We start from the raw sequence: 72,089 nt of genomic DNA, 5'->3' as shown, positions 1-72,089 counted from the left end.
TATATAAAAAAAAGGCAACTTCACACTTTCATCCACGAAAAGGAATTTTAGTAAATGCTGTAAACGGCTTTCTCAGCCCCAAATCCTGCACCTTCATAACTCAAAATCACCCCCAAATACTGTACCTTTACACTCTGATTCATCGCCACACCTCAGCCCCAATTCCTGCACCTTCACACCTCAGATGAGCCCAAATTCCTGCACCATCACACTTCAGAGAACCCAAATTCCGCCACGCCTCACATCACCCCATTTCCAGTAATTTCACATCTCATATCATCCCAATTCCTGTATTTTTGCACCTCAGATCAGCCTCAATTCCTGAACCTTTGTACATCATATCACCCTAATTCCTGCACCATCACACCTCGGATTACCCCAAATACTGTAACTTTACACTTTGGATCACACCCAGTTCCTGCACCTTCACACCTCAGATCAGTCCGAATTCCTGTACTTCTACATTAGTAGTTCACAATAGCTGGTTAATCACCAGTGCAACATGAGAGCAGGCAGCTTGGGGCATCCAACTCAAAGCCAGGATCAGATCTAGCCTGTCTGATGAGGGGGTGCAGTAAAAATATAAGTGGGCAGAGGAGGGGAGGTCAGCAGCACAGAGGATAGGGTCAGCAGTTTGTAGAGCAGTGTATAGAGAGGCTATTAGTTTGAAGGGCAGTGTACAGGGTTCAGTAGGGCAGAGAATGGGAGGTCAGCAGAGGAGTGTACAGGACTCAGTAGGGCAAAGGACAGAGGTCAGCAGGGCAGAGGACAGGATTTAGCAGGGTAGAGGGTGGGGGTCAGTGAAGCAGAGAACAGGGTTCGGTGGGACAGACAACAGAGGTTAGCCGGACAGAAGATGGGGTCACCAGGGCAGTGTACAAGGGTCAGTTAGGTAGTGCAGGTCAATCAGATCTCGTCTTCCCATACAGCACATAATTGAGATCCCCTCCATCTGCACAGTATGTAGCTGGCTACTGTGGCTGTGCTGCTGTTCCAATCTAGGGATTTCACACATCAGAACAGCAACATAGCAGGTAACTACTGTACAGACTGTGCAGATGGAGGCTCTGTTTGTAAAAAAAATATACCAACTCAGTAATGTGCTGTGGGAATATGAGATCTGCTGAGTGCCCCGTGCCCAGGCTGTGTCTGTGCAGGGAAGGGAACTCAGCAGCAGCCCAGAACCTGCCTATGCGCAACTTAAGGCACATCGGCACAGACATCCAACTGGACACAGCACCTGCTAGATGCAGCCATGCTTAAAGCAGAGGTCCGCCTAAAAGAAAAAAAAAAAAATTTTTTTTCAAATACAAATACTGCAGCTGCTGACTTTCTAAAATAAGGACACTTACCTGTCCAGGGCGCCCCCCGATGTCCTCATCGGAAGCCGACCCGTCCCTCGGGTCCGGTTGGAGGTGCTGGCATCTTAAGTAAGGGGATCAGGAAGTGTAGCTGTGCAGCTTCACAGTCTGCTTCCCTACTGCGCATGCGCGAGTCGCGCTGCGCATTCTAAGTGGTCCCTGCAGGGGGGGGGCTGAGGAGGGGCTGGACATGGCATAGTTCCCTGCGGATACTGCAGCGATCTTTCGCCTGGAAGTGGGAGCAAATACCTGTATTAGACAGGTATCTGCTCCCCCCCACCCTCCCCTAAAAGGTGCCAAATACAGTGGGGATGGAAAGTATTCAGATATTCAGACCCCTTAAATTTTTCACTCTTTGTTATATTGCAGCCATTTGCTAAAATCATTTAAGTTCATTTTTTTTCCTCATTAATGTTCACACAGCACCCCACATTGACAGAAAAACACAGAATTGTTGACATTTTTGCAGATTTATTAAAAAAGAAAAACTGAAATATAACATGGTCCTAAGTATTTAGACCCTTTGCTCAGTATTTAATAGAAGCACCCTTTTGATCTAATACAGCCATGAGTCTTTTTGGGAAAGATGTAACAAGTTTTTCACACCTGGATTTGGGGATCCTCTACCATCCAACCTGATAGAACTGTAGAGGATCTACAAGGAGGAATGGCAAACGTTGGTGGACAGCCATTTTTAGGTCTCTCCAGAGATGCTCAATTGGGTTTAAGTCAGGGCTCTGGCTGGGCCATTCAAGAACAGTCACGGAGTTGTTGTGAAGCAACTCCTTTGTTATTTTAGCTGTGTGCTTAGGGTCATTGTCTTGTTGGAAGGTAAACTTTCGGCCCAGTCTGAGGTCCTGAGCACTCTGGAGAAGGTTTACGCCCAGGATATATCTGTACTTGGCCGCATTCATCTTTCCCTCGATTGCAACCAGTCATCCTGTCCCTGCAGCTGAAAAACACCCCCACAGCATTATGCTGCCACCACCATGCTTCACTGTTGGGACTGTATTGGACAGGTGATGAGCAGTGCCTGGTTTTCTCCACACATACTGCTTAGACTTAAGGCCAAAAAGTTCTATCTTGGTCTCATCAGACCAGAGAATCTTGGAGTCCTTCATGTGTTTTTTTAGCAAACTCCATGCAGGCTTTCATGTGTCTTGCACTGAGGAGAGGCTTCCATCGGGCCACTCTGCCATAAAGCCCCGAATGGTGGAGGGCTGCAGTGATGGTTGATCTTCTACAACTTTCTCCCATCTCCCGACTGCATCTCTGGAGCTCAGCCACAGTGATCTTTGGGTTCTTCTTTACATCTCGCACCAAGGCTCTTCTCCCCCGATAGCTCAGTTTGGCCGGAAGGCCAGCTCTAGGAAGGGTTCTGGTTGTCCCAAACGTCTTCCATTTAAGGATTATGGAGGCCACTGTGCTCTTAGGAACCTTAAGTGCAGCAGAAATTTTTTTGTAACCTTGGCCAGATCTGTGCCTTGCCACAATTCTGTCTCTGAGCTCTTCAGGCAGTTCCTTTGACCTCATGATTCTCATTTGCTCTGACATGCACTCTGAGCTGTAAGGTCTTATATAGACAGGGGTGTGGCTTTCCTAATCAAGTCCAATCAGTATAATCAAACACAGCTGGACTCAAAGGAAGGTGTAGAACCATCTCAAGGATGATCAGAAGAAATGGACAGCACCTGAGTTAAATATATGAGTGTCATAGCAAAGGGTCTGAATACTTAGGACCATGTGATATTTCAGTTTTTCTTTTTTTATAAATCTGCAAAAATGTCAACAATTCTGTGTTTTTCTGTCAATATGGGGTGCTGTGTATACATTAATGAGGAAAAAAAATGAACTTAAATATTTTAGTAAATGGCTGCAATACAACAAAGAGTGAAAAATTTAAGGGGGTCTGAATACTTTCTGTCCCCACTGTACACCGGAGAGGGGGAGGAATCTGGACAGCGGAAGTTCCATTTCTGAGTGAAACTCCGCTTTAACATCAGCTTTTGTCAGCTAAATTAGCAGAATGAAGTGGGAAAGAACCAGCCTTCTCCCTTCTGTATAGCCAGCCGCATCCATTGGCTGGCTTTGTTGCTGTGTAAGAGGGTGTCCCAGAGTCCCTTCATGTGTGGTCATATATTCGACTGCATACCATTACTTTCACGTGTGACTGGGGCTGCCACCCCTGGTCTATTTTGACTTGGATAAGGATCAGATCACTTTTTCATGGCATTTTTTTTTTAACCTGAAAGGCAATGTCATAATGTGCAGGTATTCACTGCATACTAGCACATTATGTGAAACATAACTGAAAACGAAGCCTTCAAGTGCAGCACTGTCACTTCTGAAGGCGCTTCCATCTTTACCCAGTTTTCCTTCCCGGTTTGCAGACTTCGGCTGTGTGAGTGACGGATACCGCTATAATGTCACTGCTGAGCATGTGCTCAGGAGCCACTGTTTATGGCACAGGACTCGCAAGGAACGGCGCCATTCCTTTAGAGCAGATGCGCCAGTGACGTCACCGGCTGCATGTACAGTATATTTCTCCTAAATGGTGCACTTGTAGAAGATATTTACAGTACCTATAGGTAAAATTCATGCATGGGAGTTCTCCAACTTTAATTCCAGGGGGTTCACATACTTTTTCTTGCCACTGTAGGTTTGCATTTTCTCTTAAGCTAAACACAGCTCGTGTACTTATTGTAACCAGGGACATAGATGGGTTTCAGCTTTTCTGACATTGATTCACTTTTGTCTTACTGCAACAGTGGCTGCTGTGTGTATGCACAGAATTTTTTTGTCCCTTGGATGCCAAGGATGAACCTGGATGGTAAATACAGTATGTATCAACATTATTTTTGGTTATCAAAAGGGCAGGAAGCAGCCACCAGGTCAAGGTGTTGTGTGTAGCAGGACAAACTTGTGAGAAAGAGCTGAGGGCTATTTGATCCACTGAGACAGTGCTGGGCTATTGTGATCAAGCTGGACCAAGGTCACATAGTATGTCCAAGGAGTGAAGTGTTAAAGCTAAACTCTAGCTTTCTTTTCAGTAGAACTGAATGGAATGATCAATCCGAGCATAGATCATACTTACCATGTTGCTCTGTTGTCTGCAGTTCCCTTTATAGTCTGGGTTTATTTGTGGCTTTGTACACTTTGACACTCTGTATAGCCTGCTATAGATGCTGTCCCTTCCACAGCCACTTTCTGCAGTGACCAGTCTAAAACACAGCCCTTTGTAGTCTTTTGGATTCTGTAAATGATGTAACTTCCTTCACAGCTCTGATTGTGGGTGGGATTGAATACATCTTAATTAGCATTCAGTCCCGCCCAGTCACACCTCCAGGAAAAGTCCAAACCTCCCAAGTCCTGCCTCACAGATCACATCATTATTTAGGGCCCTTTCACACTGGAGCGGTTTGCAGGCGCTATTGCGCTAATAATAGCGCCTGCAAACCGACCCGAAAGTGCCTCTGCAGAGGCGCTTTGCAGTGGTTTCTAACCCTTTCTCGGCCGCTAGCAGGGGTAAATACTGACGGTAAAGCGCCGCTTACAATAGTGGCGCTTTACCGCCGCCGCAGCTCCCGCTCCAGTGTGAAAGGGCCCTTAAAAAGGAAAGCCTTTCATATACACACACGTACACAGCCGCTGGGAAAGCTAGTTGCACTCACACTCGCACCCCATGAAAGTCACATGACTTCCAGCTGACTATCATTCCTGTGCAACTTTGATGGATCAGTAGTTTTTTTTTTTTTTAACCCTCACCTCTCCTCCATGGTCAAAACTTCCTTCCGAGCACATTCCATTCACATCTCAGCGTAGTGGAAATGCATGTTCCTGCTCACAGCGAGCGATGCCACGTGTTTTTGAAATGCACAGCAAAGCACATGTGTTCTGTGCAGATTGCCGCTCATTTAGAAATGGGCAGATGCGAGTGCAGGCTAAATGGTAAGGCAAGCGTGACCCACATTGCTACGCACTTTTAAAACACCGCACCGCATTTGCTGGCGGAGCATTTGGAAATGCGCAGATGCAAGCGAATGGTAATGAAAGCACACTGTGCATTGCCATGTGTTTTCTAAACACACATAAAAGCATACATGTTCTTGTGGGTTGCTGTGCATTTGGAAAAGCGCAGATGCAAACATATTGTAACTAGGGATGAGCTGAACACCCCTCTGGTTCGGTTCGCAGCAGAACATGTGAACAGGCAAAAAATTAGTGCGAACACCATTAAAGTCTATGGGACTCGAATGTGAAAAATCAAAAGTGCTAATTTTAAAGGCTAATATGCAAGTTATTGTCATAAAAAGTGTTTGGGGACCCGGGTCCTGCCCCAGGGGACATGTATCAATGTAAACAAAAGTTTTAAAATCTGATGTTTTTTCAGGAGCAGTTATTTTATTATTAATTAAAGTGAAACAATAAAAGTGAAATATTCCTTTAAATATCATGCCTGGGGGGTGACTATAGTATGCTTGTAAAGTGGCGCATGTTTCCCGTGTTTAGAACAGTCTCTGCACAAAATGACATTTCTAAAGGAATAAAAGTCATTTAAAACTGGTTGCGGCTGTAATGTAATGTCGGGTCCCAGCAATATGGATGAAAATTATTGAGAAAAACGACCTGGGTAACCCCCCCAGCCCATTACCAGGCCCTTTGGGTCTTGTATGGATATTAAGGGGAACACCACACTCAAATTAAAAAAAGGAAAGGCGTGGGAACCCTGGGCCCTATATACTCTGCACAGCAGTATACAGGCGGTCGCCGGGTTACAAACAAGATAGGGACTGTAGGTTTGTTCTTAAGTTGAATCTGTTTGTAATTTGGAACAGGTACATTTTTAGCTTTTTGGATAACATAGGGAAGGGTTATCATCACATCTGTAACATTTGTTTTGCTGTCTGTGCCCCTGTTCAGAAGATTTCACCTCACTTTCTGTCCCAATGAAAATTGGATTTTGAAAATTTTGGGTTATTAGGGAAACAAGGATTGGTGATAAAGCATCAGTGGAGACACCTTTTTCCCATATTAACTCTTACAGGAGAGAATTTCCCTTCCTAGGGGTAGATTTCCTCTCACTTCCTGTTGTCTTCCTCCGTTTGTAAGTAGGAGTCGTTTGTAAGTCAGATGTTTGAAAATAGGGGACCACCTGTATATACTATACGGCCTGCCCTATACACTCTGCGGAAAATTGGGCCTTAGGTGTTGGTGGTACCAGAAAACTGTAAGCCCTCACAGTTACTCTTGGTGGGCTTGGAACGGGCCCTGCTGTGAAATATTATATCAAGAATTGTAATTACATGCATGCCCTGTTGAACAGGGGCAGAAAAATTAGGCCTTAGGTGGTGGTGGTGGTGGCACAACACTGTAAAGCCTCACAGATACTCTTGGTGAGCGCAGGAACGGGCCCTGCTGTGAAATATTAGAGCAAAAATTTTAATTACAATACAGTGCACCCATAGTGCAGTTGCTACTACTTTTCTGGTGGTGTACACAGTACACAATACAGTGTAGTGCGGTGTTGCAAAACAAAATATACATCATGTCCAGAAGGCCACCAAGGAGAGGCAGACGCTCACAGGCCACTAAAAGAGGGCATGCAGGCTCTGTGTCTACAGTCAACAGTGCTGGTCGTGGACATGGTGCATCCTCTGCAGGTGGCTGTGGGGCACACTTGTCCTTTTTTCTGTTGCTGGTCGTGTTATTGAGCCAGAACATGCAGAAGAGTTGGTGGAGTGGATAACAAAGTCGTCCTCATCCTCCTCATGCTCTGTCACCCAGGCTTAGAGTAGTTTTTATTCCTATGCAGCTGCCAAAGTGGCCTATTCCACCAGCTCCTTGTCAACAGTCACCCCTTCCCTAGCCCCACCATCATGCACGGAGGAGTCCTCTAAACTATTCGACCACAGTGTCGGGTACATGCTACTGGAGGATGCGCAGCAATTTGAAGGCTCCGATGTTGGTTCCCAGGTTGAGGAAGGGAGTAATGTGAGCCTAGAGAGAGGGGGTGCCCAAGAAGGACATGTCAGAAACCATGAACCAGACCCAGACAGAAGTACAGTAAAATTACACTTGTTTATTAATAAAAATAAAAAGGTAAATAGAGTAAGCGTAGTCAAAGCATAGCCAGAGTTCAGTAACCAGATCAGGTAATCAGCCAGGCCAGAAGTCAGGGATCCAAGTAGAGGAACAGCAAGCAGGATAAGGAGCCAGAAGGGATGTCAGCAAAGCCAGTCTTTAAACAGGAAAGCAGGAGATGGTTTCTTGTGATGTGACCAAGGCGAAGGCAGGAATGAAGTGAGCTGGAGATCTTTAAGTAGGCGGGACTGATGAGCAGATCCACAACAGCTGGTTAACTGTGGAGAGAGATGAGAGCTGGCAATTAGCTGACAGCTGAGCGGCCAGCTCAGAGAAGGAAGGGCTGAGCCAGCCCCGACAGGACAAGAAACTGGCAGTCATGTTCCACCACCTGCAGCATAGTGCCAAGTTTTCTCCAGTGACAAGGAGGGAGGGGATGATGAGGTCACTGACTATACTTGGGTGCCTGATAGAATAGAGGAGGAGGCACAACTCCAACGAGCCAGAATGTCCTCTAGGGGGCAGCTTAAGGGCAGCCACCCTACTGCATCACACCGCAGAGCTCTGCAGGTGCAGGGCGCTGCTGACTCCCCGCTGAATTTGAAAAGTTCCTTGGTGTGGGCCTTTTTGGACATGTGTGCAGCAGATTGTGCCTTTGCTGTTTGCAACCTATGTCTGAAGCTGATCAAATGTGGCCAGAACAGCAGCCGCTTGTGCACCACATGCTTGACCAGACATATGAAGAGCTCCCATACAGTCTGTTTCCCGTATACTATATTTGAGATTTAATATCTCTCAGATATGATTTGGGTTAAATGAGAGTTCTTTGACCATACGTGAAAGGTTTAACACAATAACAACGTTTATTGGTGAGTAGTTGAAAGTCTATCTTATACACAACCATCTACACCAAGGAAGAAAATATTAGGTTAAAATAAGATAATTACATGAAGGAATACAGAGTATATTCCTTAAAACAATCTACAAAAATATTTAGTTACAAGTAAAATGCAGACCTTTCCCATAATTACCCTTTGCACCAAGGTTCCATTCTGATGGTTGCTCTCCCATAAAAGTGTGTGTTTGCCTCCCATCTAGTCTGTGTAAATCATTACATGCTGATGCTTCATTGGTTGGCATAGCGTGGCTCTGATTGGTGAGCTTCCCTAGTCCTGGTTAAGGACTGGCTACATCTCCAATCCCTATACTTTGCATAACTCAGCCCCCTTTAATGCAAATCCTTGTGACTATTCTGAGCAGGAGATTAACTTGAATTTTCCCGGGAAGCTAAGTATTGATTATGGGTTGGCCTCCATTGCAAATCCCAGCATGGGATCCTTTGAAGTGAGTATGTGTAAATCAATGAGGTTTAGATCCTATTGTTTGTATACACAAGACTAGGCACTGAATTGTCTGGTCTACCAGAGATTTCTGTGAAGATATGTTCTGCCCTACATAGATACAAGCTAAATTAAATATATTCATAATTACAAAGCCAACAAGTCCATTGGCAACAGCACTTGAAAGACCCAGATCAAAGAAAAAGGCGGAATTCTCCTTGCTCCTCATCTGGGATCTCCAACCCTACTATACTTCCAGTTCTCTCGAAAACCTGCACTGAGACAAATGAAGGTATAGCAATAGGTGTCCCAAGTACTTGCAGCCAATCTGCTAGCAGTACACAAACATCCGATTTTAGCAGGCAAATTTCCCTACCCCGTTGCTAAACTGTAAAAAGAAATTCGGCCCCAGCCATCCACATGCTCAGCGTCTGAATGCTAGCTTGGTGTCATGAAGATCCTGCCAGTAATCGGCGCTCCAGACGCACGGGAACACGGCCAGGGGCTCTACCGTGCATGCGCGCGCGTTCACGGGTGCTGTCACGCAGGGGCACGCGCCCGCGCACTCCCGCTGGTGTCAGGCAGGATATTTAAACCGGCTTGTCACACTCAATCCCCGCTGTCTGCTCTACAGCGTTCTGTGTGCCTAAACCTGATCTGATCTGTATACTCTGTTATCTGACCCGGCTTTGAGTTAGACCATCCTGCTATCCGCCTGCACCGCCTTGGCTTGCCTGGCCATTCTTCTGTGTTATCCCTGGTACCTCTGCTGTCCGCCCAATACCAACCACTGGCTTGTTTGACCATTCTCTGCCTGATACCAGTATCCAGTCTGTTACCTGCTGCTTGTTCCTGGTTCCAGTCCAGTGCTCCAATATCCAGTCTGTTACCTGCTGCTTGTTCCTGGTTCCAGTCCAGCGTTCCAGTCTGCTACCTACTGCTTGTTCCTGGTTCCAGTCCAGCGTTCCAGTCTGCTACCTACTGCTTGTTCCTGGTTCCAGTCCAGCGTTCCAGTCTGCTACCTACTGCTTGTTCCTGGTTCCAGTCCAGCGTTCCAGTCTGCTACCTACTGCTTGTTCCTGGTTCCAGTCCGGCGTTCCAGTCTGCTACCTACTGCTTGTTCCTGGTTCCAGTCCAGCGTTCCAGTCTGCTACCTACTGCTTGTTCCTGGTTCCAGTCCAGCGTTCCAGTCTGCTACCTACTGCTTGTTCCTGGCTCCAGTCCAGCGTTCCAGTCTGCTACCTACTGCTTGTTCCTGGTTCCTGTCCAGCACTTCAGTTCCTGCCTACTTACCTGCTGTGGTTCCTGGTCCATTCTGCATTCCAGTCTCCAGTCTCCTCTTCGGCTTCTGGTTCCAGAGGGTGCCACCACTCCTGAACTTCTGGTGACTGTTGATCCTGCCAAGCACCCATACCACTCCTCACTCCTGGACCCTCTGTCTCCATTCCAGAGGAACAGGAGTGGGAGCTGTAAGGGAGGTCTCTCTCTGCACTTCAGGCTCAAAACCTACCAGGTACGTGACAGTAGCAGACAGCCATGTCTGAGCCTGAGCAGAGAACCTCTCCCATAGAGGAACTATGTGCACACCTAGCAGGATTGACTGAAGCAGTCAAGAATCTGCAGCAAGGATACACCCGGCTGGAGGAACGAGTGTTAACTTTGTCTAATCCCATTGGGATCCAGGGAGTTCCTCCTGCTTCCGCTTCTCCAGTTGGGCCTTCCTCAACGGTGGTGATGCTCCTTCCAGAACCCAAAGTCCCGACACCTGACCGATTCTCTGGGGATCGTCATAAATTCAGGGCCTTCCGCAACTCCTGTGAATTGTTCTTTGCTCTTCAGCCACGTACTTTTTCCCTGGAGGCCACCAAGGTGGGCTACGTAATTTCTCTGCTTACTGGCGACCCCCAAACCTGGGCACATCGCCTCTTGGAGCAAAAGGATGTATCCCTGACCAACCTCTCCACCTTCCTTGATGCGCTGGGTCAGTTATACCATGACCCCCAGCTCTCTGTGACTGCAGAGGCGGCTCTGCACACCCTTCATCAGGGTCGCAGGGCAGCAGAGGACAATTTTGTTGAATCCAGAAGGTGGAGTGCGGACACAAATTGGAATGATGCGGCTCTCCGCTATCAGTTTCGAATGGGACTTTCTGATTCCTTGAAGGATAAATTGCCCAGGGTGGGTACGCAACAGACTTTGAATGCCTTGATCGATCTAGCCATTGAGATCGAACGACGCTTAAGGGAGCGTAGGACTGAGAGAGCTATGGGATCTTCTCGCCCAACCTGGGTGACTCCAAAGGTTCTTCATCATACGTCACCAACACCACCTACCTCCACGTTTAACCTACCTGAGCCTATGCAATTAGGGGTCCTGCGGCCTTCTCTTACCCAGGAGGAACGTCAACGTCGTCGAGTGAATAATTTGTGCCTGTACTGCGGGGAACCTGGGCACTACGTCAGGTCCTCTTAAGCTCCGCAAGTGCCTATCCCTGTCCACTGACTATGTTGCACCTCTGGCCAAGAATACTACTCACCTTGCTCTCTCTATCCTGTTACAGCTTCCAGGAGAGACTCTGCAAATAACCGCCATTATTGACTCTGGAGCTTGCAGCTGTTTCATGGACTCTCTTTTTGCTACCAAACACCAGATACCCCTGTTGCCTAAGGCCCATGGACTTTCCATTCATCTAGCTGATGGAACCGCCATCAAATCCGGACCTGTTACCCAAGAGACTGTTCGATACCCGTTTCTGTTTCCAATTCTCATCAAGAACTATTACGCCTGGATATCATTGCTTCACCCCTGTTTTCCATAATCCTCGGCATACCCTGGTTACAAGCTCACAATCCTGACATTAACTGGGCCACAGGTGAGGTTACCTTTTCCTCTTCATATTGTCAACAGTCTTGCAGAATTCAGAAGGTTCAGGAGAACCCTACCTTGCTCTGCCTTGACACAGATCCCAGTCTACATCTCTCCATCCCCGCAGCTTATCATGATTTCTTTGATGTATTCAGCAAGCAGGGGGCAGAAGTCTTACCTCCTCACCGGGCCTATGACTGTCCTATCGAGTTACTCCCCGGTGCTGAAATTCCTTTTGGAAGAATTTTCCCTTTGACTGAGGTAGAACAAGGGGCACTAAAGGAATACATCGATGAGAACCTAAAGAAGGGCTTCATTCGTCCGTCCACATCTCCAGCAGGTGCAGGCATCTTCTTTGTACAGAAGAAGGATAATACCCTCAGACCATGTGTGGATTACCGCGAACTAAATAAGATCACTATAAAAAAACGCTATCCTCTTCCTCTGGTACCAGAATTGTTCCAAAGACTTGGAACGGCCACCATATTTACTAAACTTGACCTCCGCGGAGCCTACAATCTAGTTCGTATCAGGGGTGGAGACGAATGGAAGACCGCCTTTCGTACCCGTTATGGACATTTTGAGTACCTGGTGATGCCTTTCGGTCTGTGCAATGCCCCTGCTACATTTCAATATTTCATCAATGATGTTTTACGAGACTTTCTAGATCTGTTCGTTATCGTCTATTTAGACGACATATTAATTTTTTCTTGTTCTCTTGAATCTCACCGCAGGCACGTCAGAAGTGTGTTGGGCCGGCTTCGACAACATGGCTTATATGCAAAGGCTGAGAAGTGTGAATTCGAACAGGAAAGTATTCAATTTTTGGGGTTAATCATTTCCAGTAAAGGCATTAAGATGGACCCTCAAAAGGTCGCTGCAGTCCTAGATTGGCCAGTTCCTACAGACAAAAAGGGAATCCAATGATTCGTTGGATTCGCCAATTTTTACCGTAAATTTATTAAGGGGTTCTCAGCCATCATTACACCCATCACACAGTTAACTAAACAGGGAACACGCTTCCACTGGTCTGCTGAAGCCCAAAAGGCTTTTGAGACCCTTAAGGGCCTTTTTACTTCCGCCTCTGTACTAAAGCATCCAGATTCCTCTCTGCCGTTCGTACTTGAGGTGGATGCATCTGAAATTGCGGTGGGGGCAGTGTTGTCCCAAAGACAGGGAACTAAGGCCCTGTTATATCCTGTGGCCTTCTTCTCTCGTAAACTGTCCACGGCAGAGAGGAATTATGATGTAGGTGACAGAGAATTGTTGGCAATCAAATCAGCGTTAGAGTGGCGCTATCTGCTGGAAGGAGCCGCTCACCTAGTCTTAATTTTTTCAGATCATAAGAACCTGGAGTATTTGAGATCTGCAAAGAGGTTGACGCCACGTCAGGTCAGGTGGGCTCTCTTTTTCACCAGGTTCTCTTTTCATGTCACTTACCGCCCTGGCTCCAAAAATACCAAACCCGATGCCCTATCCAGGATGTTTCACAAGTCCCAAGAAGTTTCCCCTCCGGACACCATTTTGTCCCTGGGGAATTTTCTTTTGCTTCAGGGAGACCTGCTTTCCTAGATTAAGCAGGCTTCCACGGAATTGGGATCTTCCGTTGGGCCAGAACTCCAAGTTAAGGATGGGTTACGAGAGTAGGATTTTTATACCTGAAACGCTACGAGTTCCAGTACTGGAACTCTGTCATGACCATGCACTGGCCGGGCATTTTGGCGTAGCTAAGACCACTGATCTGGTACAGCGTCCCTTCTGGTGGCCTCAGTTACGCGAGGATTGTAAGAAATTTGTAGAATCCTGCACCACCTGTATTAGGAACAAGGGGTGCAGAACCAAGGCATGGGGATTGCTGAAACCATTGCCTGTCCCAGATAGGCCATGAAAGATGCTTTCTATAGACTTTATTGTTGAATTACCTCCGGCCGGGGGCTTCACCTCGATTTTTGTCATAGTGGACCGGCTGTCAAAGATGGCCCACTTTGTCCCAATGAAGGGCACTCCCTCAGCTACAGAAACGGCACAGGCATTCATTAAAGAAGTCATCAGGCTCCATGGGGTACTGGTCAATATTGTTTCAGATCGGGGGGTACAGTTTACCTCCCGATTCTGGAGATCTCTATGCAAGACACTGAACATTGAGCTTTCATTTTCATCTGCTTATCATCCCCAGACTAATGGGCAAACAGAGAGAACAAACCAAAGTCTTGAACAATATTTACGCTGTTTTTCTTCTTTTGCCCAAGATGACTGGATTTCTGTGCTCCCATTGGCTGAATTCGCCTTCAACAATTCTATTAATTCTGCTATAAAACAGACTCCATTTTTTGCAAATTACGGTTTCCATCCTTCATTTTTGCCTAACTCTCTTCCAGAGTGTACAGTACCCGCAGTTCAGGGGAAATTGAATTTCTTTACTTCCAATAACCAAGTTTTGCAGGAGACCATGACCAGGAGTATAATAAATCAACCTTTGATAAGAAGAGGCGAGGTGAGCTATTGCTTACACCCGGGGACCAGGTATGGTTATCTACAATAAACCTCAGGCTGGCCTGCCCCTCAAGGAAGTTGGGTCCCAAGTTTCTTGGACCATTCCCTGTCAAGCGGAGAATTAATGAGGTGGCATATGAACTTGAACTCCCTGATTCATTAAAGGTTCACCCAGTATTTCACGTGTCTCTGCTCAGATCCTCTATTACTAATCCATTTCCAGGCCGAAGTACGGATCCTCCTGATCCAATTTTGGTAGATGGGGAGGAGGAATTCGAGGTGGGAGCTATCATGGACCATAGGAAGAGAAGTAACCAAAATCAATTTCTGATAAAGTGGAGGTGGTTTGGTCCCAAAGAAAATTCTTGGGAACCTGAGGACAATATTCATGCTGAAGATCTGTTGCAATCTTTTAAAAGGTCCCATCCAGAGAAATTTCTCCAAAGGGGCAGCCGGGGGGGGGGCAATGTCATGAAGATTCTGCCAGTAATCGGCGCTCCAGACGCACGGGAACACGGCCACGGGCTCTATCGCGCATACGTGTGCGTTCACTGGTGCTGTCACGCACGGGCACGCGCCCCGCGCACTCCTGTTGGTGTCAGGCAGGCCTTTTTAAACCGGCTTGTCACACTCAATCCCCGCTGTCTGCTCTACAGCGTTCTGTGTGCCTAAACCTGATCTGATCTGTATACTCTGTTATCTGACCCAGCTTCCTGTTAGACCATCCTGCTATCCACCTGCACCGGACCCCCTTGGCTTGCCTGACCATTCTTCTGTGTTATCCCTGGTACCTCTGCTGTCCGCCCAATACCGACCACCGGCTTGTTTGACCATTCTCTGTCTGATACCAGTATCCAGTCTGTTACCTGCTGCTTGTTCCTGGTTCCAGTCCAGTGCTCCGGTATCCAGTCTGCTACCTACTGCTTGTTCCTGGTTCCAGTCCAGCGTTCCAGTCTGCTACCTACTGCTTGTTCCTGGTTCCAGTCCAGCGTTCCAGTCTGCTACCTACTGCTTGTTCCTGGCTCCAGTCCAACGTTCCAGTCTGCTACCTACTGCTTGTTCCTGGTTCCTGTCCAGCACTTCAGTTCCTGCCTACTTACCTGCTGTGGTTCCTGGTCCATTCTGCATTCCAGTCTCCAGTCTCCTCTTCAGCTTCTGGTTCCAGAGGGTGCCACCACTCCTGAACTTCTGGTGACTGTTGATCCTGCCAGGCACCCATACCACTCCTCACTCCTGGACCCTCTGTCTCCATTCCAGAGGAACGGGAGTGGGAGCTGTAAGGGAGGTCTCTGTACTTCAGGCTCAAAACCTACCAGGTACGTGACACTTGGCCAAAGTGCTAGCACTGCAACTACTGCCTTTTCAGCTGGTAGACTCTGTCCCCTTTTGTGAATTTGTGGAATGTGCTGTACCTCAGTTGCAGGTTCCAAAACGCCATTTCTTTTCACAGAAGGCCATTCCAGCTCTCTACCGGCATGTGGAAGGCAATGTTTTTGTCTTGTTGGACAGGGCGGTCAGCAGTAAGGTGTATATTACCGCTCACTCATGGTCTAGCAGGCATGGGCAGGGATGTTACCTTTCCTTCATGGCACACTGGGTAACTCTGCTGGCAGCTGGGAAGGATGCAGGACAGGGTTCAGTATTGTTGGAGCTTGTTCCGCCACCACGCCTCCAAAATGCTAGCGGTGATTCTGCCACAGCTCTCTCCTCTGCCCCCTCCTCTTCTTCTTCCTCTATGGCCTCTTCTGCAGATTTGTTCTCTGAACTAGCGGTGCTCCATAAGCGTTCAAGGGGCTACGCAAGCACTCAGGCAAAAATATGCCATGCAGTGCATGAGTTGGTCTGCTTAGGGGACAGGAGCTGGGGTTGAGATTCTGTCAGCTCTGCAGGGGCAGGCTCAGAGGTGGTTGACGCCACACCAACTTCAGCCAGGAATGGTTGTATGCGACAACGGCACCAACCTTCTTTCCACTCTCCGACAGGGACATTTGACCCATGTTCGGCACACATCCTGAATTTGGTGGTGCAGCGGTTCTTGAGCAGGTATCCAGGCTTACAAGATCTCCTGAGGCAGGCCAGAAAAGTCTGTGGTCATTTCCACCGGTCATACAATGCCAGTGCTCGGCTGGCTGACATTCAAAGGGAATGCAACCTGCTCACCAACTGCCTCATTTGTAACATGTCCAGCAGGTGGAACTCAACGTTGGCAATGCTGCAGCGGCTGCACACGCAGCAGAGGGCCATCAATGAGTACCTGTGTGAATATGGCACCAGGACAGGGTCAGAGGAGCTTGGCTTCTTTTCGCCATGCCAGTGGCTACTGATCAAGGATGCATGCACTGTCCTGTCACCATTTGAGGAGGCCACGAGGATGTGAGTAGCGACAATGCATGCATCAGTGATACTGTCCCTCTTGTCTTCCTGTTGGAGCACACGCTTCATGGAATGGACAGGGCACTTGAGGCAGAACAGCAGGAGGAAGAGGAGGACTTCCTCACCTCTCAAGGCCCCCTTTATCAAAACACACAGGAAGAGGAGGAGGAGGATTGTGTCAGCATGGACATGGAGGATAACACTCAGCAGCAGTGTTCAAGGGATGGTTTTCAGTCCCCAGAAACCCAAGGAGTTGTACGTGGATGGGAGGAGGTTGTTACGGTTCATGTGATCTTTAGTGACCCAGAGGACTCAGAATCGAATGCCTCTGCAAACTTTCGCAGGCTTTGCAGAATCAGGGAGGCCATGCAGCGTAAGGACCCTAGGATTCGTGGTATCAAATCATTACTGGCTGGCAACCCTTCTTGATCCACGTTACAAGGATAAGGTTGCAGAACTCATCCTGCCATCGCAGAGGGAGCAGAGGATGAAACATATTCAGGAGGCCTTGAAGAAAAGTTTGTGGAATGCATTTCCAGACCCTGTGAGGTTACAATTTCCTGGTGCTGGATAGGGATGAGCTTCGTGTTCGAATCGAACGCATGTTCGACTCGAACATTGCCTGTTTGGTCGTTCGCCGAATTATGAAGGATATGGGCCGTTTGCTCCAAATTCGAGTGGCGTGTTACGGCCCATAATTCACTGCGGCTTCGCAGTGCATTGCTGGTTGATGATTGGCCAAGAATGCACTATGACCTGCATGCTTGGCCAATCACAACGCCATCTGTACAGAGAGCCGTAATTGGCCAAAGCCAGGGTGGCCAATTACGGCTCAGGGGGTTTAGTACACGCCACACACTATATAAGGCCGCCTGCACAGCGGCCCTGTGTAGTGTGTTTCGGCCTTGAGAGAGACATAGATAGACAGAGAGACAGTATAATTTGATTTAAGTTAGATAGAGTAGGCAGGTGAGTCAGTTAGCTGCACTTACAATGTCTTGTGTATATATATACATACTAGGTGTTGTGTATATCTATATCTATATATATATATATATAGATATAGATATACACTGTATTCAGTTTAGCTAGATCCGTTCCTGTTATTCTCTTCCTACTACTGACAGGCAGGCAGGTGTTTTTACAGTATTTACAGCTACCTGAAGAAATTTGCTGGTGTTCTTCTGATCCTATTAGTCCTATTAGCTACAGTATTTACAGTTAGTGTAGTGCATCCTCTGCACAGTGTGCACCTAAAGCTAGCTAAACAAAATTAGTGGTGTTCTTCTGATCCTATTAGTACAGTACCGCAGGCAGCTGCAGTATTTACAAGTTAGTGTAGTGCGTTCTCTGCACAGTGTGCACCTAAAGCTACCTGAAGAAAATTAGTGGTGTTCTTCTGATCCTATTAGTACAGTACCGCAGGCAGCTGCAGTATTTACAAGTTAGTGTAATGCGTCCTCTGCACAGTGTGCACTGTTGGTAAAATTCCATTCTCTCACTGATCAGTCAACTCCGGTCATGTTGATTAGAAGACAGATTTATTACAAATGTATATACATAGGGATGAACTGTCACAGCAAGGAGTCCCGTGCAGAGTCATACAGGAACCCTTTACACATGTCATTTTATAACAGTATTTGGCAAGCTACCATTGGCTAAGGCACACTGGTGACTCATGGTGCATCGTCAGCTTTATTGTCAAAAACAGTGCCCTTTCACAATATGGCCTAATATGGTAAACTTTTGCTAGTTCTTTAAATATTGTTGTAGGTGTTGGTCGGAACTAAGCAGATTGCATAAACAATAAGTCAGCGCCATTTTAGCTAGAAAAAAGCATATAAGGAACAAGGCAAATGTTGATATCACTTGTAATTCTTTAAATATTTCTTATCATTCCCTCCTCTGATATCTATATTTGCTTCCTCGATTTATTACTTCACTGCAGGTCAGTTCCACAACTGGGTTTTCAGACCTTAGCAAATCCTTGACCTTGGCAAGTCCAGTCCATTACCCAAACCAACCTTCAAGCCAATTTGTGAATGGATCATCAGTACCTGAGTTTTTCGCTAATTCATTCGATAAAGCTTTCAATCCTTCGAGGGCTCTAGTTACGGTTCCTCCAGGAGCTGTATTGTTAGGAATAAAGGTGCAACACATACCGCCAAACATTTTACAGACCCCTCCTCTTTCTGCTAGGACCATATCTAATGCCATCCTATTCTGCCATGCCGTCAGAGAGGTTGGGGCTAATTGCTCTGTCAATCTCTTAACTGCATCCCTGGTGTAGTTTACAAACCTTTGTTGGTTATAATATATATATAGTTAATCCAGTCAACATTTTTGTTTACTGTCACCCACCAGAGAAGAGACTCAAATCCAGCTGCCACTTGATTCCTAGCTTTGAACTTGCTCGGCACTCCACGCGGAACCCCAATCTCATCTATATAGATCTGGGGGTCAAAAGACCCCGCAGGAGAGGTGTACCTTCTGCTCCTCCGGTGACCCGTCTTCCAAGGGGACTCTGACAGTAAGCGCAGAGGCATTGCCAGCTGTACCAGGGCACAATCCCCTCGGGAATTGGCTGGGATGCTCGCTCTGAGCCTCTTGTCTTCGCATAACCACCAGACGTCCGTCCTCTGGGTGTCGTGCTCAACCCAGTTGTCACCCTCTCCCTTTACTATTTTGTTAATCCTCTCCATGCAGTAGTCATCTGGTAAAGACCCCAAATCTTTGCCACTCTCATTCCCCGGAAGTGCAAAGCAAGCAAAGTTGCCAGGGTATGCCGTGACAGCAGGGGGTATCCGAGGTCTCTGAACCTGGGGAAACAATAAACTTAATGTGTGACAGGGAGTGTTGGTGTCAGGTTTGTATGTTTTTTTTTTTTTTTAGCTTTAGCATACACTCTAAACCATCTGGATCTGTATTGTTATTTAAGGGAAAAGGCACTGTAGCCAGCTGGGGTCTGACCCCTGCACAGACCAAGCAGTTCTCTTTTTTAAGGGTGTTAGCAGTATATATTAACCATTCAAGCCATTCATTCTTATCCTGGTATCCTGTTTCTAATGTTATAGCTTCTTCCGCTGTGAGATTGGTGAATCTCACTGTAGATCCTAATACCTCTACTTTAAGTCGGTCCTCATTATCTAATTATTTCTTCTTGTTTGTCTCATTCTTTGGTTTGACTTCAAGGAAGAATTTTCCCAAAGGGTCAGTTCCTGATATCCAAGCTCCTATACGATATAACCTCTGATCCTCTAGTTTTAGGTCCTTCAGGGAAATCAATAATATATTGCAATTCTTTGATTCTGTACAGGGAGAGTGGACCGCTTTAGTTATGGTTAATCTATTCTTTAAATCTCCTGCTGCTGGGATCTCATATCCCCAATTCCTGGGCTGCAGTTGTCCACATGACTGAATCCCAAGTAGTACACCCCGTAGTTCCAGCCAGGTAGCACACGTATTTATCTGCCCAGGTCAGTTTACTTGCTTCTATCTTATCTCCACAATCTATCATCTGGCAGAAATCCACCTGTATAGTACTGGTGGTTCCTTCAACAAAGGTGAGGTTCAATGCTCTTCCTGTCTCTTCCCAATTGATTGGTTCCACTATCCTCCCATGTCTCCTACCTCCCCATATAAAGGCCTCTCCTAGAGTCACCAATACTCCCACGAGGAACAAAATCCCTACCATCCTATCTGAAGTGAGGGGGGCCTAGATAGGGCCTTTTCTTCACCAAGGTTGAGACAAGCAGACCTTTTATCTGCCTCCCTTTGTATTTGGACTTTCCCCCTCCTTCAGTCTTTCTGTCCCTACTCTGCCTATATTTACCTTTTTACAGTGGGGTTGGTGAATCCAGATAGTAAGGAGTACTTGATATGGCCCGTCCCACTTAGGGGAGTGCCAATGCTTCTTTTTGATCACCTTGATGAGCACCCGATTTGTACTTTGTCTTCTCCTATGGGCTCTCCTTCTGGAATGGAACACTCTTGGTTAATTTGTTTCTGTTTTAATAACCTTGACATGTATTCTGCTAAGGTTCTCTCCCCTTCCTCTGTGTGGGTTTCATTTGGTAATAAAGGTATTTTATAAGGTCTACCATACATCATTTCAAATAGACTCAGCCCCTCTTTAGTGAGGGTGTTGTGCATGCTTCAAATAGCTAGTGGGAGACAGTACATCCAATTATTCCCTGTCTCTTCCATAGCCTTTTTTAGCTTGCTCTTTAATATCCCATTATGTCTTTCTACGAGCCCTGCTGACTGAGGGTTATATGCACAGTCATTCTTTTACTTCTATACCCATTACTTCTGTTAGGTGTTTTATAGTCTGATTTACAAAATGTGGACCATTATCGCTATAAATCTTCTCTGGTATCCCAAATCATGAAATGATATCTTTTAGTAAGGCTTTGAATACTGTTAAGGCGTCAGCACTATATCTCTACCCATGTGGTCAATGCATCGATGATTTCCAAACAATATTTCTTCCTTTTCACATTTGTCTAATTCAATAAAATCCATGCAAATGTGTTGGAATGGATATTGCTGTGTGGGGAACTTCCCTTTCTGTGGTCTTATGCCTCCCTGAGCATTGTGTCTTGCACATATAATGCATAGAGAACAAAAAGTTTTTTTTTTAGTAGTTTGTGAAACCATAGGCTGTACATACCTTATTTAACATCTCAGTCATCCCCCTGTTTGACACATGAGTTACTCCATGTGTCAATACTGCTGCATACCTAAATAAGGATTTTGGCAATACCAGCTTTCCTTCAAGTGATGTGTAGATGTTATCTATTATTGTGCAACCTTTTGTTTTCCAATATTGTTTCTCCCCAGGGGATATATTCTGCTGTATAGTCATGTTTATGACCATCAGTAGGAAGTGGTATTAGTGTGGATGGGTTTAATGTAGTACATCTCTGTATTGTTAAGTGAGGTTGTGTCAAAAGTATTGTCATACAGGAAAGGTGTCGTGCTGGGCTCAAATTTATGGACCAACGGGGCGCGGTCAGTATTGAATACCCAGGAATCCAAGCTCTACAAAAATTTGTCATGCCCAAAAAAAAAATAATTTGTTTCTTTGTTTCTGGCTTCGGCACCTGGTGGAGGGCTCAAATTCTCTCCTCATCCAGGTGTCGACCTTCTTTTGAGATATTATACCCTAAGTATTTGACCTGCTGTTGCCACAACTGGAGCTTAGTTTTATTTTCCTTATGCCCTTGGTATAACTGCCTGGTTAACAGCTTGTAAATCCTGTACTATTTTATTGCAGAGGCTATACCCTCCTCTGCTTCCTTCTTAAGGGGGTATCTCCTTCATCACCTTGCACAAAAACCTTTACTTTCACATTGTTTTTTCCATCACTTTCAAATACTTCTCAGAATGATTAACATATTGCAAAACATCTAAAACTGATGCAGTTCAGTAAGTAACTAAGTTTTTAACAATGTAATCCTTATGATCCTGTTTTAATCCATTAACAAAAGCTGTCTTTAGCTGTTGTTGATATGCACTATTCACATCCTCAGCTTTGGGGAGCCCAGAGAACACTTTAAAAACTTCTCGTAGTTTATTTAGATAATCACTGACACTTTCCTTGTCTTCCTTTACAGTCATATTAATCTTTTGCCAGTCAGTTTGTTATACCCATCGGAGATTGCATCTCTGATAGAAGGCAGTCAATCTGTCTGTCAAATCTTTGCTATCAAGGGCCAGTGGTTCCCCTCTTTGTTGAGGGGGCACTGTGGCTACACAGGGGTCCCAATTTCCCTTTACTGATGCCCAATCTGATCCTAGAACCCTCCTTAAGGCCCTTTCCACTTCGACCCCATTTAGCCTATAACTGTTCCTCAGACCTTCCATATTTTCAATGATTTCTGGGGCCCCAAACTTAGGATGTTTAATATGCTCAGTAGCCTTCTGCACGTCACTTTCAGTCCATGGTTTAAAAACAGTCATAGTTAGGGGCTGACCGTTTTGTCTGTCTCTTTGTCCACTAGGGGCAGTTGGGCTTGGCATTTCTCTTTTTTTTTTTTTGTTCTCCTTATTCCGCCATTTCTAATCTTTTACTTTTTTTTTTTTTTTTTCATTGGGTCCTAACAATTTAAGCTTATCCACCAACTCCTGACACCCTTTCACAGTTAGTTTACCATTGAATCCCAACTTCCTTTCCCACTTAGCACAATATTTAACAGATTTTGGTTATTTGCTATGCATACATTTCTTATCTCCTTCTAATGGGGAAACTACTCCCCATGTCTCTGTTTTTTTTCCTTGAGTTTAGAATACAAGACTGGTAATTCTACTCTCGAACTTTGCCAGAATCTATATAAAACAGCAAACAAAGTCCAAACTCTCCAAACAGGAAATAAACATTATATATATATATATATATATATATATATATATATATATATATATATATATATATATATATATATATACACATACACGTACACATACACACACACACACATATGAAACAACTTATACCCTTACCGTATTTACTACAAAGTACAGTTGGTCAAAACAAACAGTATTCTATGATCAGAATTTTTTTTTTTTTTTTTACACACACACAAAAGAGGATCACAGTAAAGCAAAAATATAAGACTCCCCACACAAAGTTAGCAGTAATGTTAAACATGAGGAGGAAAGAGCGAGAGTTAGTCTCATGATTTAACAAATGCAGCAAAAGGAACAGTGCAGGAAATAATGCTCTCAAGAGAAAAAGAGAAAAACGATCGATCTATGGGCTAAGTGTTTCTGATCAAGTTAGATTGATTCCTGCTCATACATTCACTTCCTGTTTGTCCTAACCACCACTCAGTTAGAAAAAAACTGGAAATGGCCACTGTGACTCTCTGTAATCTATCCATATTACGTGTAGTCACTATTCACAACAATTATCAATCATCTATCATCTTTCGGTACCTTAAATTTTTTCAATCTGTCTTAGACAGCGGGCTACGTCTATTTACCATAGGCAACGTCCCCAAGTGCCTCTGTCTTCGGCCCCTGTGTCACTTAATCAACTTACAGTGCCGGAATACTTAATAAAAACCCAAATCACCTCAAGTAGAAGAGAAAAGAAAAGAAAAGAAGAGAAAAGAAAAAAATCTGTCTTACCTTTCACAGACTCGGAGGACTGCATCAGAAGTCCAGGAGTAGAAGTCAGGTGTGGATCCCGGAACCGACCAGCCTCTTTTTACCACTTAACTTGAGTGGGAGGACCTAGGTCTCGGCGAGAGGGAGTCTGATACTCACCGATATTTTGGACGGAACCGTTCGATCCACCACCTAATCCTTACTTCCGGCTCGAAAGGACCATGATGTTGGTAAAATTCCATTCTCTCACTGATCAGTCAACTCCGGTCATGTTGATTAGAAGACAGATATATTATGTATATACATAGGGATGAACTCTCACAGCAAGGAGTCCCGTGCAGAGTCATACAGGAACCCTTTACACATGTCATTTTATAATAGTATTTGGCAAGCTACCATTGGCTAAGGCACACTGGTGACTCATGGTGCATCGTCAGCTTTATTGTCAAAAACAGTGCCCTTTCACAATATGGCCTAATATGGTAAACTTTTGCTAGTTCTTTAAATATTGTTGTAGGTGTTGGTCGGAACTAAGCAGATTGCATAAACAATAAGTCAGCGCCATTTTAGCTTGAAAAAAGCATATAAGGAACAAGGCAAATGTTGATATCACTTGTAATTCTTTAAATATTTCTTATCATGCACCTAAAGCTACCTGAAGAAAATTAATGGTGTTCTTCTGATCCTATTAGTACAGTACCGCAGGCAGCTGTAGTATTTACAAGTTAGTGTAGTGCGTCCCCTGCACAGTGTGTTCCTAAAGCTACCTGAAGAAAAGTATTGGTGTTCTTCTGATCCTATTAGTACAGTACCACAGGCAGCTGCAGTATTTACAATTTAGTGTAGTGCGTCCCCTGCACAGTGTACACCTAAAGCTACCTGAAGAAAATTAGTAGTGTTCTTCTGATCCTATTAATACCACAGGCAGGCAGCTACAGTATTTACAGTTAGTGTACTGTGTCCTCGGCACAGAGTGCACCTAAAGCTACCTGAAGAAAATTAGTGGTGTTCTTCTGATCCTATTAATACCACAGGCAGGCAGCTACAGTATTCACAGTTAGGGTAGTGCGTCCTCTGCACAGTGTGCACCTAAAGCTACCTGGAGACAATTGCTGTTGTTCTGCTCCTATTAATACCACAGGCAGGCAGCTACAGTATTTACAGTTAGTGTACTGTGTCCTCTGCACAGTGTGCACCTAAAGCTACCTGAAGAAAATTAGTGGTGTTCTTCTGATCCTATTAATACCACAGGCAGGCAGCTACAGCATTTACAGTTAGTGTAGTGCATCCTCTGCACAGTGTGCACCTAAAGCTACCTGAAGAAAATTTGTGGTGTTCTTCTGATCCTATTAATACCACAGGCAGGCAGCTACAGTATTTACAGTTAGTGTAGTGCGTCCTCTGCACAGTGTGCACCTAAAGCTACCTGAAGAAAATTAGTGGTGTTCTTCTGATCCTATTAATACCACAGGCAGGCAGCTACAGCATTTACAGTTAGTGTAGTGCGTCCTCTGCACAGTGTGCACCTAAAGCTACCTGGAGACAATTGCTGTTGTTCTGCTCCTATTAATACCACAGGCAGGCAGCTACAGTATTTACAGTTAGTGCACTGTATCCTCTGCACAGTGTGCACCTAAAGCTACCTGAAGAAAATTTGTGGTGTTCTTCTGATCCTATTAATACCACAGGCAGGCAGCTACAGTATTTACAGTTAGTGTAGTGCGTCCTCTGCACAGTGTGCACCTAAAGCTACCTGGAGACAATTGCTGTTGCTCTGCTCCTATTAATACCACAGGCAGGCAGCTACAGTATTTACATTTAGCGTACTGTGTCCTCTGCACAGTGTGCACCTAAAGCTACCTAAATAAAATTGGTGGTGTTCTTCTAATCCTATATTAATACCACAGGCAGGCAGCTACAGTATTTACAGTTAGTATACTGTGTCCTCTGCACAGTGAGCACCTAAAGCTACCTGAATAAAATCGGTGGTGTTCTTCTGATCCTATTAATACCACAGGCAGGCAGCTACAGTATTTACAGTTAGTGTACTGCTTCCTCTGCACAGTGTGCACCTAAAGCTACCTGAAGAAAATTGCTGTTGTTCTGCTTCTATTAATACCTGTCATGGTTGTGCAATAGAGTTTTGTCTATCAGCTTACCTGTCTCCATGTGTTCATCTCTAAAGACTAGCTGCCTCTCACCTGACTGGTTTTATAACCTCTCCTCTAAGCATGGCCCCACCCCAGGCCCTATCAGGGAACCCTATATTAACCTGTGCACTGCAAGCCAGCAGTGCTGATCAACCATTGTGTGTTAGCTTTCGTGTGTACTTGCTGTGTTTCCTGTGTCTGATTCCAGTTACCGACTTTGGCCTGTTCTCGACTATTCCTGTCTGCTCATGACCCTGACCTTTGGCGTGTCCGCGACTATACCTGTTTTCCTGTGACCCTGAACCTTGGCGTGAACTCTGTTGTCCTTGTCTGCTTGTGGCTCCGACCTTGGCATATCCCTTACTTTCCGTGTTGTTCCAGCCTGCTGCCTCCTTCCTCTTCTCCTGTAGTCTACCGTGAGTGTGAGCTGTGAGACCCTGGGGGCTGCCACCTGGAGCCAGACTGCAGCGCAGTCCATCCTCACCACTAGATGCTCTGGTGAACACCTGCTGGCTCTTAGACTCCGCACCCTGGGGAATCTATGCTCTAGCTCCCAGTGGGATCTGTGTCAGTGATCCAGTAGACCTGCTTCCTGAACCTCCCAGGGTTCAATCCGCAGCAGTCAGTCCTAGGGTCCACTATCTAGCGGTGCACTTCCGACTCCTACAGAGTGCATCTGTCACCTAGCCTCAAGGTGACCTGACAATACCACAGACAGGCAGCTACAGTATTTACAGTTAGTGTACTGTGTCCTCTGCACAGTGTACACCTAAAGTTACCTGAAGAAAATTAGTGTTCTTCTGATCCTATTAATACCACAGGCAGGCAGCTACAGTATTTACAGTTAGTATAGTGCATCCTCTGCACAGTGTGCACCTAAAGCTACCTGGAGACAATTGCTGTTGTTCTGCTCCTATTAATACCACAGGCAGGCAGCTACAGTATTTACAGTTAGTGTACTGTGTCCTTTGCACAGTGTGCACCTAAAGCTACCTGAATAAAAATGGTGGTGTTCTTCTGATCCTATTAATTCCACAGGCAGGCAGCTACAGTATTTACAGTTAGTGTACTGCGTCTTCTGCACAGTGTGCACCTAAAGCTACCTGGAGACAATTGCTGTTGTTCTGCTCCTATTAATACCACAGGCAGGCAGCTACAGTATTTACAGTTAGTGTACTGTGTCCTCTGCACAGTGTGCACCTAAAGCTACCTGAATGAAATTGGTGGTGTTCTTTTGATCCTATATTAATACCACAGGCAGGCAGCTACAGTATTTACAGTTAGTGTACTGTGTCCTCTGCACAGTGTGCACCTAAAGCTACCTGAAGAAAATTGGTGGTGTTCTTCTATTCCTATATTTATACCACGGCAGGCAGCTACAGTATTTACAGTTAGTGTACTGCATCCTCTGCACAGTGTGCACCTAAAGCTACCTGAATAAAATTGGTGGTGTTCTTCTGATCCTATTAGTACCACAGGCAGGCAGCTGCAGTATTTACGGTTAGTGTACTGTGTCCTCTCCACAGTGTGCACCTAAAGCTACCTGAAGACAATTGCTGGTGTTCTCATACTAATAATACTACAGGCAGGCAGTTGATTCTGCTAGCTGCAGTATCAGTATATATATACATCCCAGCTTTGTGCAGCTACATCTCACTGCAGGCCATTAGTATGTCTGGAAGACCAACAAGGAGAGGCAGACAGTCACAAACCAATAAAAGAGGGCAAGCAGGCTCTGTGTCTAGAGGCAACAGTGCTGGTCATGGAGACGGTGCATCCTCATCAGCACGTGACCGTGGGACACGCTTGTCCTTTTTTTCGGCAGCTGGCTGCTTTGAGCCGCAACACGCGGAAGACTTGGTAGAGTGGATGACCAAGCCGTCCTCATCCTCTCTCACCCAGGCTCAGGGTACTTTGTCTGGCAAAGCAGCCGCCAACGCGGCCTCTTCCCTCAGGTCAATAGCATCAGTCACTCCTTCCCTAGCCCCACCATGTCCTCCTGAGGAGTCCCCCAAACTGTTTGACCACAGTGTTGGGTACATGCTCCAGGAGGATGCCCAGCGTTTTGAAGTCTCCGATGATGGTACCCAGCTAGAGGAAGGCAGTAACGTGAGCCCAGAGAGAGGGGGTGCCCAAGAAGGACAGCAATCTGGCAGTCATGTTTCCCCAGCTGCAGCATACTGCCAGCTTTGCTCCAGTGATGAGGAGGGAGGGGATGATGAGGTCACTGACTCCACATGGGTGCCTGATAGGAGAGAGGAGGAGGAGGCACATCACCAATGAGGCAGGATGCCCTCCAGGGGCCAGCTTAAGGGCAGCACACCAACTGCATCACACTGCAGAGCTCCACATGTGCAGGGCACTGCTGTCTCTGCGCGTTATTCCAAAAGTTCTTTGGTGTGGGCCTTTTTTGAGACGAGTGCATCAGATCCCACCACTGCTGATGCTGAGTGACTATCCTGTTATGCTGAGTAATTGTCCTCTTCCTCCTCAATGATCATGCTGATAGCTTGTAAGAACATTTTTGGTTCTGGGCGCCGCCAGCAGTGCCTAAGGCCCAATTTTTAAGCCCCTATTTAACAGGGGCGTGTAATTACAATTTTTGATGCAATACTTTGCTGCAGGGCTTGTTCCTGTGCTCCTACTAGAGTATCTGTGAGGGGTTGCAGTGTTGTGTCACCAGCACCAGTGCCTAAGGCCCAATTTTTCAGCTCCTGTTTAACAGGGGCATGTAATTACAATTTTTGATGTAATACTTTGCATCAGGGCTCGTTCCTGCGCTCCAACTAGAGTATCTGTGAGGGGTTGCAGTGTTGTGGCACCAGTGCCTAAGGCCCAATTTTTCTGCCTCTGTTCAACAGGGACATGTAATTACAATTTTTGATCTAATATTTCACAGCAGGGCCCGTTTCTGCACCCACCAAGAGTAACTGTGAGGACTTACAGTGTTGTGGCACCAGCGCCACCACCAAAGGCTCAATTTTTCTGCCCTGTTCAACAGGTGCATGTAATTACAATTCTTGATCTAATATTTCACAGCAGGGCCCATTCCAGCTCCCACCAAGAGTAACTGTGAGGACTTACAGTGTTGTGGCAACACCACCACCACCACCAAAGGCCCATTTTTTCTGCCCCTGTTCAACAGGTGCATGTAATTACATTTCTTGATCTAATATTTCACAGCAGGGCCCATTTCTGCGCCCACCAAGAGTAACTGTGAGGACTTACAGTGTTGTGCCACCAGCACCAACACCACCAAAGGCCCAATTTTTCTGACCCTGTCCAACTGGTGCACTTAATTACAATTCTTGATCTAATATTTCACAGCAGAGCCCGTTCCCGCGCCCATCAAGAGTAACTGTGAGGGCTTACAGTGTTGTGGCAACACCAACACCTAAGGCCCCAATTTCTGCAGAGTATATAGGGCAGGCCCCTACTTTCAAACATCCAACTTACAAACGACTCCTACTTGCAAACGGAAGGAGACAACAGGAAGTGAGATGAAATCTACCCCTAGGAAGGGAAATTCTCTCCTGTAAGAGTTAATATGGGAAAAACGTGTCTCCTCTCCACTGATGCTTTATCACCAATCCTTGTTTCACTAAAAACCCCAAATTGTCAAAAAACATTTGTCACTGGGACAGAAAGTGAGGTAAAATCTTCTGAAGAGGTGCACAGACAGCAAAACAAATGTCACAGGGGTGATAACCCTTCCCTATGTTTTCCAAGAAGCTTAAAAATAGATTTTTTGGCTGGAGCTACACTTTAAAAATGTACCAGTTCAAAATTACAAACAGATTCTACTTCACCGCCTGTATACTGCTGTTCAGAGGGCCTGGGGCCCCACGCCTTTCCTTTTTTTAATTTGGGTGCGGGGTTCCCCTTAATATCCATACAAGACCCAAAGGGCTGGTAATGGACTGGGGGGGGGTACCCATGCCGTTTGTCTCACTGATTTTCATCCATAATACCGGGACCGGACATTACATTAAAGCCGTAAGCAGTTTTAAATGGTTTTTATTACTTTAAAAATGTCATTTTGTGCAGGGACTGTTCTAAGCACGGGAAACACGCGCCACTTTACAGGCATACCATAGACACCCCCCAGGTACGATATTTAAAGGAATATTTCACTTTTTTTTTCACTTTAAGCATTGTTAAAATCACTGCTCCCGAAAAAATGGCCGTTTTTAAAACTTTTTTTTGCATTGATACATGTCCCCTGGGGCAGGACCCGGGTCCCCAAACCCTTTTTAGGACAATACCATGCAAATTAGCCTTTAAAATTAGCACTTTTGATTTCGAACGTTCGAGTCCCATAGACTTCAATGGGGTTCTAACGTTTGTGCGAATTTTCGGTCCGTTCGCAGGTTCTGGTGCGAACCGAACCGGGGGGTGCTAATCCCTAGTGCTGGACAACGTGTTGCTGAGTCTTCATTCAGTCAGAAAAAGAGCAGTGAAGGTGGCCAGCTGACCGATGCCTTTAGACAATTTTTCAGTCCTCAGCGCCAAGGTCTGATCGGTTCAAGCAACCATCGCCAGCGTCTGCATTACATTGTGCAGGAATATCTAGGGGCAAGAGCAAACTTGGAGACCTTTACAACAGAGCATCCACTGGGTTACTGGGTCTTGAGGATGGACCACTGGCCAGAACTAGCTCAATATACAATTGAGCTACTGGCCTGTCCTGCATCCAGCGTTCTTTCTGAACGCACAGTACTTCTGGAAGGTTTGTAATGGATCATAGAGTGCGCCTGTCCACAGACACCATTGATAGGCTCACATTCATGAAAATGAATCGGTCTTGGATCAGCAGCAGCTATCAAGAACCTGATGCTGATGTAACTGATTGATTTTTCTATGGATGTGGGATCCCTCAAAGACTGCCTATGCTGAGTGACTATTCTATTCCTCCTCAATCTTGATGATGCTAGCTTCCAACAATATTTCTGATTTAGGGCACCACCACCACAGCATAAGGCCCAATTTTTCTGTCCCTGTTAAACAGGGGCATGTAATTACAATTTTTGATCTAATATTTCACAGCAGGGCCCGTTCCTGTACCAAACAAGAGGATCTGTGAGGGGTTACAGTGTTGTGGCACCACCACCACCAAAGGCCCAATTTTTCTGCCCCTGTCCCAGCAGCAGAAAAAAAGGACAAGCGTGCCCCACGGCCATCTGCAGAAGATGCACCATGTCCATGACCAGCACTGTTGACTGTAGACTCAGAGCCTGCTTGCCCTCTTTTAGTGGCCTGTGAGCATCTGCCTCTCCTTGGTTGCCTTCCGGACATGATGGGGATTTTGTTTTCCAACACCACACTACACTGTATTGTGTACTGTGTACACCACCAGAAATGTAGTAGCAACTGCACGGTATTGTGTACACCACCAGAAGTCTAATAGCAACTATGGGTGCACTGTATGTATTGTGTACTGTGTACACCACCAGAAAAGTAGTAGCAACTGCACTATGGGTGCACGGTACTGTGTACACCAACAGAAGTGTAATAACAACTCTGGGTGCACTGTATGTATTGTGTACACCACCAGAAAAGTAGTAGCAACTGCACTAGGGGTGAACGGTATTGTGTACACCATCAGAAGTCTAATAGCAACTATGGGTGCACTGTATGTATTGTGTACTGTGTACACCACCAGAAAAGTAGTAGCAAATGCACTATGGGTGCACGGTACTGTGGACTCCGCCTGAAGTATATTAGAAAAAGTACACCAGGAATGGCCTGCAGTCAGATATAGCTAAACTGGATGCAGTGGATATATATATATATATGAGACTGGCTGTATATAAATTAAATACACTGCAGCTAACTGAATAACCTGCCTGCCTGAAGTATATTAGAAAAAGTACACCAGGAATGGCCTGCAGTCAGATATAGCTAAACTGGATGCAGTGGATATATATATATACATGAGACTGGCTGTATATATATATTAAATACACTGCTGCTAACTGAATAACCTGCCTGCCTGAAGTATATTAGAAAAAGTACACCAGGAATGGCCTGCAGTCAGATATAGCTAAACTGGATGCAGTGGATATATATCACGAACCATGAATCAGACCGAGACAGAAGTATAGTTAAATCACACTTGTTTATTAATAATAATAATATTAATAATAATAATAATAAGGTAAACCTAGTAAGCATAGTCAAAACAAGCCAGAGTTCAGTAACCGGATCGAGTAGTCAGCCAAGCAAATGTCAGAGAGCCAGAGATAAACATAGTAGTACAGCAAGCAGGATCAGGAGCCAGAAGGAACGTCAGCCAAGCAAGTCTTTAACAGGAACGCAGGAGAAAATCTCTGTGATGTTGACAAAGGCGAAGGCAGAGATCAAGTGAGCTGGACGACTTTAAGTAGGCAGGACTGACGAGCAGAATCAACAAAAGGTGGGTAACTGTGGAGAGAGATGGGAGCTGGCAATTAGCTGACAGCTGAGCGGCCAGCTCAGAGAAGGAAGGGCTGAGCCCAGCCCTGACAGTACCCCCTCCTCAACGACCCCTCCCCCTCGGAGGACCACCAGGCTTGAGGGGAAAACATCTATGGAAATCACGGAGGAGGACAGGGGCGTGCACATCTGAGGATGAGACCCAAGAGCGTTCCTCCGGACCGTACCCCTTCCAATGCACCAGGTACTGTATGCTCCCACAAAATCTACGGGAGTCAACAATGGATTGTACTTCATACTCCTCCATGGCCTTATCCTCCAAGACCGACAAAGGGTAAACCCGGCCACAAGGGGGTATGGCACCAGGTTGAAGGTCAATTGCACAATCATAAGGCCGGTGTGGAGGCAAACTACCGGCTTGACCTTTGTCAAAGACATCGCTAAAATCGCAGTACTCCTCCGGCAGGGAGGAGAGTGAAGAGGTGCACAGGACCTTGGCTACCTTCTGGAAGCATGTCTCACTGCATTGTGGTGACCAGGAGAGAACCTCAGCATGAAGCCAATCAAAAGAGGGGTTGTGCCTTTGTAACCAAGGATAACCAATAACCAGCGGAAACCTAGGTGAGGAAATAACCTGGAATTGGATCATCAATGATTGCAGCATCAATGGACAGGCCTGCAGCCCCAGAGTCGATTTGAGACTGTATCTCGATGGACAACTCAGCGCAAGAAAGGGTGACCAAAACCAGGGGCTTATCCTTCTGGATAACTGGGGATGAAACAACGTCACCTAAGGTCTGTCCATGACAGGACCTCAAGGTTCGGGTGTTCCCTGGACGGCTAGGACAGGACTTCAAAAAGTGACCTGCCTGGCCACAATAAAGGCACAACCTCTCCCTCCTCCTAAAGGCTCTCTCATCCACAGAGAGATGCGTGAAGCCCAAGTGCATGGGTTCATCTTCACCGACTGACTCGGTACCAGGAGTCATGGGAGGTGAGGGAGGCACAGGTGAGACTGCAAAGCTCAGAGGCAAATGTACAGGAGGCTTCCGCAAGTGCTCCTTAAAAGAGAGTCTTTCTCTGAGTCTGGAGTCAATGAGGATGGCAAACATGATCAATCTCATCAGCTCAGTGGATATATCTCGGGCTGCTATCTCATCCTTGATGGAATCCGAGAGACCATGAGAAAAAGCAGACACGAGGGCCTCATTGTTCCAAGCAACCTCTGCTGCCAGAGTACGGAATTCAATGGCGTAGTCAGCAACAGTGCTCGTACTCTGTTTGATGGACATGAGGCATTTGGCAGCAGAAGCGGAGCGTGCAGGAACGTCAAATACCCTTTTAAAGGAGGCCACAAAGTCAGGGTCTCAACTCAAGACAACAGGTTTTTGCATCTTCCATAGAGGGTTTGCCCAGGCCAAGGCTCTCTCAGAAAGCAAAGATATCACGAAACCTACTTTGCTTCTGGCCGTGGGAAACGCCTGGGGCAGTATTTCAAAGTAGATCTCAACCTGGTTGAGAAACCCTCTGCATTGAACTGGATCACCCCCAAATTGCTGGGGAAGCGGAGCGGAACCAGACATACCTCTTATATAGGTAATACTCGAGGCGGGTGCCTGCACAGAGACTGGCGCAGGAGCAGGGACGGCCTGCAACTCAGGTTGTACCAGAGCAGCCACAGTGGGAGTTTCCAGGTGAGCCGTGTGATTCAGGAGCGTTTGTAACGGTATAGCAACCTGATTCATGCGGTAATCTTGCTCATCCAATCTGGAAAAAATATTACCAACAAGTGGATTGACTGTATCTTCTGAATTCATGGCCTTCGCCTACTATCAGGAACCATGAATCAGACCGAGACAGAAGTATAGTTAAATCACACTTGTTTAATAATAATAATAAGGTAAACGGAATAAGCGTAGTCAAAACAAGCCAGAGTTCAGTAACCGGATCGAGTAGTCAGCCAAGCAAATGTCAGAGAGTCAGAGATAAACGTAGTGGTACAGCAAGCAGGATCAGGAGCCAGAAGGAACGTCAGCCGAGCAAGTCTTCAACAGGAACGCAGGAGAAAATCTCTGTGATGTTGACAAAGCCGAAGGCAGAGATCAAGTGAACTGGATGACTTTAAGTAGGCAGGACTGACAAGCAGAATCAACAACAGCTGGGTAACTGTGGAGAGAGATGGGAGCTGGCAATTAGCCGACAGCTGAGCGGCCAGCTCAGAGAAGGAAGAGCTGAGCCCAGCCCTGACAATATATATATATATATATATATTAAATACACTGCAGCTAACTGAATAGCCTGCCTGCCTGCTCAATCTAAATGACACTCTCTCTCCGTCCACGCCAACAACACCCTACACGGGGCCGACGTGCAGGCAGCCTTATATAGTGTGGAGCATGGACTTAATCCCCCTGAGCCACGATTGGCCAGAGGTACCTTGCCTTTGGCCAATTATGGCTCTCTTAGCTGAGGGCGCTGGGATTGGCCAAAGCATGCAGGTCATGGTGCATGCTTTGGCCAATCATCATACAGCAACGCACTGTGCTCCCGCAGTGCATTATGGGGTGTTAGGTGAACGCCCCATAATGTTTGGGTATTGACGAATGGGCGAACAGCCAATGTTCGAGTCGAACTCATGTTCGACCCGAACATAAAGCTCATCCCTAATTGTAATGCAAGCAATTTTTAAAAGCATTACATGGTGTGCATTTTCTTGTTGATTGTCATATGTTTGGAAATGTGCAGTTGTAAATGAATGGTAACGCAAGTGCGCCATGTGTTTTCTTGTTGATTGCCATGCGCAGATGCGAACTAATGGAAATGCAAACGTGGCATGTGTTTCCGTTTTCCAAAAGCATGACAAAGCACGTGTTTTCTTTTCTGGTTGCTCTGTGTTTGGAATTGTGTAAATGAAAACACAGCCTAAATGGTAACACTGACTTGACATACATTGCTGCACATTTTTGAAATGCATCGCAGTGTTTTTTTATTGCAGGTTGCCGTGCACTCAGAAACACGCAGATGCAAACAAATAGTAATGCAAGCGGGCTGCACATTGCCCTGCATTTTCTAAATGCTCACCAATGCATGCATTTCCCTGTGAGTTGCTGTGTGTTCAGAAACACATGCCACATGCGAATGAATAGTAACACAAGTGTGATGCGCATTGCCATGCATTTGTAAACGACCTGGAGGATGGGGTAAACAGTTCAATCTCTGTATTTGCGGAGGATACTAAGCTAAGCAGGGAAATAACTTCTCTGCATGATGTGGAAACCTTGCAAGAATATCTGAACAAATTAATGGGGTGGGAAACTACATAGCAAATGAAGTTTAATGTAGAAAATTTAAAATAATGCATTTGGGTGGCAAAAATATGAATGCAATCTTCTCACTAGGGAGTGAACCTCTGGGGGATTCTAGGATGGAAAAGGACATGGGGGTCCTAGTAGATGATAGGCTCAGCAATGGCATGCAATGCCAAGATGCTGCTAACAGAGCAAACAGAATATTGGCATGCATTAAAAAAGGGATTAATTCCAGAGATAAAACGATAATTCTCCAAAAAGGACCAAAGGTTTACATACCCTGGTGATTTTGGCCTGATAACATGCACACAAGTTGACACAAAGGGGTTTGAATGGCTATTAAAGGTAACCATCCTCACCTGTGATTCGTTTTCTTGTAATTAGTGTGTATGTATAAGAGGTCAATGAGTTTCTGGACTCCTGACAGACCCTTGCATCTTTCATCCAGTGCTGCACTGACCTTTCTGGATTTTGAGTCATGGGGGAAGCAAAAAAATTGTCAAAGGATCAGCGGGAAAAGGTGGTTGAACTGTATAAAACAGGAAAGGCATATAAAAAGATATTCCCTGTCGGGAGCTGTTAGATGAGCTACTATGTTACTTCCCCACTTCTCTCTTGTTTTCTTTTTTCTCCCTCTCTCTCTCCCTCCCTTTTCTTCTTTCTTTTCTCTTACAGTTCATTTTATATCCCCATAAGTTTTAACCTAAACTATGGCAAACTCCATCTATCGTCTGACAGATCATAGTATGGCCTAGCAGTATCGTTGCGCCATTTGCTACTATGTTTGTACTCGCTATATCCTTGTTTTAGTATTAATTAGAGTTTACTATGTTCTGTTTTTGCTCTTTTCTCTGCTGAGATAACTAATAAAACTGTTATTTGAAAGAAAAGAAAAAGATGTCCAAGGAATTGAGAATGCCAAATGAAACCAAACAACAGTGTTCAAACTTTAACCAAGAAATGGAAAATGAGGGGTTCTGTTGAAACCAAACCACGGTTAGGTAGACCAACTACGATTTCAGCCACAACTGCCAGGAAAATTTTTCGGCAAAAAAAACCCACAAATAACTTCAGGTGAAGTACAGGACTCTCTAAAAACATGTGGTGGGGCTGTTTCAAGATGCACTTGATGAAAGATGGGCTGCATGGTCGATTCACCAGAAGAAAGCCATTACTACGCAAATGCCACAAAGTATCGCACTTACAATACACCAAACAGCACAGAGACAAGCCTCAAACCTTCTGTCGCAGTCATTTAAAGTTAAAAGACAAAAATTGAGCTTTTTGGCCACAACCAGAAACACTACATTTGGAGAGGAGTCAACAAGGCCTATGATGAAAGGTACACCATTCCTACTGCGAAACACAGTGGATCGCTGATGTTTTGGAGATGTGTGAGCTACAAAGGCACAGGAAATGTGGTCAAAATTGATGGTGAGATGAATGCAGTTTGTTATCAAAAAATACTGGAGGAACATTTGCATTCATCAGCCAGGAAGCTGCGCATGGGACGTACATGGACATTCCAACATGACAATGATCCAAAACACAAGGCCAAGTCAACCTGTCATTGGTTACAGCAGAATAAAGTTCTGGAGTGGCCATCTCAGTCTCCTGACCTCAATATCATTGAGCCACTCTGGGGAGATCTCAAATGTGCAGTTCATGCAAGACAGCCCAAGAATATTACAGGAACTGGAGGCTTTTTGCCAAAAGGAATGGGCAGCTTTATTTCTCTGAGAAGATAAAGAGCCTCATCCACAAAAGACTTCAAGCTGGCATTGATGTTAAAGGGGGCAATACGCGGTATTAAGAACTGGGGTATGTAAACTTTTGATCAGGGTCATTTGGGTAGTTTCTGTTGTCATTATGATTTAAAGAGTAAACACAGTTGATTGATAATAAATGGCTTCAACCAAAAACACTAACCATGAGTGAAAAAAATATTCTCTGAAAAATGGCCAAGAAATCATAAATTCTGCCAGGGCATGTAAATTTGAGCACCACGGTACAGTGTGCTATGCCAGGCTCTAATAGAGGGGCTGGCATTCTTTGTGTTATATGGGTAACAAACCCTTTAACTCCTTGTGCTAGGAGAAAAGTTCTACATAGATATATAATATATATATATATATATATATATATATATATATATATATATATATATATGAAAAATGTAATAAAATGTATTAAAAAACCCAAAATAAAAAATTCATCATAACCCCCATTGCCCTGCACACACCCACAAATGCAAACGTGTGCCAAGGGTAAACAATGATTGCACCACACATGTAAGGTATTGCCACAACTGTTAAGATTAACTCTAAACGGATGAGTAGTAAAGACTCTAAGGCTTAATGTACACAGGACGCTGAGGCAACCTCCTCTGAATGGATTTTTTGACAGCTTCAAACCAGCGTTTAAAAACGCCCGTTTTGCGGCGTTTGCATGCCGCGGTTGCGTCTAGGAGCATTTATTTAAGATAACATCATAGGACCCTCCCAAAGCCCAAAAAACAGTATTATTTAACTATTTCAGCCATTCTGTGAGACCAGAGTGAGTAGCAGCAGCTGAGAGAGCAGCAGTGTACTTGTGTCTACCTCAATTTCGGTGCTTTTACTATGGATCCCATATGTGAGGAAAAAAATGCTAATTTTTTAATATATTTAATTTTTAAAATGCAAATGATTAGTATATTTTTTGTTTATAAGCTGTATATGTAATTTCATTTTATTTATTTATTTTGTCTTTTTTATGCAAAATGTAATTGCAATTTTTTTAATATATTTCATTTTTAAACTGCAATTGATTATTAGAAATTTTTGTTTATTTTTTTTTTTAAAGCTGTATGTGTAATTTCATTTTTTTAAATTAATTTATTTTGTTTTTTTTATGCAAATTTTAATTGCCAGTTTTTAAATATTTTTAATTAACCCTAACCGGAAACCCTAACCCTAACTTGTTCTTCAAGGGGAAACCCTAACTATAATCCCCTAACCCTAATGGGAAACCCTAACTTGTTCTTCAAGGGGAAAACCCTAACCCCAATGGGAAACCCTAACCGGAAACCCTAACTTGTTCTTCAAGGGAAAAACCCTAACCATAACCCCCTAACCCTAATGAGAAACCCTAACCTTAACCAAAAACCGAAACGGGAAACCATAACACTTACCATAACCCTAAACTTGTTCTTTAAGGGGAAAACCCTAACCATAACGGGAAACCATAACACTTACCATAACCCTAAACTTGTTCTTCAAGGGGAAAACCCTAACCCCCTAACCCTAATGGGAAACCCTAACTTGTTCTTCAAGGGGAAAACCCTAACCAAAAACCCTAACCCTAACAGGACACCTTAACACTTACCATAACCCTAAACTTGTTCTTCAAGGGGAAAACCCTAACCATAACCCCCTAACCCTAATGGGAAACCCTAAAAACTAACCGGAAACCCTAACGGGAAACCATAACACTTACCATACACTACCATAACACTAACCGGAAACCCTAACTTGTTCTTCAAGGGGAAAACCCTAACCCTGACCGTAAACCCTAACTTGTTCTTCAAGGGGAAAACCCTAACTATAACCCCCTAACCCTAATGGGAAACCCTAACTTGTTCTTCAAGGGGAAAACCCTAACCCCAATGGGAAACCCTAACTTGTTCTTCAAGGGAAAAACCCTAACCATAACCCCCTAACCCTAATGAGAAACCCTAACCTTAACCAGAAACCGAAACGGGAAACCATAACACTTACCATAACCCTAAACTTGTTCTTTAAGGGGAAAACCCTAACCATAACGGGAAACCATAACACTTACCATAACCCTAAACTTGTTCTTCAAGGGGAAAACCCTAACCCCCTAACGGGAAACCCTAACTTGTTCTTCAAGGGGAAAACCCTAACCAGAAACCCTAACAGGAAACCTTAACACTTACCATAACCCTAAACTTGTTCTTCAAGGGGAAAATCCTAACCCCCTAACCCTAATGGGAAACCCTAACTTGTTCTTCAAGGGGAAAACCCTAACAGGAAACCTTAACACTTACCATAACCCTAAACTTGTTCTTCAAGGGGAAAACCCTAACCATAACCCCCTAATCCTAATGGGAAACCCTAACCGGAAACCCTAACGGGAAACCATAACACTTACCATAACCCTAAACTTGTTCTTCAAGGGGAAAACCCTAACCATAACCCCCTAATCCTAATGGGAAACCCTAACCGGAAACCCTAACGGGAAACCATAACACTTACCATAACCCTAAACTTGTTCTTCAACGGGAAAGCCCTAACCCTAATGGGTATCCCTAACCCTATATGAACAGAGCAAGCAATTACAAGTTTCAAAAAATTTTTTTTGTGTTTTTTCATCATTTGCTATCATTTTTAAGTTTTGTAATGTTAAAAAATAGGGCACCTGTAAGAACGCTTATAAACAAAATCGCGGCAAAACGCCGCTACCCGCGTTTAGCGTCTGAAACTTTGGCTTCTGAACTCATTTTTGCCTTCAAAGAAAAGCCTATAAACGCAACTGCCTAAAAACGACATTAAACGAACCTGTGTACATGTACACATAAGATAACATTGGATGAGTTCAGGGGCAGCTGAAAAAAGCAGCCAACTGCCTCTGAACGTCTGTTTACCAGCAGCAGTGTACATGAGGCCTTAAAGCATTGCTTATGGAGATTTTTGAGTACTGTTTTTCATGATATCACGAGCACATGCAATTTTAAGAATTGGCATGTTTGGTATCGATTTACTCGACACAACCCCATCTTTTATATTTTACCAAAAATTGGGTATTCTAAAAGTGTGTTTGCACACACTAATATGCACTTTATTATATTTTTCCTGAAAATATGCATTTGATAAAACAGTAGTGGAACTTTTTATTCTACAAAGTTTCTGCTTTCAGAGAATATATAATGTTCTAGGGGTTTTAAGTAACTTTTATGACAACAAAAAATTAGATTAGTACGTGTGCAAGAAAAATACTCTAGGGCAGATGTGGTTAAAGTAGTATTAAACCTTGCTAATTTATTACATATTATTTGCAAAAATATATTATTTTCTGTTTTTAAATGCTTCTAAATACAGTATATGTTAAGTACCTTTGTAAAACTTTCCTCATCATCATCATTCCCTGAAACTTATAGGCAGGGAGCGCAGACACGAGTAGTTGAACATAGTGTGTACTAACGATTTCCCAGCTGGGATGCATCTCTCTGTCCCACTGCACCTGTGTGTATAAGTAAAGCTGGCTATATACTGCGGATATACAAAGTCTACACACCCCTGTTAAAATGTCAGGTTTCTGTGATGTAAAAAAATGAGACAAAGATAAATAATTTCAGAACTTTTTCCACCTTTAACGTGATCTATAAACTGTACAACTCAATGGAAAAACAAACTGAAATCTTTTAGGAGAGGGGTAAAAATAAAAAACGAAAATAATGTGGTTGCATAAGTGTGCACACCCTCTTATAACTGGGGATGTAGCTGTGTTCAGAATTAGGCAATTACATTCAAGCTCATGTTAAATAGCAATCAGTACACACCTGCCATTATTTAAAGTAGGTAAACAATTTAAAAATATATATATCTTGCAAGCTACTCTAGAGAAACCTGAGACTGCAATCAGCATCAGGTATAAAGTAACCTGAGGTTACAACCTAGCGTCAGGTGTGGTATAACAATTCCTGTGAAACAAAGTGCTAAGCATTGATCACAATCCTATAATCTGTGAAAATATATAGATAGATAGTGCCATAAACAATGAAAATCAATATGGCTAAAAAATGTAACTATGAGCACGTGTGTAAAGTCACCCTCTTCTGATCAGGATTATCATCACTAGAGTCACTTTTTTTGGACAGTAATACTTATAATACCCCAATTTGCACTTTGTCTCTGTGGATTGATGAAAACTGGGAGAAAAAAATATTTTTTTGGACAGTTGATATTAAGGAATAATACTACATTTCTTTCACCGTGAGCTTGCTTGTTACACAAAAAAAATATTTTTTTTATGTTCATAGTTACAATTTTTAGCAATATTGATTTTCATTGTTTATGTCACTATATATGCATTTGTAAGGTTCAGTATCACACAGCTCTGCATTTTTTTTGTATCATTTAACCACTTAACAGCCGGCCCATAGCCGAATAACGGCTACAAGGCGCTTCGATAACTCTGGGAGGGCGTACTATGACGTCCTCTCAGAATCACGCTCCCACTGGGGCACGCCCGCAGGAGCATCCGTGACCGGACCCAGCGCATCACAGTAAATGACGGAGCGATCACATGTAAACAAACCGGCGTGATATCCGGTTCCTCTCTCTGTCCAGTGTGAGTGGAGAGGGGAGAGATTGGATGCAGCAGTGCTGTGGGCTGGATGTGTAGTGCCCACAGCGCTGCTGTTACAATTGCAGCACTCGTCCCAGCCATCCCTCTATTACTCAGCCATCAATACTCATCCATCCATGCTCAGCCACCCCTCTATTACTCATCCATCCATGCTCAGCCATCAATAGTCATCCATCCCTCCCGACATCCATACTAGGCCATCCCGCCATCAATATTCAACCATCCCTCCATCCATACTCAGCCATCAATACTCATCCATTCCTCTGTGCTCAGCCATCCCTCTGTCATACTTATCCACCAATCCATACTCATCCATCCATGCTCAGCCATCCCATCCACCCCAGCCATACTCAGCCTCTGTATGTGGCCAGGCTGTGGAAAAGTCTCACACACGTGGTAGCTCCGTACTCAGGAGTAGTAGGAGAATCTATTTTGGGGTGTGATTTTTGGTATGTACATGCTATGTGTTAGAAATATTGTATGAATGGACAACTTTGTGTTTAAAAAAAATTTCTTTCCACATTTTCCAAAAATTTGTAGAAAAAAATGAAATGTTCAAAAGACTCATTATGCCTCATAGATTATATGTTGGGGTGTTTTCTTTCCAAAATGGGGTCATTTCCATTGTCCTGGTGCTCCATGGCCTTCAAAAGTGTAAAAGATAATCAGGAAATTAGATGTGTAATTTATGCTCCAGAACGCCTAAAGGTGCTCCCTGCATGTTGGGCCTCTGTATGTGGCCACGCTGTGTAAAAGTGTCACACATGGGGTATCGCCACACTCAGGAGTAATAGCAGAATGTGTTTTGGGGTGTAATTTGTGGTATGCATATGCTGTGTGTGAGAAATAACCTGATAATATGACAATTTTGTGAAAATTTTTTTTTAAAAAATCTTGATTTTGCAAAGCATTGTGGAAAAAAATGACTTAAAAAAACTCACCATGCCTCTTACTAAATACCTTGGAATGTCTACTTTCCAAAAAGGGGTCATTTGGGGGGTATTTGTACTTTCCTGGTATGTTAGGGTCTCAAGAAATGAGATAGGCCATCACTACTTCAGGTATGATAAATTTTTTTCAGAGATTGGCACCATAGCTTGTGGACTCTAGAACTTTCACAAAGACCAAATAATATTCACTGATTTGGGTTATTTTTACCAAAGATATGTAGCAGTATAAATTTTGGCCAAAATTTATGAAGAAAAATTACTAATTTGCAAAATTTTATAACAGAAACAAAGAAAAATGCAATTTTTAACAGAATTTTCAGTCTATTTTCTTTTATAGCGCAAAAAAAAAAAAACAAGAAGTGATTAAATACCACCAAAAGAAAGCTCTATTTGTGGGGGAAAAAAGGACAAAAATTTCATACGGGTACAGTGTTGCATGACTGAGTAATTGTCATTCAAAATGTGAGAGCAACGAAAGCTGAAAATTGGTCTGTTAGGAAGGGGGTTTAAGTGGCCAGTGGGTAAGTGGTTAAAGTAGCTCTGGATTAACCCCTAATAAAGTTCAGCTGTTCTAGTAGGTCTTTCCTGACATTTCCTTAGTCACATCCTACAGCAAAAGCCATGGTCCGCAGAGAGCTTCCAAAGCATCAGAGAGATCTCATTGTTAAAAGCTACCAGTCAGGAGAAGGGTACAAAAGAATTTGCAAAGCATTAAATATACCATGGAACACAGTCACCATCAAGTAAAGAAAATATGGCACAACAGTGACATTAGCAAGAACTGGACGTCCCTCCAAAATTAATGAAAAGAGAAGAAAATTGGTCAGGGAGGCTGCCATGGGGCCTACAGCAATGTTAAAGGAGCTGCATAAATATCTGGCAAGTACAGGCTGTGGGGGTACATGTGACAACAATCTCCCGTATTCTTCATCTGTCTGGACTATGGGGTAGAGTGGCAAGACGGAAGCCTTTTCTTAGGAAAAAAAACTTTCAAGCCCGGCTAAATTTTGCAAAAACAAATCTGAAGTCTCACAAAAGCATGTGGGAAAATGTGTTATGGTCTGATAAAACCAAGGTTGAACTTTTTGACCATAATTCCAAAATATATGTTTGGCGCAAAAACAACACTGCACATCACCAAAAGAACACCATACCCACAGTGAAGCATGGTGGTGGCAGCATCATGCTTTGGGGCTGTTTTTCTTCAGCTGGAACAGGGGTCAAGGTAGAGGGAATTATGAACAGTTTCAAAGACCAGTCAATATTGGCTCAAAACCTTCAGGTTTCTGCTAGAAAGCTGAACACGAACTCCATCTTTCAGCACAATGACCCAAAGCATACATCCAAATCAACAAAGGAATGGTTTCACAGAAGATTAAAGTTTTGGAATAGCCCAGCCAAAGCCCAGACCTGATTCCAACTGAAAATCTGTGGGGTGATCTGAAGAGGGCTGTGCACAGGAGATGCCCTCACAATCTGACAGAATTTGTGTTTTTGTAAAGAGTGGACAAATATTGCCAAGTCAAGATGTGCCATGCTGATCGACTCATACCCAAAAAGACGAACTGCTGCAATAAAATCAAAAGGTGCTTCAACAAGGTATTAGTTTAAGGGTGTGCACACTTATGCAACCATATTATTTTAGTTTTTTATTTCCCTCTACCTAAATGATTTCAGTTTGTTGTTCAACGGAGTTGTACAGTTTATAGGTCACATTAAAGGTGGAAAAAATTCTGAAAGGATTTATCTTTGTCTCATTGTTTTACATCACAGGAACCTGACATTTTAATACGGGTGTGTAGACTTTTTATATCCACTGTATGCTGCGTTGAAAATCTGCCAGTCTACAGTCCAATTAGCCTGTTGGAAAATGTAGGTAGGTTTCCAAAAATGTTCTGGAGCGTTATAATTCTTTTTACTATTAATGATGTTGTTTACATGTTCTTCTAGCAGTTTAGCCATATATATGCATTTCATGCAGCCAACATATCAAGGCCCACAAGGGCATTAAAGTAAGTATGCTACAATGATGGAATAACAGGGTAAAAACTTTTCTGGTTACATTAGCTCTAAATCTGTAATAATTCCCATGAGCACTTTTGGAAATTTACAGCAAGGCATGTGCATGAAGGATGTGCTGTCCATCATTTGCAGGTGGGCAGATCTATAGCCCTTTTCATCTGTACCCTCTGTATGCTGCCTTTACATGTTGAGCACAGGGTAGAGACCTACAGGTATAGTCCTTTGGTCAGGAGCACGAACGCTGTGGTATGTTCGAAAAGACAGCACTAGTAAGAGAGGAAACAAAGTGAATGCAGTGACAATTAAAAACGATTTCCGTAATTTTCAAATGATTACAAGCAACATGGATACAAAAAAATAGAAGTAATTCAAAAGTGGGCATATGATCTTGTAATGTTTACACTTTGAATTTAATAAAACTTTAAGGCCTCATGCAGACGAGCATGCATCACCAGAATTCAGTGCATTTCTGATTGCAGCTGGTATTGGTGCTGACTGCATATACTGCTGCGGCACCAATAAATGACAGGCTGCATATCTGAGCAGTTGCACGCATACAGGGATAGATATTTGGCCCTGGACAAACCGTGTCCTGGACCACTCAACTTTCCACGTAACCACTGAGACATGTGGTTACAGCTGTACAGGCATGGCTCTCCATCATTGACTTTTACAGGGTGCTGGCAGCAGCTTACAATCACCTGTGACAAACAGGTGCAGAAATACGCCGGGTTCTCATGGTTTATGTCGCTCTGCATGAACTCTTAGGTACTGCTTCTAATTCAGAAACAAACAAGGTATCACAATTTAGGAAGTTCCTGTTAGAAATGAAACACCTGGAAAACAAGCAGACATGTTACTTCTGTACATTTCTACTTGTACTCTTATCCTGATTTTGTGCAAGGTTAATGGTCCAAGGGGCTTTAGCAGTTGGCCAAATTACATATTTCTTTTTGGGCTGTTGCTATGACAGAATTTCTGAAATGCCACGGTATGCTCTAGAACCATCCTTGCTAGATAGGACATCAGATACGCTGCAACTTTGTGAAATTTGCATGCTATTTTTTGATCCACGAACAGACGGAATACAATCCCAAAATAACTACAGAAGTAATACACATTTACTTACAATATAATAAAATTGGAGATATAAACATCAATACATCAGACTTGGCTACATTTTGCTGGGCCTACAGTCTTCTGGATTTCTGCCTTCACCCCTCCCTCTGCTTTGCCATTTACAAAGTGCAACTGCTGTGCTTTGTGAATGGCAAAGGAGAGGGAGGGAGTAAAAACATAACAGCAGAACTGAAACACTGTTCCAATGCAGCTGGAAGTACAACTCCTGCTATAAATTTTGGAACCAGCTGAGGCTTAAAAATAATTGTAAAAAACCCAGATATTAACATATGCATTAGCGGTTTTTCTATAAATTTCCACCACTAAGCCATGCTGACATACCATAATTCCCATTCTATTTTTGCTCCCAGGACCTACAGAGCCTACTCAATGCTCACACTCCTGCTTTAAGCTACCACTGCATGGTGCAGTGTGTACTCAACACAAGGCAAGGTTGCACTGACTAAATATCAAAATATATGTCTAGCCTTAAAACTGCATGAACCTGAAATAATTTTTATATTCAAAACTGTCCACAGGTGATGCTTAAAAATTCTTACATTTCATCAGTTTCGCATTCATCTTAAATAAAAGAATAGAATTATTGTTCTCATTTCAAATTGCTTGACAAATACCCGATCAGTCGTGGAACACATCGATGGTGAAAGTAAGAGGAATGTAAATGTAGGCATATTATGAAGAATTATGGAGTTCTAAATACAAGTGTGTGAACTGGATTGCCAATTGCAGTTTGGTAGACACCGATTAGCTAGTGAAAGGGCAACCTCCAGATGGAGGTCATCTCTGCATGCTTGCAATCAGTAATCTCTTTAAGACAAAAAAAGTTCTGCCCCAATTTGAATGCCAATGTACAGGAACTTAGAGACTAGTGCAAAAGAGAGATGAAACATGAGATTCTATTTAAATATGCACATCAGGAAAAAAAAAAAGATACAAAAAGGGTCTGTAAAAGGAGAAGTACAGCCAAAGCTAGTTTGGCTGTACTTCTGTGGATCACAGGAGTGCAGTTCATTTTGTACTCCTGTGACCCCTTTTTTAGCAGACAACGGGCTGAAGTCCACTCTCTGCTGATGTCAGTCGGTCCAGGCTCAGGTATCATCATCATAGTCAGGATCCACCCAGATCCCTGAACCAGCACTAGGCTCAACCTCTCAGCAGGCCGCTGAGAGCACGAGCTGGCCGCTCCTGCCCCTTCCACAGCCCAGCGCACAAGTGAGAGAGAGCCCACTGACTAACAGTCAGCATCTCTCTGCTCACGGAGCTGTGAGAACAAAGTGATCAGCGGTGTTCGATTACTTGGTTCTCGATGTTAGGGGTGCCGGGATGGGAACAGATGCAGCATCGGACCAATGACGCATCCACTTAGACAAGTATGTTAAGAAAAACCCATACATCTCTTTTTAAGTTTCAATCTTGAAGGATAAGTGTACTTATCCTGTTCGCCCTTTTTAAAGGTGAACTAACCGCTACAGAGTTACATACTTGCATCAATTCGTCAGCTACAGGCCCCAAGGACAGTTTACATCCAGCACCGCAAGTTTTCTCTAAGGCTCGATTCACATCTATGCATGTTGCTTTTGAGCGTTTTTGGAGGTTTTTTTTTCATGCTTGCCACGTTTTTGAGCAGCGTTTTTGCGGCGATTTGCGTTTTTTTTTTATTTTTTTTTACAGTCTTAAAAAAAAAAAAAAAAAAAAACAGCAAAAACGCACCAAAAACAGTGCACTTGCGTTTTTGATGCTTGTCCATTGAAATCCATTACATGCAAAACGCTGCTTTTTGCATGAAAAAAAGTCCCCGACCCTTTCCAAAAATGCAGAGAAACAAAAAGGCATTGATGTGAACATGTTCCATAGGAACCCATGTTAAAAAATTCCCGTGCATTTCTGCAAAATGCATCAAAAAACGCGCTAGTGTGAATGGAGCCTAAGACCCCTTTCACACGGAGGCTTTTTTTAGGCTAAAAAATAGCGCCTGTAAAACGGCTCCCCTGCAGTCTCAGTGTGAAAGCCCTCCGGCTTTCACACTAAGGAGATGCGCTGGCAGGACGTTAAAAAAAAAAAAAACCCCTGCAAGCAGCATCTTTGGAGCGGTATATACACCACTCCTGCCCATTGAAAATGAATGGGCACCACTGCCGAACTGAGCAGCGGCGCTTTGCAGGTCGTTTTAACCCCTTTTTGGCAGCTAGCAGGGGTTAAAAGCACCCTGCTAGCGGCCAAAAACCCCTGCAAAAACGCTGCTAAAAATAGCAGTAAAACACTGAGCGCTTTTGAAGAGCTTTCCATTAATTTCAATGGAGGGGATCATTTTTTCACTGCCCTGCCCCAGTGTGAAAGCATTCATTGATTTTAATTGAAATAGTGAGCTTTTCAGTGTGAACGCGCCTCAGTGTGAAAGGGGTCTTATACTGCATTTGCACAGTAAAGATCAAGTAAAGTACAGGTTCTGTACTGCACTGACACAGGACTGAGATGTAAACAATCCCCGGAGGCCACTGGCATTGGATTGAGCCACGTACACATCTCCAGAGAAGGGAAGGCAAATATATGTTAGTCCACTCCAAAATGTGCAAACATGATGAAGTGAACTTTAGAGAAAGTTCACTTAAAGTGTTACTAAACCCCAGGACCCTGCATTCACTATATTTGGTATCCCACAGTACATCCAACTATTTTAGTAAATATAAACTGCCAAATACCTTTTCTCATCAGCACTTAGAGCAGTCTTGTGACTTCTATCAGTGTCTGGGTAAAGTTTGTAGGAAGAGTTTTCATTCTCCCGATTGTCCTGAGGCTGCAGGACCCCTGACCTTTTGTCTGGACACTGTTGCTTGGCCCCTCGCAAAGAAAAAACCCTAGCAATACACACCAAACTAAGCACATGCAGCTTTGGCCCCAAGGCTTTGTTCTATCAGCAGATGGATTGAGGACAGTGGAAGAGGAGGATCAGAGAAGACAGGATCAAACAGCCCTTTTACACAAGACAGAGGATTAACCCCTTAGGTTCCACATTGAGTATAACAGGAATGCTTTATTGTATAGACAGACTGTTGTGGGTTTAGTAACCCTTTAAAGCTCAACTTCAGTCAGCTGGGGGAAAAAAAAAAAAAAAAATGCACCCACACTGAAAGTTACTAGATCAATTTCTACTAGAACATAGGTGAAATATGGGCCTATTCCTCAGTCCCCCCCCCCCAGTATACTCACCTTCCCAGTATGTGGGCAGGCCCCCAACATCCTAATGTACAGTGGAAGGCCACCAATGGTTCACTACACATGACAGCAATAAGGAGCGATGACTAGATGCATGGCTTCAGGTGACTGGATATACAGCAGAGGAACAAAAAAGGTGGGGGTTGTCCAGGGGGAATTACTGCATTGTGCATTTTTTTTTTCAGCTGACTCAAGTTTAGCTTTAAAACGTTATGTAGTATTGGTTTTTAGTACAGAAAACTTACCAGTGTTGTGCATTAGTATTAATGACCAGATTAAGATGATCATTAATACAGATCAACAAATATGTCAGGAGCAGAGGAAGAGCCTTACCTTTACAGAGATTAGATTTGTTATTTGAGTGTCATATTAACCAAGAAGCCACACAGAAACAAATTAACTTTTTATTAATTTATTATTCAGCAGCAAAATCCTCAAACGCCAATTGAAATCCTAGATCATTTTTTTAAAAACCCAACCCCTTCAAATTTGATATAAATTTACTAATTTCAATTCAGCCCTCCCATTATCCCTTTTAATTACCATCTATTGGTGCTGTATCCGTCCCAGGGGATGGCTCCAGCGTGCCTCTGGTCTCCTCTTTGCTTTTTAACAAAAAGAAAAAAACGTGCAACTCCTTCTGGCATCCTAAGCGCTCCACTTGTATAAAAAAAAAAAAAAAAATAAAAAAAATTTCTATAGAATAGCCAATTGGATGATTAGGAAAAAAATTCCACACGAATGGTGTTTAGATGGGGCAGGAATCCACTCCTATGTTCTTGTTATCTGATCCCGCTCCATGAATCTTGGCAATTCATCCCTATCCTATTCACTCCTTCCTATGATTTGAATCCAATGATCCACAGCTCCAGGATTGGGATCCAGTGAGCCCTCTCCAATCCAAACCTTTATAACCAGCAAAATCAAAAAAAAAAAAAAAAGAGGCAGAGTTAGATATTATCAAAACAGGTTTCTGGGAACTGATCAGTTATGTGTGCAGACTTGTAACAAAACAAAACAAAACAAAAAAAAAAAAAAAAAAAAAGTGTATGCACATATAACGATTACATTTCCCAAAAAAGTCTAATTGAATGGTTATATCATTAAAATACTAAAGAAAAGAAATCTTATTAGTTCAACTCATGACTGATACAGGCTGGTGTCACAGAAGCGCTTTTCACAATAAAATGTACATCCAATGTGTGCTTCTCCCAATTCACCATAGTGGGAACATATAGAGAAAAACCAGCATGCCACCCAAGTGTCAACAGGTGATTTGCTGTAAATACAGACTGCATTCCTGACTAAACACCTGCTTGTATGATAAAGTGCTTCCCCATAGACCCCCACCACAGACAGGAGAAGCATGGCAGTTGTAAATTTCTGACAACTGTGATAACAAAAAGCACCCATTTGACACCAACCCAGGGGGAAGGGGGGCAATTTAAATTTTCTTTAAACAAGATTTTTGTTGTGCCCACATATCAAGGAAGCACTTAAGCAGCAACAATGCTAAAAAAAAAATAATTATTATTTAGGACAGATTATGCTGCTGGCATTCCAGATGTGTCAAGCACCTGAACTCAAAGCATTGAACAGATGTAAAGAGAAAGTTGCACATCAAACCTATTTTATAGAACTACTTCAATAAACTAGCGTAATTTAATATTTGATCCTTCAGCTGTTAACACATGCAGTACCTCAAATTGTCATAGTACTAGAACATATTCAGCAGGGATTGACTGCAAAACACATGTTTAGTGTTGGTGGTTACACACACCACCTTTAAAATAAGCCAGAAATTGCTTATAAAACTAGTATTGCCTGCTATAAAGCCCATCATTAGTGCTTTCTTGGCCAATATGTTTTATTCTGGTCTATTTGCATAATCTACACAAGTGGAAAGTTCCAAAGGTTGTACAGTACTGTCATACACACCACTTTTAAAAGGTTATGTGACATGACTGCATTACCCCCATTTTAAAAAAAGAATGCCTTAAGACTTTTAACCAGTAATCTGATGTAAAATCTAATGCAAATGAACTGGCCACACAGTTAAAAATGTTTCACTATCCATCTAAAACACGAGCGAAGAGATCACAAAAACAACTAGTAGGTCCAGCTGTGTATTAAAATAAATGTACTGTAAGCAAAAAACCAGGTGGCCTATCAAGTTGCCCTTTTAGTCATTTTTTTCCCTGAGCAAGGATAACTCCATCAAACTTAAAGCAGAACTAAACGCATGAATACTTGCCTCCTGTGACGAAACACCGGCAAGCTCCCCTGGTGGCATAGGCAGTGCCCAGTTTTTTTCCCCCTGGGTCTTTAGCCATTGTAATTGCATGGACTGGGATGATAAAAATTCCTGAACTGAATGAACTACTTGGCATATGCACAGTAGTTCATTAATTGCTGCACCAATAGGTGCAGAGATTGTACAGTGAGCCGAGCATGTGTGTACGTTCTAAAGCATCTTTTGAAGAGCAACATAAGAAGCCTTCATTGCAAAACAGGCCAAGCATGTCTTTTGTAATAAAAGTCCTAACTCGGGACTAAGTTTCACTTCAAGTAGCTAAAGTTAAGAGTGATGCAGTTTTGCCTTACATAAAAACATACTACCTGGTCCCTTAACCTGTGAAGTAAAGGCACAACAATATCCTTATACATGGAAATACATCGTAAAGCACAAAGAAATTATTTAGCTTGCAGCAAACCGATTAAATGTACAGTGGAATTGTGTGTGTGAAATTATACACACACAATCTATAGCTGTATTTGGAGTAATTTGTATAGAACACCAACACTGCATAGCTAAGCAGGTGGCACTAGATGCTGCAAAGATGAAAATATATAATGTTGCCCAGCTAAGTAGCATCCCAGGTATATGAAACTTTAAGCCAATCGAACAGAGTTACAAAAAACTTTGGCAGCCAATTAAACTGTCTTTATTAGTCTGCCGAGATACTAATGTTACCCATGAGGTTTATTAAAAGTTTTAGACTCCACACCCAGCATGTTCCTCGATTGATGTACTATAGGGCCAGGAACACAGAACTCAGGCGCACACCCATTGGCAGGAGTAGAGAGCTATTAGCAATTAAAAAGGGAGACGTATGGCAAACGTCATTTTGACCCCTACTCCTATGGATCACAGGAGTGCAGTTAGTTTTGCACTCCTGTGACCGGTTTTCAGCCGACAGCATGCTAAAGCCTGCTGGCAACTGATACTCAGCCGGTCCAGACTTTTGATGGATGCCTACTTTAGTCAGGATGCACTACAGCTTCACGATTTTTGCTTCGAGATAGATCACGATTCTCTCTCGATTCTCGCGGCGTAACATCATCTTTCAGTGTATTTTTTCCAAAAAAAATTGCGTTTGAAAGACCGTTGAGCAAATACAATGTAAACATTGCAGCAATTGCCATTTTATTCCCTAGGGCAGTGATGGCGAACGTTGGCAGCCCAGATATTTTGGAACTACATTTCCCATGATGCTCAACTACAAAGCAGAGTGTATGAGCATCATGGGAAACTTAGTTCCAAATCATCTGGGGTGCCAAGGTTTGCCATCACTGCCCTAGGGTCTCTGCTAAAATATATATAAATGTTTGGGGATTCCAGGTAATTTTCTAGCAAAAAAATATTGATGGTAACTTAAGAAAGAAGTGTCAGAAAAAGATTTAGACTCTAAGTGGTTAAACTTCCTGCATTTACACATCTGGGATTTTTTGTTTACACACAAAAATGTATCCCTTTGATCTAAGGAGGAAGCATTAGTTACAATTTTCATATTAAAAACTCGGCAGACTGCCCGGATGTTTTCTTTTGACAGCTGAGTGAGCAGATAAGTCTCTCCACTTGTTGTATGAAAGAATCAGCAAACTCTGCAAAAGAGATCATCAGGGGGGGTTGAATCGAGATCACGCTTTTTTTTTTTTTTAACAATTAATTGTGCAGCTCTAGGATCCACCCAGATGCCCAGACCAGTAGCTGGCCAAGACTCTCAGCAAACCGCTGAGACTGAACCAGCCACTCCTGCCCCCTCCACAGGCCCAGCACTCCAGTAAGCACTGGAGGGGCAGAGTAGAGGGGAGAACTGAGCGATCAGTGGTCTATGGACTTGTAAAAAGCACTAAGTGGAACTTTTTTTTTTTTTAAACTTGTTTTCCATTAAAACATCTGTAACCACTTTTTCCCCACCCAAAAAAGGTACACCAGACAGGATTAAAAGAAAAAAAAAAATGCAATATCCTGATGCATAGATTACATCAGCTGTGTTGCAGAGCACAGGAAACGCATCTGTATGAAGAAGCCCCAAGACATCAAGGGGCTACAGCGAGGCGCTTAATTGAAAAGAAAGTTTTAACCTTATGTTGTGTACGCACTTGATCTTATTTTTGATGGAGCTATCCTAATAGGCAATTACCCGAAGTGGACACAAGAGGGGAAACAAGTCAGGCATCACCCAAGTTGAAGACTTACAATACTACCTAAAAGAAGCTCAAGTAGCATGTACCTCCCTCAACTCACAGGTTGCTTTTCTCTGCTGTTCCAACCCTTAAATATCAATGTGAGGTATTACAAGAATATGGCAAAGATTTTACTGTAAGATAGATTAAATAACCAAAATCTTAAAAAAAAAAAAAAAAAAAAAAAAAAAAAAAGTGTAATGAGTGGCAAAAGGAAGCGCTCCAACCTACAAGCCTATAATGAGTCGTTTTAAGTACAAAAAGAGAAAACTGCCCTTGATCAATAGTCTACAAACATCTGATTTTGAAATCTATTTAATTTGGACAAAAAAAAACAAAAAAAAAAACAAAACAAAACAAAAAAAAAAAAGGACACAATAGAAATGTTTACCAGTCACAGAGAGGACATGCAGTTAGCAGTATTGATATTATACTGTAAACAAGTTGAAAGGCCCACAAAACAAGTATCGTGGCAGACTTTATCCTACAAGCACTTTATTAGTTTAAAGAGCAATCCAAGATCTTGCTTTTATACTCATAGCATAAATTCAATACTGCCAATTTGTCTCACAATAGCACTTGGAGTCATACCATGGCCTCCATTTTTGATCTGATCCTCCTCAAGCCTCCATCTGAAAATCCTAAAATGATTGAAATGTCCTCCATAATCCATCTCTTCAGATATGTCTACAGAAAGACACATGGAAAGCAAGGTAAAACAAGACTTCCCCACAAATGAAAGGAGAAAAAAAAAAGTTAATATTTATACCACAACCACCCCAAATCCCCACCGCCACCACACATTGCAGACAACACACCACAACACTGGTGCTTCTGAAGAGAGGCTGGTCGACTTGTGAGATTATACCTAAAACTGCTAAATACGCTTTTTGGGCATGAAGGAATGGAAAAGGAAGATACTGGTGTAAGCATTAGCCTTACTATTCTAAACAGAAGGCTTAGCACTTCAAAACTTTAATAAAACAGTGAATTAAAAAAGTACTGAATAAAGTAACTGTATACAACATGAGGGGCTACAAAAAAAGCATCACTTTTATCTATGTACGGGAACGAGATCTGCTGTGACGGGGAGAGTAGCGAGGGGATCCTCGGCTTCTTCTTGGAGAGTAGCTGCGGCTGCGACTGTTGCTTCTACTACGGCTTCTGCTACGACTACGACTGCGAGAACGCGATCTTCCATAGCTTGGGCTTCTTGGACCATCGACTTTTACACGAATGTAGGCAGTTTCTCCCTATTAAACAGATAGAACCTGGGATTGAACAAGCCAAGCTTAAACAGCTATGCATTTCAGGCAAGATGAAATACTCTGAAGGTGATGGAAATCCATTGTTATTGAAGAAGCCTAGACAATCTTACCTTTAAACCCACAAGATTAAATAACCCCATTAACAATCATGCAGCAATGGTAGAAAAAAAAAAAAAGCAGACAATTATATTTACCTCATGTGACCTAAATTTAGTGTTATCCAGTTTCCGCACTGCATAGGTCATATCTTCTTTTCGCACAAACTCCACGACACCAGTACCATCTCGGTAAACATCAGCGTAACATACATCACCTGCTTCACGCATGTGATCCTTCAAGTCCTGCCAGCTTCCACTTGGAGGAAGTCCTGAAATTAAAGACAAGAGGTTAACACTGATTAAAACAAAAAAAAAAAAAAAAAAAAAAAAAAAACTTGTGAAAATGTCTAGATATCTTCCAATTGGGGAACATTACTTCTGGTGACAACCAGAACTTCCCTTAATTTCTTCCTGCTTTGGATATGGGACTGGAAGTGAAGGAAAATCTCCCAGTGGGACACAGATGGGAAAAAAAAAAAAAAAAAATATTGACATGGCTTCAACCCTACCTAACTTTTTTATTCATATGCTCAATAAATGTTTTTTGATTAAAAAAAAAAAAAAAAAAAATAATTACTAGCCTGTGTTGTATGTGCTAAAACATATATGCTAGCAAACCTCTTACTCAAATTTGCAGGAAAAAAAAGATGCTAAAATTCAGTTTGCAAGATAACTAATGAAGGGTCCATAAACTATGTGCATTGGGGGGGGGGGGGGGGGGGGTGCAGATACAGTCCAGGAAGCCAAATCCTGGGGGCACATCTCACGCAAACTTTTTATTCAAGCAAATATTTAAAGCGGAGTTCCACCCAAAAGTGGAACTTCTGCTCATCTGATTCCTCCCCCCCTCCCGTGCCACAATTGGCACCTTTCAGGGGGGAGAGGATGCAGATACCTGTATTAGACAGGTATCTGCACCCACTTCCGGGAATAGACTCCCGCGGGAGTCACGCCCCCTCTCGCACCGCTGTCTCCTGGGAAACACACAGGTCCCAGGAGATGGCGGGGACCACTTAGGACGCACAGCGCGACTCGCGCATGTGCAGTAGGGAACAGGGAAGTGAAGCCCCAACGCTTCACTTCCTTAGTCCCTCACCGAGAATGGCGGTGGCAGCAGCCGAGCTGTTGCTCGGCTGCCAACATCGCTGGACTCCAGGGCAGGTAAGTATCCGTTTAATAAAAGTCAGCAGCTGCAGTATTTGTAGCTGCTGGCTTTTAATAATTTTTTTTCAGGTGGACTCCCTCTTTAAGATGTTTTGGACAGTGTTTAAACCACTTGACTCCGAAAGGTTTACCTTCCAGACCATTTTTTGCGATAGGGCACTGTGTTGCTTTAACTGACAATTGCGCAGTCGTGCGACACTGTACCCAAATAAAATTGGTGTCCTTTTTTCCTCCCCCACAAATAGTGCTATCTTTTGGTGGTAATCACCTCTGCGGTTTTTCTTTTTTCCGCTAGAAAACAAAAAGACCGATAATTAAAAAAAAAACAAAAAACATTTTTACTTTCTGCTATAAAACATAACCAATTAAAAAAAAAAATCTAATTCATTTCATAAATTTAGGCCAACATGTATTCTGCTACATGTTTTTTGGTAAAAAAAAAAAAAAAAATCCCAATAAGTGTATACTGATTGGTTTGCGCAAAAGTTATAACGTCTACAAACTATGGGATATTTTTTTTTCTTTACTAGTAATGGCGATCAGTGACATAGCGGGACTGCGATATTACGGCAGACAAATCAGACACTTTGAGGACCCGTGACATTATTAGTGATCAGTGCTAAAAATATGTACTGTCACTGGCAGAAAAAGGGTTAACATCAGCAGCAAAGGGTTAAGTGTGTGCCTAGGTTGTGGTCATCCACTGTGAGGGGAGGAGCTTTAAACCGCTTGAAGACATGGATCAGTGTTCCTGCTTCACAAGATCCATTGCTAATGTACTTGCAGAATGACAGTCTTCTGCCAGAGCACCGAACGATCATCGGGGTCCGCAGGACACACTGAACCGGTGACGGTGCGTGCCTGCAACCTAGAAGTGCAGGATCACGCATCTATACGCATATTTTGCGTTGAATGGCCACCCTGTAGCAGTAAATTAAAAAATTAACACATTTTCCTGAGGAAAAAAAAAAAAAAAAAAAAAAAAAAACACACAACTTTGGCTTAACATATCCTAAAGGTCCCTATTTTACACTACAGCGTACAAAAGTCAGTATTTGCATACCCAATTCAAAAACTTCACTAGCACTTCTGTTGGCAAAGAAAGTTATGGCATGCATCCCATAGATTACTTACCTGATACTACCACTCTGTATTCTGAACGCCTGGATGGAGGCCCATATCTTCCACGAGGAGCTCCTCCTCCTCCACCACCACCTCCTCCTCCACCGCCGCCGCCACCTCCGCCACCACCACCGCCGCCACCACCACCCCTTCCACCAGCTCCTCTGCCACTTCTTGGAAACTCTACACGTAGACGATAGCCATCATAATCATAGCCATCTCTTCCATAAACTGCATCTTCAGCATCCCTGAAAGAAAAAATAGACTTTATTTGCATAGCTGTATTTTTATAATAAAGTGGGCTTTCACCCCAAATAAAAAACATTTTTCCCTACTGTCTCCCACATTAGGATTTTTTTTTTTTTTTTTTTTTTTTTTTAAACTTCACAGCCTTTTTATGTACCAAACATTAGACTTTCTGCAAATGCACAGAAATCCTCCCCACACATCCAAAGATATACTGCAGGACTCAAACGTGGTATGCACCAAACAAAGATGGTGGCTCCCAAAGGAGGCCAAAGCTAAAGGGGAGTGATGTGCCTCTTTAAAAGATTTTTTTTAAACAAACTAAAAAAAAAAATTGTCACGCCTGTGTAGCGTACAGGACATTCAAAGTTTTCAACATTATAATAAAACACACAAAACTTAAAAATGTAGACTAAGATTGAGAGCATACATTTTCTTATAAAAGCACTGCTAGCACACACTCACACGTTGCGAGTTTGTGCAACTGGTTCCCATAGCCGCTTTACCTTGCTATCTGGCCAATCGCAGCTTTCCATTACATACAATGCCGGTCCAGCAGTCTTGCAAAGTACACCTGTACTGTGGAGGTCTACTCACATTCCAAAACAGCAGAAAGCACCTTGCTGAGAATAAGGCCTCTTTCACTGTAGGAAAATACACATGAGCCCCATGCAGGGCAGTGTTCTGCTTGTACAGGGGAAGCACAAATGTTTCATGCATCCGTGTCAGCCGTCTCGTCTATTAGGACACAGCTACTGTGTCCCAACATTGCTTATATATGGGGACGCAGATATCACATTGGGAACAGCAGCTGTATCCATACAGCTGCTGTGTCCAAATATACAATGGGACTGCCAACACAAGGACACCTGTGCATTCCTGTGCCAGCAAAACACAGCCTGCATGAGGCACACATTTAATCCCCTGTGAACACAGTTTTTCCTTGCAGCCCTGCAGGCTGCTTTCTGGTGTTCTGGAATGTGGGCGGTCCTCCTCAATTCAACCACACTTACATAATCACCCTGTGTAAAGGATGCCTAAGGCAAGTATTTGTCCCTCCCCCTACCTAAACAAGCACTTAACATCTAGGAAGGGGATCCACTTGTAAATTTTTGCAGAAGCCCAGAGTTAGGCCTTAATTCAACACTGGTCATACATTACACAATTTTATTTTAGATTTACCACAACCATATATTGCAAGTGAAACCGAAACGCTTTCAATTTGTATGCAATCAGGCAAGCCCTTGCACTACATAGTTGAAGGTAAATCTAAAAGAAAATGAAGAAAATGGTATTATGTATGTCCAGCCTTAGCCAGTGGTTGTCAACTTATGAGCTAAAGGGGGGTCCCAAATGCAGCCCCTGACAAAGGCCCAGACATAATTTTCCATATATGTAATTACTTGAGGACTGTCAGAAACTGCCAACTTAATACAGGAAACTATGGCCAGAGTGTAAACATGCTACATTTTTGGTTGGCAATTTTCTGCAGAAGACAATATTAAACTAGGAACATCTTACATGAAGCTACTAGAGATCTATGCCATTACTCTAATCCAGAGAGCAGTGGTTCTCAACTCCTGTCCTCAGGACCCACTAACAGGCCAGGTTTGCAAGATAACTGAAATACATCACAGGTGATATCATTGGACATCAAGGTAATGCTTAAAAGAGAAGTTTGGGGTCCCCCCCCATCATACTTACCTAGGTGGATACAGCATTGGTCCGATGCCTCATCTGTCTGCCGGTGTTTCTGCACTAAGAACCGAGCGATCGAACATCACCAATGGCTCTGTTCTCACACCTCCCCGAGCAAAGAGCTGCTGACTGTCAATCAACATCACCCCACTCCTCCATGCTCACTGGAGCGCTGAGCGACCATCTCAGAGGCTGGCTGAGCGGGGTGTCAGTCCAGGCACCTGGCAGATCCTGACTTCCATTGTTGTGATGCCGCAGTGCCTGGACTGATTCCTGTGACGTCAGCAGAGAGCGGACTTCAAACCACTCTCTGCTGAAAACGGGTCACAGGAGTGCAAAACAAATAGCTTTTGTGTGACCCATAGGAGAAGCCCAGCCAAACGAGCTCAGGCTGGACTACTTTAAAGTATGGGCTGTTAGTGGGTTCTGACATCATCCAGCTGTTGAATTACAAGGCCCATCATGTCTCTGTCAGACCCCTTTCACACTGAAGTGCTTTAGCGCCTCTTATGTCTCCCCAGTGTGAAAACCCAAGTGCTTTCACACTGGGGCGGCACGCTTGCAGGATTGGGGGGGGTCCTGCAAGCAGCATCTTTGGGGCGCATGCTGCTCCCAAAGCGCCCTGCCCATTAAAAAGAATAGGCAGAGCCCCAGTATGGGCACTTTTAACCCTGTCTTTGGCCACTAACAGGGTTTAAAAGTGCCCCGTTATCGGCCAAAAAGCGTCACTAAAACAGGTAGAGCTTTACCGCTAACGCACCCCCGCCCCGGTGTGAAAGTAGCCTCAGCCTTGTAGTTCTGCAACAGCTGGAGAGCCACTGGTTGAGAACGACTGATCTAATGGATGCTGCCCACTACAGATAGTGGAGGTCCAAGAGGCACACATCATATACCAAAGGCTGCACGTTGGGTACCAGGGAACAAAGCAAGTGATTTGATCAAAATTGAGTAGAATCTCACACTAAATTGTTTTGGCATTTCACAGACTACCAGAATAAATCCTAACTGGCTAGCTGCACAGTCCTAATTCATCAATCTCAACAACAGGATATGGATCTTAAAGTGTTTTTTTTTTTCCATAATGAGCCCAATAAATTAAAAATCACGTGGCGATCCTCGTCTTAGTGCTAAAGCTTTATGAACTGAGGCTGAAGCCGTCAATATGAGAGCACGGTACAGGCACGGACGCTCAGCCATAAATCAGCCCAGCGAACAAAGACTGCACCGTTAATGCCACGCGGTCTAGTCCGCCTCCACCGCCAGGGGGCGCTACAAAACACTGCACGATCGCCGCATGTGCTCATGGCTGCACAGCCACCAAACGTGCCAGTTTGCTCCCCGAGGCAGCAGGCCAAGCACGGGAATGGTGGCACCAGAGAGCCGCCTGCCTAACCGACTATTTACCTGGGGTCCTCGAACTCCACGAAAGCAAAAGGCGGGCCTCCGCGCCGGTTCTTCAGGTCGATGTCTCGGATGGCGCCGTACTTGTAGAACACGTCCTCTATGTCCTTGGTGCGGATGTCTGGCGGCAGGTTCCCCACATAGATCCGACAGTCGTTATTACCCGCCGGCCCCCTTATCACACCACCCCCTGACAAATCCATTGGAAAGGAATGAGTTCAGAGAGGAGGCTAGATTAAAAAAAAAAAAGAAATGGCAGAAGCTAATGGCGCTTATCAGCTGCAGCCAACGGAGCAACCTAAAATGGCGACTACAAGAGCGCTCTTCCTTTCTTTGCACCGCCTCGCGCACGGATACAGCAGATGTGAGAGAATGTAACCTTCCGCGCACACGGCGCTCTGTGGAGGAGGAGACACGCCGCGATACTAGAACCTACTAAGGAGGCAGTGCACCGTGAGAAGATTATTTATGCGGGAAAGCCGAGCTTCCCTTCTGTCTCTCACACAGATTGGTCGGGGCGCTATCAGGCTGCAATGATGTCATCGGAGAAGAGTACTTCTCCTTCACCGATTGGCTGGGCTAGTCTTTGAAAACGGAAACCCGCCCCCCATCTTGCCTTGGTTTTAGCGCGCTTTGCTCTGCTCTTTGTTCTCTGATTTATTCGTGTAATGGAGGGTTTTTTTTGTATGCCATAGCAGAGATAGTTTTAGCCCCCAACCTGTCTGATGGTTTAGCCTGTGCCGTTTTATATGCAGTACAGTGTTATCTGAGGTTCAGTTTTGGAATGGATATGCTGTGAGGTAAATATGTAGATAGATATGCTGACCATTCCCTACAGCAATAGTATACTGTAAACATTTTATTTATAATGGGCCCTTGCAGGGTTATGCAGTCATGTGCTGGTGTTCACCACATACAGGGCAAAAGGGGAAGCTGCCCTGGGCCCTGTCATTGCTGTGGGGCCCAAAGCAGCTGCCACTTAAGCCCTGTGTTGCCCGCAGTTTTCTTTGAGTAGTGGGTGCAGCCGATTCTAACCTCCCCCCGCTGTCTCTCACCTCACAATATGACGAGAGAGGGACAGCTGCAGGCTTTATCTGCTTGAGCCTACCTGCTTCTCCCTCTGTCAGGAGCTATGGACTGGAGTGACCGGGAATAACAGAGCAGCGCTCCGTGTTCCCACCCCTGCCTGACAGACCTGTGTAGCGCACGGCTGAGTAAAGTGTTCTGGCTGTGTGCTACGGGTCTGATAGATGGAGACTGTTGCACTGCTGTGTCATCAGGTGAGAAAGAACAACGGGGGGGGGGGGGGATGGATACACATGTGCAGAGAATTGGGTGTGGTGGAGGAGGGGGGTACAGAGATAAACGTGGATGGGTGGGGGTACAGAGGTGGACGGAAGGATACAGAAATGAATGTCGGGGTACAGAGGTGGATGGAGATACAGAGGTCAACATTGATGTGAGGTGTACGGAAGAATACAGAGGTGGTCAGGGGATACAGATGTGGATGGGGGATACAGAGGTGGACGGGGGAAACAGATGAACTGTGGATGGGGGGTGGTGCAGAGGTAGACGGGATACAGAAGTGAGCTGTGGATGGAGGGGTACAGGCGTGAACATGGAATACAGAGGTGAGCTGTGGATGGGGGGGGGTACAGAGGTTAGCTGTGGATGGAGGGGTACAGACGTGAAGGGGGGGGTACAGAGGTGAGCTTTGGATGGAGGGGTACAGACGTGATCATGGAATACAAAGGTTAGCTGTGCATGGAGGAGGGGGGGTACAGAGGTGAGCTGTGGATGGAAGGAGGAGGAGGGGGGGGTACAGAGGTGAGCTGTGGATGGAGGGGGGGGGGTACAGAGTTGAACTATGGATGAGGGTGCAGAGGTAAGAAAAGTGGTGTGCAGAGGTGACCAATAGATGGTTACCTTGGTGGGGGGAATATGCAAGTACTGCCCCTTGTGCTGATTTTTTTTCTGTGCCCTGTATGATACAAACAACTCACAGTACACACTCCCAATCCCTGTGTCATCCTGGACTCCTCTATCTCCCCTTCCCCCCCCCCCATCATCCTGGACTCCCCTATCCCCCCCACATTATCTTGAACTCCCCTATCCCCCACAATCATCCTGGACTCCCCCTATTCCCCCCCCAAATCATCCTCGATGCCCATATCTCCCCCCCCCCCCAATCATCCTGGACTGCCCTATTCCATATCTCCCCCCCATCATCATCATCATTATTCTTACACAGGATTTATATAGCGCTGACAGTTTGTGCAGCGCTTTACAAGATGAGGGCAGACAGTACAGTTACAATACAATACAATTCAATACATAAGTTTACGTGTGTTTTTTGGAATGTTGGGGTGGAGAGAAAATTTGCATGGGGGTGCCCCAAGAAAATGTTTGCCCAGGGTCCAATCAATATTAAAGACAGCCCTGACCACATACTATCACATTCATACAGAGCCCTCCAGTGACAAGCTGTCCCTGCTTCCAATCTTTGTCTATTCTTTCTTCCAGGTTTGTTCTTGCTGGTCGTTTGAATTGCCAGGCCACGATGGCGTCACTCCCACACTAGGGTTCCCACTTCATCCCTTTAAAACCAGACACATCAGCCTAGGTTCACATTGATGTGATTTGACATGTCAAATCGCATGCCAAATCGGCGGCTATTACCGACAATGGCAGTGGCACCATCTGAATCGGTACGACACTGACTTTGCGGTGCTGCACCGATTCCCAAATGTAGTTCCTGCACTACTTTTGGTGACTTTGGGGTGCAATTTGTATAGACATCTGTACAGCAACCTGCACAGATGTCTCTGACTGACATGCGGGTATGAAATCGTACGAGTTCAGCTGAACTTGCACAATTTTAATCCCGCTGTCAGTTGTGAACCTAGGCTCAATCTCACAGGTTCTGTGGCTGATTAAGGTGGTAATTAAAGGGTTTGTTAACCCACAATATTTACTTTATATAATCCGCTCGGTCTCCTAATGATATGTCCCCCTGTGTGTGTTGTGTATAATAAAAAAAACTGTATAAACCTTATATGTAAGCGCTGATCAGCAGTCACTTGATGCACTGCATCTCTCCTCTCCCCGTCTAACAGATGCAGTGGGAGGGGCCGAGATTCCCCCATTGACGTCAGTCTGGAGGAGAGATCCGGTGCACCACGTGACCGCTGATCAGCACTCACAGAAGGTATATATGGCTTTTTTATTTTTATAACACACACACACATATCGTTGGAATACAGAGTAGATTAAATAAAGTAAGACCTGTTATTAAATTGAGGTGCGCATCTTCACTGGTCTCACGATTCGATTACGATTATCTGGTCAACGGTTCAATTCCGCGATGCATCACAATTACCGACTAACTCCCACTTCCGCTTGGGCTACCTAGGCGGCCCTTTCTCCCTGCAATCTTCTGGGACACATCACAGGTCCCAAAAGATTGTCTGGCCATTCAGGACAGCGCAGTGAGACATGCGCACCCGGCTGTGAAGCTGCAAGCTGTCACAGCCGGATGCCCACAGTAGTATTGCTAGTGCCGTGGACAGGCGGGGGGAGAGAAGTGAGGGTTTGGGTGGCCACGTCGCTGGATTGTGGGACAGGTGAGTGTCTTTTTATTAAGACCCCATTCACACAGGGACGACTTGTCAGGCGACCTAGTCGCCTGACAAGTCGCCTCCCGTTCTGTACTATGGAGCCGTTCTAAGGGGAGCGACGCAAGTCGCTCCGACTTAGAAAAAGGTTCCTGTACGACTTCGGGGGCGACTTGGGGCGACTTGCATAGACTTCTATGCAGAAGTCGTTTTGCAAGTCGCCCGGGCATTCGTTTGCAGGTCGCCTCGCTGAGGCGACCTGCAAGTCGTGTTGCCCCTGTGTGAATGGGGTCTAAAAGTCAGAATATATTCCTTTTTTTTTTTTTTTTTTTTTTTTTTTGTAGCTGCTGACTTTTAATAAACAAAAAATTTACTGTAACTCCGCTTTGAATTAAAAATAACCTCACTCCCTTAACAAGTTCAGCCCCGGAAGATTTGGCTGCTGAATGGCCTGGCCGTTTTTTGCGATTCGGCACTGCATTACTTTAACTGACCATTGCGTGGTCGTGCGTTGTTGTACCCAAACAAAATTGACGGCCTTTTTTTCCCACAAATAGAGCTTTTTTGTTTAGTGGTATTTGATCACCTCTGCGATTTTTTTTTTTTTTTACAACAAAAAAAGAGCAACAATTTAAAAAAAAAACACTATTTTGTACTTTTTGCTATGACGTCACGGCGGCCCTGACGCTAGAGCGTGCTGGCTCCGAAGACCTCGGCAAGATGGCGTCGGAGTTCGGAACGCCATGAGGAGACAGCAGCTGGCCACGGACTACAGGTACCGGCTTTAAATAGGGGGGTAGTTCCAGGCAGCAGAGGCAGCATCACTGGGCAGGGAGCAGGCGTCCACTACTCGCTGTTGCAATGGAGCAAGAGGAGTCTACAGCCGCTTTGGAGGCCACTGGGGGTGAGTCTACCAGGCTGGAGGAGATAAGGAAGGGGGTGGCCCCCTATCCTTACCCTCATATGAGATCTCTGTTAAATGTTATTACTAGCTAAACAGGCTTCTTGTTTTTGCAGACACAGAAACCCAGAGTGTTGCCAGTAGACCGAGACCCAAAAACCCTTCCCGAACCAAAAGGTGTGGGTACTGCAATGACAAACTAGCAGCAGAGCACACCAAGCCGTTTTGTTATAAGTGCATTCATAAATTATCAGGGAAGGAAACTTCAGAGGTTATGAGAGATTTCCTCTCAGTACAATCTGAAATGCTGTCCACACTTAAAGCCTTTCAGGCTAGCATCAATACTAGACAGGATAGCAGAGAAGGCTCATCCTCCCAGGAAAGTGCCTTTTCTGTTGTTAAACAGGGGTGCACTACTCCCCAGAAACCCCTATCCTCTCAGGATTTGGAAGATGAGGCAGGGGAAGTGGAAGACCCCTGCCGTAGTCTCCTTGAGGAAGGGGAAGACGCAGAGGATAGCCAGGAGGAAGAGGGACACTCCAGACCTGGCCGACATTTTTTCTCTGCTGATGATATGGAGGGCCTCCTAGGGGCCATTTATGCTTCGGAGGAGATCCAAGAGCCAGAGGCACAGACTTCTGTACAGGATAGGTTGTATCAGGGGTTGTCTAAAGCTCAGTCCAGGGTCTGAAAGACATTGTTTTAAGAGAATGGAAGGAGCCAGAAAATAAACTTCAGAAGTTTAAAACCTGGAAACGCAGGTGTCCGTTTTAAGGAAGAGGCGCAGGAGAAGTTTTTTAAACTTCCCAAACTGGATGCATCTCTGGCCCAGGTATCTAAACAGTCTGACCTGTCTTTTGAAGACGCAGGTAATATTCTGGACCAGATGGACCGTAGGTCGGAAACCCTTTTACGCAGGGCCTGGGAGGCCAATGCAGCTACATTAAGTCCGGCTTTAGCTTCAGCCTGTATAGCTAGAAATACTAACATGTGGCTTAACAAGCTGACAGATCATGTGACAAGTACTTCCAAATCCAAGGATCTTTTGGATTCCCTGGAGGTAATTGGTAAAGCGGTAGCCTTTCTTGCGGATGCTGCAGTAGAGTCCGTGCGGACTTCGGCTAAAACAGCAGCTCTTGTTAATTCAGCCAGAAGAGCCATATGGGTTAAGACCTGGGATGGGGACCATACCTCTAAAACTAGGTTATGCGGCCTTCCTTTTGAGGGGTCTCTCCTGTTTGGTACAGGGTTGGACCAGACCCTCTCCAGATCTACGGAGAAGGGAAAGAAATTTCTCCCTTCGTCTTTCAGGACAGCACCTGGAGAGAGCGCAGCTCCACCCACTTTCCCAGGAAACACTGCAGTCAGTTTCTTTAAAGACCGGACACTTCCACCATGGCCTCAGTTGTAGTGTTTCCTCCGCCATGGTGGAAGCGCTGCAGGGAACCAGGGGTGTGCTGCGCTTTCTCCAGGTGGTGAAAGTATGGGCATACCGGATCGTCTTCTTCTTTTCCTAAGACAGCCCAGCATCCTCCCTGACGTGTGGGGGATTCTCCGGTGCCTCCTCCTCTTCATGCTCGGCGAGAGCCAGGCTGCGAGGGTCCCGCTCCTACAGACCGGTGGCAGGGCTGTGGAGTAGAGCGGCGTCTATTCCACGGGCCGCACGCCTTCCGGGTTCGGATGGCAAGCGCGTCATTTCCGACCGGGGGCGGGGCCTCGAGCGGCGCGACGCGGCTTCCGGTTCCGGCCGCTGGAACGCAGGAGGAGGGGCGGTCTCCACGGCTGATTTCATTTCCGGCCCTCACAGCGGTGAGCGGCCCGGAGAAATCAAATAAAAGAGCACAAACGCCGCTGTGTGTCCTGTCAATAATGGAGGACGATCAGACGGCGGTGGCAGGAGCAGGAGCCACGACAATCAGCCAGGCTCAGGTAAGCAGGGATACTGGTCTCTGTCTTTACTCTATGGGCATTTATAATGTTTATATATTATCCCTTCCCTAAAAAAAAAAAAAAAAAAAAGGGGGGAGCCTGCAGATCACTTGGTCCTGAGTACTAAAGGAGGGATAAGTGATTAATTATGTTTTAAGGTGGATCTGTGGGGTGATTCACCGGCTGTGGAACAGATCATAGGTGTTAAAGGGTTAACTTCCTTGGTGGTGTTTTTTTCTGTGTTCCTTTTTTATACAGCATGTAAGCTGTTGTTTGTGAAATATGGTTCAGCAATTGTCTTTTTTCCCTTGGGATATTGCAGAAGGCTAAAGAAAAGACCAAGCATGTCTCCCCTATTGTTAAAAGGAAGTGTCCCTCTTGTAAGGGGTTACTGAGGGATTCCTGGCCCAAAATATTATGCAAATCTTGCATTACGGACATAGTTAAGGAGGAGACAGCTCCTGCTAGTCCTGCAGCTCAACAAAGCGAATTGCTAAGCTCTTTCAGGAAGGAACTGGCAGACACCTTTGAGTCCTTCAGGTCCTACCTAGATAGGCGTCCAACGGCGCATAGCAGTGTGGTGCCACATTCTCAATCCTCTGTTTCAGCATCCAGAGGGGGCAGCGACTCAGAGGAGGAGGAAAGTAACATTTTACTAAATTCGGATGAGGAAGCAGAAGAAGTAAATGAAGCTTCTTCTTCTTCTAGGTACAAGTTATCCCTTGAGGAGGTAGATGATCTACTAAGAACAATTCATACTACCCTTAACATCACAGAGGATAAGGCTCAGCTATCCCTACACGATAAGATGTTCCAAGGCCTCGGGGAGGAAAAACACAGGGTTTTTCCTGTACATAAATTCCTATCAGAGACCATTAAGAGGGAGTGGAAGGATCCAGAGAGAGCCCCCTTCTTTTCTAGATCCCTCAAGCGAAGGTTTCCGTTTGATGAGGATAGCTCGCATATTTGGAATAAAAAGCCAAGACTGGACGCAGCTTTTTCCCAGGTATCTAGGAATACTGACCTGGCCTTTGAGGACATGGGTATCCTTAAAGATACCATGGACAAAAAGGCAGACTCCCTATTAAGGAAGGCATGGGATTCTTCTTTAGCAAATTTGAAGCCTGCCATGGCCTCAACGGTGGTAGCCAGAAATCTGGAACACTGGCTGGAGCAGCTGAAAGTCCACATTGAGGCAGGGACGCCTCGTAAGGATCTGCTAGATACGCTCCCGGTGTTATCAAAGGCGGTAGGGTATATAGCAGATGCCTCAGCGGAGTCAATCAGGATGTCAGCCAGATCCACAGCTCTGATAAACTCAGCTCGCAGGGCGTTATGGGTCAAGACATGGACAGGGGATACTGCTTCAAAGACAAAATTATGCGGTTTACCCTTTGAAGGTGATCTAGTGTTTGGCCCTGGGCTGGAAGCTATTCTTGACAGAACAGCTGACAAAAAGAAGGCTTTCCCTATAAAGAAGAAGGTACTTCCGCAAGGCAACAAAAATTTTCGTGCTTTTCGGAAAACCCCAGATACCAAAGAGGCAGGCTACAAAAGGCCTTGGAAGTCTCAAAGAGGGAGGGGTAAGTCAGGAGTACTTTTTCGCCCCCCCAACCACAAGCCCAAAAACCCAGTGACGGTCACCCAACTGTGGGAGCAAGGTTACAGACCTTCTTTTTACAGTGGAAGACTATAACAAGCAGCCAGTTTATCCTCAGGACCATCTTGGAGGGTTACAGGCTGGAATTTTCTCAACCTCCTCCTGTGCGTTTTTACATAACCCAGGCTCCCCGAGACTCAGAAAAGTCACTAGCAATGACCGCTATCCTGAAGGACTTGATGCTACAAAAGGTGATAGTGAACGTGCCCCCTGGGGAATTAGAACAGGGGTGCTATTCACACATATTTCTTGTGAAGAAACCGTCGGGAAAATTCAGGCTCATCCTGAACCTGAAGATTCTAAACAAGACTATCAGGTACAAGAAGTTCAGGATGGACACAATATTCTCAGTGAAGAATCTCCTGACCCCGGGATGTTTTATGGCTTCCATAGACCTGAGAGATGCATACTTACATGTACCAGTAGCATCAACATCTCAGAAACACCTAAGGTTTGCGATAAAACTGGGGGAATCTACCCTTCATCTCCAGTTCAGAGCTCTCCCTTTCGGGCTGTCATCCTCTCCGAGGATTTTTACAAAAATCCTGGCGGAGGCCTTGGCCCCACTCAGAGTAGAGGGGGTATCAGTCCTGCCCTATCTAGACGATCTACTAATTTTTGCCAAAACAAGGGACCTGTTAGTGAGAGATCTGGAAAAGACAATGAGACACCTGGTGGGTCTAGGATGGATAATCAACGAGGAGAAATCAAACTTGATCCCATCTCAGACCATACTATTCTTGGGCTACACGATAGATTCCATCCAGGAGAAAATTTTTCTCCCCGAAGGGAAGAGGGAGAAGCTTCAGGGGGCAGTGAAGAAGACGCAGACAAATATGCCAATCTCCATAAGAGCAGCTATGTCGGTCTTAGGGCTACTCACTGCGACTATTCCAGCGGTGCAGTGGGCACGTCTACATGCAAGGGAGCTCCAGCAGACAATTTTAACGAGTTGGTCCTATGGAGAGTCCCTAGAAAAATTAATAAGGATACCTGCGCGGGTTCAGAGGAAGCTTTGGTGGTGGAGAAATCACTCAAACCTGAACAGGGGTCTGCTCTGGAGTTTTCCTTTGCAGAAAAGATTAACAGACGCAAGTTCCTGGGGTTGGGGCGCCCACCTGGACGAGCAGATGGCTCAGGGGAGTTGGACAGACTGGGAAGCCAGAAAGTCCTCCAATTGGAGAGAGCTGAGGGCTATTCTCTTGGGTCTATGGGCCTTCGAAAGAACAGTCCGGGGCCATCATGTTCAGGTCCTATCGGACAATGCCACAGCGGTGGCTTATATATCAAGGCAGGGAGGAACAAGGAGCAGGGCTCTGCTATCCTTGGCACTCCAGATTCTAGCCTGGGCAGAAAACAGGCTAAACTCCATAACAGCGATACATCTGAAGGGAGATTTAAACCTTCTAGCAGACTTTCTGAGCAGAGAAAGAATACTGGAAGCAGAATGGAGTCTGAATGTAGAGACTTTCCAACAACTAGCAGAAAGATGGGGAATGCCCCAAATAGATCTTTTCGCATCCCAAAAGAATGCAAAAGTAGAGGCCTTCTTCTCACTGAACAGGCAGGATCAGGCAGAGGGATTGGATGCATTAGCGCAGCCATGGAAATTCCAGTTGTGCTACGCCTTTCCCCCCTTTCAGATGATCCCCTGGGTCTTAAGAAAGCTACAGAAAGAGAACACAACTATGATTCTGGTGGCTCCTTTCTGGCCCAAACGGGCTTGGTTCGCAACAATACAGGGGATGGCGGTGGAACCTTATTGGGAGCTTCCGCTTCGGAAGGACCTCCTAACGCAGGGCCCCCTTCATCACCCAAATACCCAGCATCTCAGGTTGACAGGTTGGTTACTGAGGAGCAGATGTTAAAAAATAAGGGCCTTTCAGATAAACTGGTCTCTACCCTGCTGAATAGTCGTAAGGAGGTTACCAGGGCCATCTACTTCAAAACGTGGAAGCGATTTAATAGCTGGTGTGCGACTAGGATACTTTCGCCACAGGAAATTGCTCCAGTGCTAGAGTTTCTCCATGAGGGAATGGAGATGGGGTTGGCAGCTAGCACCCTAAAAGTGCAGGTAGCTGCATTATCGGTTTTCCTTGAGAGGCAATTATCAAGGGAGCCGCTTATTAGGTTTTTCAAGGCATTGGCCAGAGCTAGGCCAATACCTTTTAAGTTTTTCCTAGATGGGACCTGTCTGTGGTTCTGCGGGGTCTAATCAAAGGGCCTTTTGAACCTCCAGAGGAAGCATCAATCAGGCTATGGTCGTTAAAGATAGTCCTGTTAGTAGCAGTAACTTCAGCTAGGAGAGTAAGCGAGTTACAAGCTCTTTCCATAAGAGAACCCTTTTGTTATATTTTTCCAGACCGGGTAGTGCTAAAAACTGACCCGGGTTTCTTGCCAAAGGTGGCATCAGCATTTCATAGGGAACAAAAGATAATTCTCCCTACCTTTTGTCCTAACCCGTCCAGTGCTAAGGAGAGATCTTTCCATTCCCTGGACGTGAGAAGGTGTTTATTACACTATATAGAGATAACGAAAGATTTTAGAAGATCAGATTCGCTCTTTGTTCTCTTCTCTGGTCCACGGAAGGGGTATAGAGCATCCAAAAGCACCATAGGTAGATGGCTCAGAATGGCCATCAGCGAAGCTTATAAAGCTTCAGGAGCAGAGCCCCCTAAGGGGGTAGTAGCCCATTCAACAAGGGCAGTAGCAACGTCCTGGGCAGAGAGGGCAGGGGCTTCCCCGGGTCGGATCTGTAAAGCGGCCACGTGGACAAGTTTCTCCACCTTCACCCGCCACTACAGGTTGGACTTGCTATCAGCAGTGGAACAGTCGTTTGGCAGGAAGGTCCTGCAGGCGGTGGTCCCACCCTAGAGTAAGTACTCTTTTATCATCTCCAGGTGCTGTCCTGAAAGACGAAGGGAGAAAACCCTAGTTAGACTTACCGGTAACGGTATTTCTACGAGTCTTTCAGGACAGCGCCGATGACCCGCCCTAAGTTTTGAGGTTGTAAGATGTGTTATTGCTGTGTTCTGCTTATCTAATTTCAGCATGGCTGGAGGTACTCTATGAACAACTGAGGCCATGGTGGAAGTGTCCGGTCTTTAAAGAAACTGACTGCAGTGTTTCCTGGGAAAGTGGGTGGAGCTGCGCTCTCTCCAGGTGCTGTCCTGAAAGACTCGTAGAAATACCGTTACCGGTAAGTCTAACTAGGGTTTTCCAGTAAAAAGGCCAAGAGATTTTTTCGAGGCCCCCAGGTCAACAACCGGTTTAAGGACCGTAAGGAAGGAAAGAAGTGGGGTGTTGGAAAAGCCAAACAGAAA

The 72,089-nt window shown here is 44.6% G+C and overlaps 1 protein-coding gene across 3 annotated transcripts; it reads right to left on the bottom strand.

Moving 5' to 3' along the window:
- Positions 1 to 49,591: 49,591 nt before the first annotated feature.
- SRSF1 (serine and arginine rich splicing factor 1) lies at positions 49,592 to 61,148 on the bottom strand. Of its 3 annotated transcripts, XM_073616085.1 has the most exons (6): positions 60,666 to 61,143; positions 57,330 to 57,565; positions 55,128 to 55,300; positions 54,732 to 54,918; positions 54,257 to 54,352; positions 49,592 to 50,101 (listed from the first exon to the last, which is right to left on the bottom strand). In XM_073616085.1, exons 1-6 carry the CDS (start codon positions 60,863 to 60,865, stop codon positions 50,025 to 50,027), a joined length of 969 nt encoding a protein of 322 aa, XP_073472186.1. In that variant the 5' UTR covers positions 60,866 to 61,143; the 3' UTR covers positions 49,592 to 50,024. The 3 variants fall into 3 exon arrangements, with proteins under 3 accessions (XP_073472186.1, XP_073472188.1, XP_073472187.1); XM_073616087.1 differs by lacking the exon at positions 54,732 to 54,918 and having other exon boundaries at positions 60,666 to 61,148; XM_073616086.1 differs by lacking the exon at positions 49,592 to 50,101 and having other exon boundaries at positions 54,718 to 54,918; positions 60,666 to 61,135.
- Positions 61,149 to 72,089: the final 10,941 nt, after the last annotated feature.

Source organism: Aquarana catesbeiana, linkage group LG02 (genome assembly GCF_042186555.1).
Source record: "Aquarana catesbeiana isolate 2022-GZ linkage group LG02, ASM4218655v1, whole genome shotgun sequence".
Classification (NCBI taxonomy): Eukaryota; Metazoa; Chordata; class Amphibia; order Anura; family Ranidae; genus Aquarana; species Aquarana catesbeiana.
The sequence above is the reverse complement of the archived record's forward strand: the minus strand, read 5'-3'. Positions and strand labels throughout refer to the sequence as shown.

Bases quoted from the DNA above. Each gene is read 5' to 3' on its own strand.
- SRSF1 (XM_073616085.1), bottom strand. From the start codon at position 60,865: ATGGATTTGTCAGGGGGTGGTGTGATAAGGGGGCCGGCGGGTAATAAC. The intron at 54,919-55,127 runs GTAAATATAATT...TCTGTTTAATAG, and splicing joins CTAAATTTAGGTCACATGAG to GGAGAAACTGCCTACATTCG. The intron at 54,353-54,731 runs GTACATAGATAA...GTCTTTCTGTAG, and splicing joins TCACAGCAGATCTCGTTCCC to ACATATCTGAAGAGATGGAT.